Here is a 72,089-nt window from a genome sequence, read left to right as displayed (position 1 = left end):
GGTAGAGGTAGAGCAATAGTTATTGGGGACTCAATAGTGAGGGGCACAGATAGGCGGTTTTGCGGGGGCGACAGAGACTCACGTTTGGTATGTTGCGTCCCAGGTGCAAGGGTACGTGATGTCTCTGATCGTGTTTTCCGGGTTCTTAAGGGGGAGGGGGAGCAGCTCCGGGTCGTGGTCCACATTGGCAACAACGACATAGGTAGGAAGAGGGGTGAGGATGTTAGGCAGGCTTTCAGGGAGCTAGGTTGGAAGCTCAGAGCTAGAATGAACAGAGTTGTTGTCTCTGGTCTATTACCTGTGCCACGTGATAGAGAGTCGAGGAATAGGGAGAGAGAACAGTTAAATGCGTGGCTACAGGGATAGTGCAGGAGGGAGGGATTCCGATTTCTGGACAACTGGGGTTCTTTCTGGGGAAGATGGGACCTCTATAAACAGGATGGTCTCCACCTGAACCTGAGGGGCACCAGCATCCTTGGGGGGAGGTTTGCTAGTGCTCTTTGGGAGGGTTTAAACTAACTCTGCAGGGGCATGGGAACCTGGACTGTAGCTTTAGGGTACAGGACCTTGAGTGTAGGGAGGTTAGGAACAAGGCATCAATCTCGAAGGAGGGTGCTGGTAAACAGGAAGGTGGCTTGAAGTGTGTATACTTCAATGCCAGAAGTATAAGAAATAAGGTAGGTGAACTTACAGTGTGGGTTGGTACCTGGGACTTCGATGTTGTGGCCATTACAGAGACGTGGGTAGAACAGGGACAGGAATGGCTATTGCAGGTTCCAGGGTTTAAATGTTTTAGTAGGGTCAGAGGTGGGGGTAAAAGAGGGGGAGGTGTGGCATTGCTTGTCAAGGATAGTATTACAGCGGTGGAAAGGACGATGGAGGAAGACTTGCCATCTGAGGTCGTTTGGGCTGAGTTTAGAAATAGGAAAGGTGAGGTCATCCTGTTAGGAGTTTTCTACAGGCCTCCTAATAGTCCGAGAGACGTAGAGGAAAGTATTGCAAGGATGATTCAGAAGAGTGAAAGTAATAGGGTGGTTGTTATGGGGGACTTTAACTTCCCAGATATTGACTGGGAAAGCTACAGCTCAAGTTCGTTAGATGGGTCGGTGTTTGTCCAATGTGTGCAGGAGGGTTTCCTGACACAATATGTAGACAGGCAAACAAGAGGTGAGGCCATACTGGATTTGGTTCTAGGTAATGAACCAGGCCAGGTGTTAGACTTGGAGGTAGGTGAGAACTTCGGGGACAGTGACCACAACTCGGTGACTTTCACTCTAGTGATGGAGAGGGATAAGTGTGCACTGCAGGGCAGGAGTTATAGCTGGGGGCAGGGAAATTATGATGCAGTGAGGCATGACTTAGGATGTGTGGATTGGAAAAATCGGCTTCAAGAGAAGGACACAAATGATATGTGGAGCTTGTTAAAGGAGCAGCTATTGGGTGTCCTTGATAAGTATGTACCAGTCAGGCAGGGAGGAAAGGGTCTTGTGAGGGAGCTGTGGTTTAATAAGGAAATGGAATCCCTTGTAAAAGGGAAGAGGGCGGCCTATGTAAAGATGAGGTGTGAAGGTTCAGTTGGGGCGATTGAGAGTTATAAGGTAGCCAGGAAGGATCTGAAGAGAGAGCTAAGAGCAGCGACAAGGGGACATGAAAAGTCCTTGGTTGGTAGGATTAGGGAAAACCCTAAGGCTTTCTATAGGTATGTCAGGAACAAAAGGATGACTAGGGTAGGTATCGGTCCAGTCAAGGATAGTAGTGGGAGGTTGTGATTGGAGGCAGAGGAGATTGGAGAGACACTAAATCAATACTTTTCATCAGTATTCATTCAGGAACAGGACGTTGTTGCTGATGTGAATATTGAGTCACAAGTGATTAGAATGGATGGCTTTGAGATATGTAGGGAAGAGGTCCAGGGAATACTGGAAAGGGTGAAAATAGATAAGTCCCCTGGGCCTGATGGCATTTATCCTACGATCCTCTGGGAAGCTAGGGAGGAGATAGCGGAGCCATTGGCCTTGATTTTTATGTCGTCGTTGTCTACAGGAATAGTGCCAGAGGACTGGAGGATAGCGAATGTGGTCCCCTTGTTCAAGAAGGGGAGTAGGGACAGCCCTAGTAACTATAGGCCAGTGAGTCTCACTTCTGTTGTGGGCAAAGTCTTAGAGAGAATTGTAAGGGATAGGATTTATGAACATCTGGATAGGAATAATGTGATCAAGGATAGTCAGCATGGTTTTGTGAAGGGCAGGTCGTGCCTCACAGACCTTATTGAGTTCTTTGAGAAGGTGACTAAGGAAGTGGATGAGGGTAAAGCAGTAGATGTGGTGTATATGGATTTTAGCAAGGCGTTCAATAAGGTACCCCATGATAGGCTACTGCAAAAATTACAGAGGTATGGCATTGAGGGTGCATTAGAGGTTTGGATTAGGAATTGGCTGGCTGGAAGAAGACAGAGGGTAGTAGTTGATGGTAAAGGTTCATCTTGGAGTGCAGTTACAAGCAGTGTTCCACAAGGATCTGTTTTGGGACCATTGCTGTTTGTCATTTTTATAAATGACCTGGAGGAGGGACTTGAAGGCTGGGTGAGCAAGTTTGCGGATGATACGAAAGTTGGTGGAGTGGTGGACAGCGAAGAAGGATGTGGCAGGTTACAGCGGGATATAGATAAGTTGCAGAGCTGGGCAGAAAGGTGGCAAATGGAGTTCAATGTAGCTAAGTGTGAAGTCATTCACTTTGGTAGGAGTAACAAGAAAATGGATTACTGGGCTAATGGTAGGCTACTTGGTAGTGTGGATGAGCAGAGGGATCTTGGTGTCCATGTACACAGATCTCTGAAAGTTGCCACCTAGGTAAATAGTGCTGTGAAGAAGGCATATGGCGTACTGGGCTTTATTGGTAGAGGAATTGAGTTCCAGAGTCCTGAGGTCATGTTGCAGTTGTATAAGACTCTGGTGCGGTCTTATCTGCAGTATAGTGTACAGTTTTGGTCGCCATACTATAGGAAGGATGTGGAGGCACTGGAACGGGTGCAGAGGAGGTTTACCAGGATGTTGCCTGGCATGGGCGGCACGGTGGCACAGTGGTTAGTACTGCTGCCTCACAGCGCCAGAGACCCGGGTTCAATTCCCGTCTCAGGCGACTGACTGTGTGGAGTTTGCACGTTCTCCCCGTGTCTGCGTGGGTTTCCTCCGGGTGCTCCGGTTTCCTCCCACAGTCCAAAGATGTGCAGGTCAGGTGAATTGACCATCCTAAATTGTCCGTAGTGTAGGTAAGGGGTAGACGTAGGGGTATGGGTGGGTTGCGCTTCGGCAGGGCGGTGTGGACTTGTTGGGCCGAAGGGCCTGTTTCCACACTGTAAGTAATCTAATGGTAGGAAGATTGTATGAGGAGAGGCTGAGGCACTTGGGGCTGTTCTCATTGGAGAAAAGAAGGTTTAGGGGCGATTTGATAGAGGTGTACAAGATGATTAGGGGTTTAGATAGGGTTGACAGTGAGAACCTTTTTCCGTGTATGGAGTCAGCTGTTACTAGGGGACACAGCTTTAAATTAAGGGGAGGTTGGTATAGGACAGATGTTAGGGGTAGATTCTTTACTCAGCGGGTTGTGAGTTCATGGAATGTCCTGCCAGTATCAGTGGTGGACTCTCCCTCTTTATGGTCATTCAAGCGGGCATTGGATAAGCATTTGGAGGTTATTGGGCTAGTGTAGGTTAGGTAGGCTTCAGTCGGCGCAACATCGAGGGCAGACGGGCCTGTACTGCACTGTATTGTTCTATGTTTTATTCTCAGTAATTAATGCAGTATTATTTCCTGATTTTTTTTACATTGCTTAGTGTGGAAACAGGCCCTTTGGCCCAACAAGTCCACACCGACCTGCCGAAGCTCAACCCACCCAGACCCATTCACCCCTTCACCTAACACTACAGGCAATTTAACTTGGCCAATTCACCTAACCTGCACATTTTTGGACTGTGGGAGGAAACCCACACAGACACAGGGAGTATGTGCAAACTCCACACAGAGAGTCGCCTGAGGCAGGAATTGAACCCAGGTCTCTAGCGCTGTGAGGCAGTAGTGCTAACCACTGTGCCACCATGCTGCCCACGTTAGCTAACATTGAAAACATTATGCAATTAATTTGTTTCCTCGAAAATTGTATTTAACACAACATGTTTAAGGGTATATTTACATTAATATTTCAAATTAGAAATTACTGCTATTTGCAGAAATTTGCATAATAAAATCATCTGTTTTCATCTAAACATTTAGGAATTAAGATGAATTAAAAGGAATTAAAATGAAAGGAAGGAAAAGATTCCAAGACACTAAATGTAAAACACAGGATGGGGAGGCTATAATACTCTGCAGAAAATAATTAACTAGCCAACTGATTAAGAACATGAAAATGCATAATTAAATGTTAGATGATTAACTGATAAAATTCAATGCTGAATGCTCTTTACTGTGAATAGCAGAGGATCTGTACCTCAACAGCACTGATGTATTTACTGACTCTGAGTAAATTTAAAATAACTCCACTGGCCAAATTGAATGGGAGCATTGTTAGAGTGATAGAGGTTTATAGCATGGAAACAGACTCCTTGACCCAACTTGCCCATTTCACAATTAAACTGGGCCCATTTGCCTGCATTTAGTCCATATCCCTCCACACCTATCCCAACCATGTACCTGTCCAAATGTTTCTTAAATTATGAAATTGTACTCATCTCCACCTCTACCTCTGGCAGCGCATTCCAGACTCTCATAGGCAATGTCTACCGTACTGCCCTCATCTACTTCCTTGGTCACACCTACAAACTTCAATCAAATTCTTGAGAGACCATCAAAATTGGCCTTGCCTCAATTTAGAACTTTAAATTGTGGACCAAAACTACCTTTTTCCACAGTTATTTTAAACCTAATGAAATTAGGGTCACTGGTCCTAAAGTGCATCTCCACTAACACTTCTGTCACTTGCCCTGCCTTATCTTCCAAGCGGAGGTCAGATTTTGCCCCTTCTCTAGTAGGGCCACCTACATGTTGCATGATAAATTCTTCATGAATACACTTAACATTTTTTTTCTTCACCCAAAACTATAGCAGTCTCTGTCAATGTTAGGAAAGTTAAAATCCTTGACTGTTACAACCCTATTGTTTTTGGAGCTGTGATCTCCTGAGATATTGGGGGGCCTGTGGTACAATGTTGTCAAAATGATCACAATGTTTTGTAGCTGTTGCTGTAGAGTGCAGGAGTTGTAGCTGTTGCTGCAGCTAAAACAGTGTGGGCAGCAAACAAACAATGTCAAATTCAAAGAATAATAACAGAAATATATTTGACTTTGCATAAAGAATGCTGTTATCTACCCATCAGTTGCCAGGATCCTCAATCTCACTCCAAATTTGAGATGGAGTTACTTGTTCAAAAAAATCAAAGCAATTTTGCTCGAGAGTGCATTTTTCATGATATAGCAGAAGTCTACAGTGTATTGACTTATCGTAATGTGTTAATTCTTCTGCTTATATTAAAACAAATATATTTATGAGCTAAATGAAAAATACAATGAAAACTCAATTAGTTGGGATTGATTTTCAAACATTACAGTTCTTACAGTTCAGGGAAAATTGTTTTGAAATGTAAAGGAAGTTCATATCAAAAGGTAAGCAGTTTAAAAAACACCTGAAATCTCTTTAATTTTAATACAGTTTACATACTCGTATTGAAGTTGCACAGTAATATATTCATGAAGAGTCATGCAGAAGATTTCTGAAACAATAATAATCAGTCATAATAGACTTTGAAATAATAGATAAAATTCAATCCAAACATCTAAAAATTTTACATCATAATGAGGAATTAATCCAGAGCAAATCTGCAAAAAGAGAGAATATATCTCTATACACCATGTTATCACCTGTATTTGACTTCTCAACATACCTTTGATCTATTTCCTGCAGTCTCTATGTGTGAACATCACAATCCTTTTGATTGATCATAGAACCAATAGTTTGTATTAACCAATGTAATGATGGCTGGCAACAACTTTTCAGCAACAATAAGTTGATCATTGTGAATGATTATCTTCTATGGTTTTGTTTTAAACCATGTTCAAAGAAATTCATGATCTTTTGTAAAACTTTACCTGAACTCGCATTCAATCCATTGTCTCAAATATACATTCACACTCCACTGCACAGGGGCAATTTGTCTAGTTGTATCTGCCAAAACTCACAGTCTAGATTAGAGTGGTGCTGGAAAGGCACGGCAGGTCAGGCAGCATCCGAGGAGCAGGAAAATCGACGTTTCGGGCAAAAGCCCTTCATCAGGAGTAGCCGGAAACGTCAATTTTCGTGCTCCTCGGATGCTACCTGACCTGCTGTGCTTTTCCAGTACCACTTTAATCTAGACTCTGGTTTACAGTATTAGCAGTCCTTGTTTTACCTACCAAAACTCACAACCTATTGCACCCTGAAGAGCGAGGTAAACAGATACATCAGGACATAATGACCTAGAAGTTTCCCGCCAAATCACGAGTGCCATGTTGACTTGGATTTATACCAGCATTCCTTTATTTTGCTCGTGCCAACATCCTGGAGCTGGGCTGTAGGTGTACCTATATCACATGGACTGCAACAGATGTAGAGGGCAACCTACCACTTCCTTCACAAGACCCATTAGGGATGGGGAACAAATACTAGCCCTGGAAGTGATCCCGATGATTGTACCATCGCTTAGATGCCAGACCAGAAAAGCCATGTACTTTCAGACAGGTAGATGACATCTTGACATGGGACAATTGTATATAAAGATGCTTAGCTTACTTTCAGTAACAGCTGCAGTCATAGACACATTAGATTAGATTACTTACAATGTGGAAACAGGCCCTTCGGCCCAACAAGTCCACACCGCACCCGCCGAAGCGCAACCCACCCATACCCCTACATCTACCCCTTACCTAACACTATGGGCAATTTAGCATAGCCAATTCACCTGACCTGCACATCTTTGGAGTGTGGGAGGAAACCGGAGCACCCGGAGGAAACCCACGCAGACACGGGGAGAACGTGCAAACTCCACACAGAGAGTCGCCTGAGGCGGGAATTGAACCCAGATCTCTGGCGCTGTGAGGCAGCAGTGCTAACCACTGTGCCACATAATTCTGTAACTGCAGTAATTACAGAATTGAGATGATGTATAGCTGAAAATTTATAGCAGATGAAATCATATCAAAACATTTGGCAGTGCTATGTTATGTAGAAACCACATCATTACACGAGTGCATTGGTGCTGAAAAGTGGCAATTGTAAAGACTTTTCCTAACCACTACTAATGCTCTTTGAGAGCGCTAGATTAGTGGTGCTGGAGGACCACAGCAGTTCAGGCAGCATCCAAGTAGCTTCGAAATCGACGTTTCGGGCAAAAGGAAGGGCTTTTGCCCGAAACGTCGATTTCGAAGCTACTTGGATGCTGCCTGAACTGCTGTGCTGTTCCAGCACCACTAATCCAGAATCTGGTTTCCAGCATCTGCAGTCATTGTTTTTACCTCTTTGAGAGCTCTGTCTGTCTTTAATTTCCTCAACCTTATATATGCTTTCTTTTTCTTTTTGATTAAGCTCACAATTTCTCTTGGTACACAAAGATCCTGAATCTTGCCATCCTTATCCTTCATTTTCACAGAAACACATTGACCCTGAACTCTAATCAACTGGCCTTTCAAAGATTCCCACATGACTGATGTGGATTCACCTTCAAACAGCAACTGCCAATCTACACTTCCCAGTTCCTACTAATATTGTTGTAGTTAGCCTTCCTCCAATTCACTACTTTCACCCAAGGACTCCACATAACTGTATCTATAAGTAAGTTGAAACTTACGAAATTATGCTAATTTTTCTCCAAATGCACCATTGATCACTAGCCAGGCTCCTTCCCTATTTGGAGATCTTGTATGACCCCTTTTTTACTGGACTATTCACATATTATTTCAAGAAACTCTCCTGGATTTAATAAATCTATTCCCCCTTCCCCCTCAGTTAAACTCTTGGCACTAAGGGTCAAGTTGGGGAAGTCAAAATCACCCTCCACTACAATCTTATTGTTTTCAATTTTTCATAATCTGTTCTACTATCCCCACACAATACTGTGGGTGCTGCAAATGTGTGCTAAATAGGGAACATTCTGGAGAAACTCTGCAGGACTGACATCATCTGTGATGAGAGAAACAGAGTGAACAGTTCTCCTGAAATGTCATATCACACTTGAAATTTTAACTGTTTCCCTCCATAGATACTGTCAGACATAAGTTTCTTTAACAGATGGCAATTTAGGTAAAATTTATGGTTGGATTTGAGATTATGGAAATGATTTATTTTGAAGGTTTTAAATTCAGAAACCCCAAGTTATGATTACACTGAAGTATCGTTTCAGTGATTGGTTGCATTGGTTGCAAGTGAGCTCAGCGCAGACTCAAGTAAGCCCAGCGTAGACACATGGCACCAGCTTCGGAGAGAGGTGGGGACGAGGTTGGGTCCCTGGCGACTTCTGCACCAACGAGGTGGTCCAACTGCTGATTCACAGCTGCTGCAGCGGGTTCCTCCTGGGTTTCCTTTCATAACCTGGGGTGCAATCTAACCTCTGGTGATTTAACCACATTCAAGGGTGTAAGTCTCTCCAAAGCTTCCTCTTCCATCATGTTATTGTACCTAATACTTCACATTTCTCTTTAGTTGCAATGTCTGCATCATTTCACTTTATGAAGACAGAGGCAATTTATTCATTAAGAATCATGCTCACATCCTCATCATGGATTATCTTGTATTAGACACAAGGTGGATGAGCTTGAGGCTCTTTTGGAAATTGGCAGATACGATATTGTGGGGATAACTGAGACGTGGCTTCATGGGGACAGGGCCTGGGAAATGAATATTCAAGGCTACACGTGCTATCGTAAGGACAGACTGACGGGCAGAGGGGGTGGGGTGGCCTTGTTGGTAAGGGAGGATATTCAGTCCCTTGCGCGGGGGGAACCTAGAGTCAGGGGATGTAGAGTCAGTGTGGATAGAGCTTCGAAACACTAAGGGTAAAAAGACCCTCATGGGAGTCATCTACAGGTCCCCAAACAGTAGTCTGGATGTTGGAGGTAAGTTGAATCAGGAGCTGAAATTGGCTTGTCGCAAAGATGTTACTACAGTTGTTATGGGGGATTTTAACATGCAGGTAGACTGGGAGAATTAGGATGGTATCGGGCCTCAAGAAAGAGACTTTGTGGAGTGCCTCAGAGATGGATTTTTAGAGCAGCTGGTGCTGGAGCCGACCAGGGATAAAGCGATTCTGGATCTGGTATTTTGTAACGAACCAGAATTGGTCAGTGACCTCGAAGTGAAGGAGCCATTGGGAAGTAGTGACCATAATACAATAAGCTTCAATCTGCAATTTGAGAGGGAGTGGGTACAATCTGAAGTGACAATATTTCAGTTGAATAAAGGGAAATATGGAGCTATGAGGGAGCAACTGGCCAAAGTTCAATGGTTCAATACCTTAACAGGGAAGACCGTGGAGGAACAATGGTGGATATTTCTGTATATAATGCAGAAGTTGCAGGATCAGTTCATTCCTAAAAGGAAGAAAGATCCCAGGAGGAGACATGGGCGGCCGTGGCTGATGAGGGAAGTAAAGAAACATATAAGGTTAAAAGAGAAAAAGTATAACTTAGCGAAGATAACTGGGAAAACGGAGGGCTGGGAAGCTTTTAAAGAATAACAGAGGATTAGTAAGAAGGAAATACGCAGAGAAAAAATGAGGTACGAAGGTAAACTGGCCAAGAATATAAAGGAGGATAGTAACAGCTTTTTTAGGTATGTCCAAGGCAAAAAAATGGTTAGGACAAAAATTGGGCCCTTGAAGACAGAAGCAGGGAATGAAGAAATGGCAGAGGAATTAAATGGGTACTTCAGATCTGTGTTCACTGGGGAAGACACAAGCAATCTCCCTGAGGTAACAGTGGCTGAAGGACCTGAACTTAAGGGAATTTCTATTTGCCAGGATTTGGTGTTGGAGAGACTGTTAGGTCTGAAGGTTGATAAGTCTCCGGGACCTGATGGCCTGCATCCCAGGGTACTGAAGGAGGTGGCTCGGGAAATCGTGGATGCGCTGGTGATTATTTTCCAGAGTTCAATAGAATCGGGGTCGGTTCCTGAGGATTGGAGGGCGGCTAATGTTGTGCCACTTTTTAAGAAGGGTGGGCGGGAGAAAGCAGGAAATTATAGACCAGTTAGTCTGACCTCAGTGGTGGGAAAGATGCTGGAGTGTATTATAAAGGATGAAATTACGGCACATCTGGATAATAGTAACAGGATAGGACAGAGTCAGCATGGATTTATGAAGGGGAAATCATGCTTGACTAATCTTCTTGAATTTTTTGAGGATGTAACTCGGAAGATGGACAAGGGAGATCCAGTGGATGTAGTGTACCTGGACTTTCAGAAAGCTTTTGATAAAGTCCCACACAAGAGGTTAGTGAGTAAAATTAGGGCGCACGGGATTGGGGGCAAAGTACTAGATTGGATAGAGAATTGGTTGGCTAATAGGAAACAAAGGGTAGTGATTAACGGCTCCATTTCGGAATGGCAGGCAGTGACCAGTGGGGTACCGCAGGGATCCGTGCTGGGACCGCAGCTTTTTACAATATATGTAAATGATATAGAAGATGGTATCAGCAATAACATTAGCAAATTTGCTGATGACACAAAGCTAGGTGGTAGGGTGAAATGTGATGAGGATGTTAGGAGATTACAGGGTGACCTGGACAAGTTAGGTGAGTGGGCAGATGCATGGCAGATGCAGTTTAATGTGGATAAATGTCTGGTTATCCACTTTGGTGGCAAGAACAGGAAGGCAGATTACTACCTCAATGGTATCAAATTAGGTAAAGGGGCAGTACAGAGAGATCTGAGTGTTCTTGTACACCAGTCAATGAAGGCAAGCATGCAGGTACAGCAGGTCGTGAAGAAGGCTAATAGCATGCTAGCCTTCATAACAAGAGGGATTGAGTATAGAAGCAAAGAGGTGCTTCTGCAGCTGTACAGGGCCCTGGTGAGACCACACCTGGAGTACTGTGTACAGTTCTGGTCTCCAAATTTGAGGAAAGACATTCTGGCTATTGAGGGAGTGCAGCGTAGGTTCACAAGGTCAATTCCTGGAATGGCAGGATTGCCTTACACGGAAAGACTGAAGCGACTGGGCTTGTATACCCTTGAGTTTAGAAGATTGAGAGGGGATCTGATTGAAACGTATAGGATTATGAAAGGACTGGACACTTTGGCAGGAGGGAACATATTTCCGTTGATGGGGGAGTGCCGAACCAGAGGACACAACTTAAAAATACGGGGTAGACCATTTAGGACAGAGATGAGGAGAAACTACTTCACCCAGAGAGTGGTGGCTGTGTGGAATGCTCTGCCCCAGAGGGCAGTGGAGGCCCAGTCTCTGGATTCATTTAAGAAAGAATTGGATAGAGCTCTTAAAGATAGTGGAGTCAAGGGGTATGGAGATAAGGCTGGAACAGGATACTGATTAGGAATGATCAGCCATGATCATATTGAATGGCGGTGCAGGTTCGAAGGGCAGAATGGCCTACTCCTGCATCTATTGTCTATTGTCTATATCTCTGAGATGTCCCCCCTTTTCTTTATTTATCTTCTTGCTCTCAATGTACAATTTTGTGTAAAGACTAGTCACCATCAGATTTGGTGTTTTTTGCTCTTACTTCTTCTATTTTTTTTTCAAACAAAAGTGAAAGATCTGCAACGTTCTCCTTTGGTGACAGAAATGGCATGTCTTCAATGTAATCTGGTTTTCTGCGAAAGAGTCAATTGTATCTCTTAAAACTGATAAAACAAATAATGTCCAAAGCTTTACATGAAGCTCTGTTTAATTAGTTCCCATGATGTTGATTGGTAATGACATACAGGGTATAATTAATCTCTGTCTCAATGCATACAAGTATAGCTAACATCTAGCTTTAATGCTTATTCTGCTTTCTGGTATCCATTAAAATGTATTGGAAAATATTGGGCTACCCATGAATGAGGCAATATAAAATAGCTGAAAGTGGCTGTCAGCTGACTGAAAATGGCTGGGGAAGAATTTTAGCTGAAGCAGCAGCTTCCATAGTCTGATATGTAAAGTTAAATTATAAGCTTGAGTAATTGTAACCTTCATGGAAGGACTATATCAAAGGTAACAAGATTAAGCAAGTACAAAACTCCTCCATACCAGGCTGGTGCAAAGTCCGGTATTTATCATGGGATAGAAGGCAAGGGTTTGAACTCCATCAGTTAAATTGTAACCACATGTCATACGTTAAAAAAATTAAGTATACAGTATGAAGTGATTTAACTGTATTCTTGTGGACATTCTTTTTAAAGCAGATAAAAGAATTCCCCTTCCTGTCAGCAAGGGACGGCAGTATATGTCAGAGCTAAGCCTGGAATGTGGTTGATTAAGATGGATAGGTTCAGGGATAATTAATAAGGAGGTCTGGTAAACCTCATGAGATCATGGGAAGAACGAGCTGTCCATGGACTGACCATGTAATTATATGACTAACCTGATTTGGTGGTGCGTATAATCAATTAATAACATGATTGGCTAAAAGCAAATGTATATAATGTGTATGTTTCCCTTTGTTTGGTTGGGAAGTACTGGACTGTCTAGAGGCTCTGTCCCCAATGGTGTAAAACATTAAACTCTTCATTGCTGGAAGTGGTCCTGGGTGTTTTTTTTTTAGATTAGATTACTTACAGTGTGGAAACAGGCCCTTCGGCCCAACAAGTCCACACCGCCCCGCCGAAGCGCAACCCACCCATACCCCTACATCTACCCCTTACCTAACACTACGGGCAATTTAGCATGGCCAATTCACCTGACCTGCACATCTTTGGACTGTGGGAGGAAACCGGAGCACCCGGAGGAAACCCACGCAGACACGGGGAGAATGTGCAAACTTCACACAGTCATTTGCCTGAGGCGGGATCTGAACCCAGGTCTCTGGTGCTGTGAGGCAGCAGTGCTAACCACTATGCCACCGTGCTGCCAAAGTGTTGTTATGGACCAGATCAAACTCCTCAAAATATATTCAGAAGGATTAGTTAAACCCTAACCTTTTCGCATTTTAAAGGTAAGTGTACCGTGTTGCAGGTCAAATGCAATTTAACTGGTGAAACAACGGTATTTGAAGCAAAATTTTATTAATACACTACTGTTAAAATGCAACAAAAGAATAAAATACTTAGCTTAGCTGTAACTCTATTGAAATGCTTAACAAACTATTTTACACAGTAACTACTATTAATTAACTGTTCTAATATAGTAACATCCCACAAGCACACTCTTGACAAAAGGCAAAATTCAGTAAAATAGATTGACAGGCCATTCTCCAGTCCATGAGGAAAAACATCAACAGAAAACTCTGACAGAGAGAGAGAGTACCAGGGGAGATACATTGCAGCTTCTAAATCCTGCATCAAGACTCCAGCAGCTACTGAAACCATAACTAAAAGTCCTGGTTCTGTGGAAGCTTACTTCATCCATTCAGGCTGGTTCCAGTATTCCTACATTCAAACAAAAACTTCACAAGCTGTTTAACTTATCAACTTTCAACAAATAGTGAGATCCCTCTGACGTAAAACCTCTCTTCAAAAAAAAAGACAGGATAATCTGCACCTCTTAAAGCCATGGCTTCATCACATTGTCAAGTGATTTGTTTAGTCATTCTTTCCAATGGAAGACATTGAAGTTTCAACCACTGATCTGACAAAATGGATACACTCTCCCTGTATTCAGTATGCAATGACTTTCCTTAACATTAACTGTGATATCAGCATACCTGAAATCATCTTATGGATTTACCATGTTAGCCAAGACAATTTCTTTTTGTCCTTGATAGCATCTGTTTCTTTGACATTTGCAAGCTAGAATAGTCAATTTTTAAACTTTACTCAGATTGAAATCTCTGATTGCTGTTTTGGTAAACTACCTGAAAATGGCTATTCTTATGGAAAAGAAAAGATCAGGACAATTTGGATTTATGAAGGGGAAATCATGTTTGAGAAATCTGTTGAAATTCTATGAAGATGTAACTAGTATAGTTAACAAGAGGGAGCCAGTCAATGTGAATGTTTGGACTTTCAGAAAGCATTTAATAAAGTCCTGCATAAGAGATTATTGTGCAAGATTAAAGCGCATGGGATTGGGAGATGGACAGAAAACAGGTTGGCAGAGAGGAAAGAAAGAGGAGGAATTAATGGGTCCTTTTCAAGCTGGCAGGCAGTAACTAGTGGGTGCCACAGGGATCAGTGCTGGGACCCCAGCTATTCACAGTGTATAATAATGATTTGGATGAAGGTACAAAATGTAACACGTCTATGTTTGTAGATGATACAGGTTGGATGGGAGGGTGAACTGTGACAAGGATGCAGAGTTGCTTCAGCATGACCTGGACAGATTGGGTGATTGGCAAATCAATGGCAGATGCACTATAATTTGGATAAATGTGAGAATACTCACCTTGGAAGCAAAAGCAAGAAGCCAGATTATGACCTGAATGGTTGTAAATTAGGAGAGGTGAGTGTGCAGCGTGACCTGGGTGTCCTTGTGCAGCAGTGGCTGAAGGTAAGCATGCAGGTGCAGCAGGTGGTTAAGAAGGTAAATGGTACGTTGGCCTTCATTGTGAGAGATTTCGAGTACAGGACCAGGGATGTGTTGTTGCAGTTATACATGGCTTTGGGAAGGCCACACCTAAAACGTTGTGTGCAGGTTTGGTGTTCTTTTCTGAGGAAGGATGCTCTTGTTCTCGAGAGATTGCAGCAAAGGTTTACCAGGCTGATTCCAGGGATGGTGGGACTGACATATGAGGAGACATTGACTAGGTTATGTTTGTTTTCGCTGGAGTTCAGACATGTGGAATCTCATAGAGACTTGTCAAATTCTAACAGGACTACATGGGGTAATGCAAGACGGATGTTCCCGATGCTGGGTTCATCCAGAAATAGGGGTCACAGTTTGAGGATTCAGGGTGGACCATTTAGGATGGAGATGAAGAGATGTTTCTTCCTCCAAAGAGTGGAGGGCCTGTGGAATTGATTGCCACAGGAAGTAGTTGATGGCAAAATATTGAGTGCATTCAAGAGGCAGCTAGATATTGCACTTGGGGCAAATGGGACCAATGATTATGGAGAAAGCAGGATTAGGCTACTGAGTTGGATGATCAGCCATGATCGTGATGAATAGTGGAGCAGGCTTGAAGGACCGAATGGCTTCCTCTTGCTCCTATCTTCTATGTTTCTATATTTCTAGGCTGCTCAGACATTTAATGTCATCATTACTGATCATCCTCTTCAATATATTTTGTCTGCATCACCCCATACCCCTTGACGTTGTTAGCATTTAGAAATCTACCAAATATGACTTTGATAGTACTTGAATAAACACAATTCTTTGTTGTAGAGAATTACAAAGGCACATGACTCTTTTTGAAATAAAGTCTCTTCTCTTGTTCATAAGTGGCTTCATCCTTATTTTGAAGGCACATGACTCTCTTTGAAATAAAGTCTCTTCTCTTGTTCATAAGTGGCTTCCTCCTTATTTTGAAATTGTGTTCCCTGGATCTGGATTCCTCAAACAAGGGAAACATCTTACTTGCATCTACCCTATCAGTTTTTAGGTTCCAAATAGATCACCTCCCATTCTTCTAAACTGGAGAAAAAACAATCCCAGTTTTTCCAGTGGGACATATTTGCTAACCAGTTGTTGCACTCCCTCAATGACAAAAATATCTGTCCTCAGCTAAGGAAACAAAGACTTGCACACTGTACTCCAGCTTCCAAGATTCTACGTGATTAAAGCAAAACTTTACTATTCCTGAACTCCAAGTCTTCTGGAATGAAGGCTAACATACAATCTACCTCCTATTGGCATGCTGCATCAGCATTTTGCATTCAATGACTTACTGTCAAGACACTCGGGTCACTTTGTTAATCAAATTACATGAAGCATGGCATTCAGTATTGCTGGCTATGCAGGATTAGCACTGAGGTGGAAGTTTACGTAATAACAAACAAGAAGCAATGACCGGGGTGCCACTGTTCCCCCACTGTGCCTGCTGTCTCACTGGCACGCTGACTGACTTCTGATTTAGAAATGGTCTGCATTGCTGTCAATTACAAACACCAGGCAAGTGTTCTGTTCTCTTAGATCAAAAGTCAGTTTGCCTTGCAAAGTTCAGCCTTTGGGGTCTGGCAAATCAAAGCACTTACTGCCACTGGCTTCACTTCCTGTGCTTTTTGACATTTGCCTTTGATTCTGGTAAACATTGCCATCATGAAGCAAGTTCAGCACCACACCCCTGGAATAAACTTTAATTGCACTTACAAACTAATCATATGCAAAGGATGGTAAGGAAAACATATTTTGGAACAAACATACCCTTAGGGTTTAGTTCCATGTGTTCAGATCACTCTGATGTCGCTCCAACAGGAAGTGCTGATCAGCTACTTCTTTGAGTAAACATAGTTGACTGTTTACTCCAAAAAAGCCTCAAAGACAGGAAGATGAAGTTGAGAAAGGTCATTGAACACAGCATACATTGTGTAATGTAATTTTCTTCAACAGCAAACAATACTAGAGGGAGGTCAATGGAATGTACACGCCCTCTTTTTGGATAATAAAGCTCAGTTATTTGAACTGTTACCTTTCATAACTGCAAGGAACTAGAGATGGAGTCATCGATGAAATCCCTCTCCTCATTTCACGATCGGTATTTGAAGTCATTTAAACTCTTTTTAGAACGCTCCACTGAACATCAGTGCATGAAAAAATTCTTTGACAATGATCTACCAGATATCATAAACAGGTAAGGTGTCACGTTCAAACCTGAGGGATTAGAACAGACTATGAACTGGATAGTCTTTTTATTATTCAGTAGGTACTTATCCTTAAATTTATGTTCGTTACTTTGTAATGCTTTTTCTAAATTCACACATCATCTTGCAATAGTTGGTGATATGCTTGTTCAAAATATTAAAATGATGTCTCACAAATTCAGGCATAGAGATTGAAAGTATCAGGACTACTCCCCTTTAATAGAGCAGGCAGTAAGACAGAGAGATTTCTTGCCTAAAGTATATTATCCAGCAAAATTGGAAACTAAAACACTTGGCTGCATGATGCTAAAAGTCAGATTGGTTTGCCTTGAAGCAAGTTGACAAAATCAGGCCTTAGGATTTCCAGTCAGCAGGAGGATGAATAAAAAGAGAAATTTACTGACCTGAATGTGGAACCTGAGGCATTATGAATGAGGGGTGCGAGAAGGAAGGATTTCAATCTTCATTTTAATCATACACTTTCTAGCCACATTCATATTTGGATATTTGCTCACCCATAAGACAAAGGAGCTTATCCATATTTATAGGAGATTGGACAATTTGGCTACTGGCAATTATTTTGTGAATAGAAAATTTGTGAAGCTATAACATAGGAGAAGAAAGGTAATCTACATTCTGTAATAGCCATATTCTGACCTTGACATTGTTTAAAAAAGTTTGTATGGCAAAACCAGGGAACAATAGATCTTTGAGTCTCACTTTGGTTGTGAGTAACTTGCTGGAGTGATTATAAAAGATAGGATTTATGGTCACTTAGAGGCAAAAATTGAGCAGGAATCATCAGCATGGTTTTGTGTGAGGAAAATCATGTCTCACAAACTTGCTTGAATTTTTTTGAGGAAGTAATCAAAAAGATTGATGATGGTACAGTTGTATATTTGGATCTTAGTAAAGCCTTTGACAAGGTTCCGCATGGTAGGCTAATCAGTAATGTTAGGCCACATGGGATTCGGGTGAGCTTGCCAATTGGATACATAATTGACTTAACAGCAGGAGACAGCGAGTAATGATGGAGGCATGTAACCGACTTTGTTCAACAGAGATTGGTTGTGTTCCTCTTTTGTTTGTCATTTATATAAATGGCTTGGATGGGACCATGGAAGGCATGGTTAGGAGGTTTGTGGATGACAACAAAATTGGTGGCATAGTAGATAGTGAAGGTTTTTGTTTAAGATTACAAAGAGATCTTGATCAAATAGGACAATGGGCTCAAAAATGGCAGATTGGAATTTGATCTGGAAAAATGTGAGGTATTGCCTTTTCGTACAAAAAAAAACAAAGGTGGGGCTTATACAATTAATGGTAGGGCCTTGGGTGCTGTTGTAGAACAGAGGGACCGAGGAATGCAAGCACTTAATTCTTTGAAGTTTGCATTACATGTAAACAGGGGTAGTTAAAAAGTAATTTGGAATGCTTACCTTTATTGCTCAGTCCTTTGAGTATAAGAGTTGGGAAGTCATATTGAGGTTGTACAGGATGTTGGTGAGGACTCTTCTGGAATACTGTGTCCAGTGCTGATTGCCCAGTTATAGGAAGGATATTATTAAGCTCGAGAGAGTTCAGAAGAGATTTACCAGGATGTTGTTGAGTATGGAGGTTTTGAGTGATAACGAAAAGCTATAAAGACTAGAACTTCTTTCAATGGAGTGCAGGAGGTAGAGAGATGACCTGATAGAAGTTTATAAAATAATGAGAGGTGTAGATAGAGTTAATGGTAGTTACCTCTTCCCTATGCTGAGGGATTTCAAGACTAGAGGGCAGATTTTTAAGGTAAGAGAAGAGACATTTTAAAAAGTCATAAAATGCAAATTTTCTATGCAGAGGGTGGTTCACGTGTGGAATGTACTTCCCGAGGAAGTGATGGATGGAGGTACAATTACAAAGTTTAAAAGACATTTGGATGGATACATGAATGGGAAAGGTTTAGACAGATATCGACCAGGAGCAGGCAGGTGGGACAAGTTTAGTTTGGGATTAAAGAGTCATAGAGATGTATAGCATGGAAACAGATCCTTCGGTCCAACCCAGCCATGCCGATCAGATATCCCAACCCAATCTAGTCCCACCTGCCAGCACCCGGCCCATATCCCTTCAAACCCTTCCTATTCATATACCCATCCAAATTCCTTCCAAACCCTTCCTATTCATATACCCATCTTAAATGTTACAATTGTACCAGCCTCCACCACATCCTCTGGCAGCTCATTCCATACACGTACCACCCTCTGCATGAAAAAGTTGCCCCTTAGGTGTCTTTTATATCTTTCTCCTCTCACCCTAAACCTATGCCCTCTAGTTCTGGACTCCAAGATCCCAGGGAAAAGACTTTATCTATTTATCCTATCCATGCCCCTCATAATTTTGTAAACCTCTATAAGGTCATCCCTCAGCCTCTAACGATCCAGGGAAAACAGCCCCAGCCTGTTCTGCCTCTCCCTGTAGCTCAAATCCTCCAACCCTGGCAACATCCTTGTAAATCTTTTCTGAACCTTGTCAAGTTTCACAACATCTTTCCAATAGGAAGGAGTCCAGAATTGCACGCAATATTCCAACAGTGACCTAACCAACGTTCTGTACAGCCGCAACATGACCTCCTAACTCCTGTACTCAATACTCTGACCAATAAAGGAAAGCATACCAAACGCCTTCTTCACTATCCCATCTACCTGCGACTCCACCTTCAAAGAGCTTTGAACCTGCACTCCAAGGTCTCTTTGTTCAGCAACACTCACTAGGAGCTTACCATTAAGTGTATAAGTCCAGCTAAGATTTGCTTTCCCAAAATGCCGCACCTCTTTTTTATCTGAATTAAACTCCATCTGCCACTTCTCAGCCCACTGGCCCATCTGGTCAAGATCCTGTTGTAATCTGAGGTAACCCTCTTCGCTGTCCACTATGCCTCCAATTTTGGTGTCATCTGCAAACTTGCTAACTGTACCTCTTATGCTTGTATCCAAATCACTTAAGTAAATGACAAAAAGTAGAGGGCCCAGCACCGATCCTTGTGGCACTCCACTGGTCACAGGCCTCCAGTCTGAAAAACAACCCTCCACCACCATCCTCTGTCTTCTACCTTTGAGCCAGTTGTGTATCCAAATGGCTAGTTCTCCCTGTATTCCATGAGATCTAACCTTGCTAATCAGTCTCCCATGGGGAACCTTGTCGAACGCCTTACTGAAGTCCATATAGATCACATCTACTGCTCTGCCCTCATCAATCTTCTTTGTTACTTCATCAAAAAACTCAATCAAGTTTGTGAGACATGATTTCCCACGCACAAAGCCATGTTGACTATCCCAAATATGTCCTTGCCTTTCCAAATACATGTACATCCTGTCCCTCAGGATTCCCTCCAACAACGTGCCCACCACTGAGGTCAGGCTCACAGGTCTATAGTTCCCTAGCTTGTTTTTACTGCCCTTCTTAAACTTATATTTGGCTTGAACTCATTGGACTAAATGGCATGTTTAGATTTCATACATTGTGGAAACAGGCCCTTCGGCCCAACAAGTCCACACTGACCCTCCGAAGAGCAACCTACCCTATGACTGTACGTGCACAGTGAAACTGCCATTACATTAACTGAACAAACAAAAAGCCCTCAAATTGCATTCAATAACTATGCTTTGTATTAATTTAATAAAGATTGAGTAGAAATCTCTTGCAGTAAATGAATGCTATTTTAATTCATGAATCCGTTTGAAGGGCAGTTCTCACTTCTCCCAACTTCATGTTATATTGGTGCTTCTTGAATCCAGTCATCACAGGAATACAATTAAATCACTTTATGTTATATACTTAAAATTCCATTTTGATACATGACATGTGGCTATATTTAATTAGGGATCTTAATTGATGTAAGTCCAACACTTGCTTTCTATCCCACGATAAATACCAGACTTTGCACCTGCCTAGTATGGAGGCTTGTATCAGCATTTCATAAGGATCTACCTTGTCACACCATCTCTAACAAGTAGCAAATCCTGCATTCAACAGGATTTTATTGCCTGCATTTCACAAGACTCTTTTCATGTTATCTTAGTTTTGTTACTTTGGATGTACTCCATCTATACAGGCTGTTATTACTCTCGCTTATAATTTATTTTTACATATCAGACTATGGAAGTTTCTGCTTCAGCTAAAAATCTTCCCCATACATTCCAACAGCCCTTTTATTCTGCTTCAACCACAAGCAGTCCTAACATTTTTCAAAACATTTCAAGGTGCAGGAGTAAGCTCAGTTGGACCATGAAGCTATGCTTTTCTGGAATGAGACAGAGATTAATTATCTTCTTTCTGTGTGTCATTCCCAATTGAGTTGCACATTGAGGGCAAGAGGATAACCAAAGAAAAGGTAGGGCTGATCACAGATGTACAAGATAATTTAAGATGAGGATATGGATAGGGTTCTTATCGAGTAATTTACCTATGTCTTCACAAAGTGGAAGGTTAATCAAGAAATTATACACCAGGGAGACGAATAGTAGATCTGAACAGGAGAATCCTCACACCTCCACAGATAGTCCCAGATGGGACCCAAACTTTACTCTTCTGGGTTACATAACCACCTCTCTTAAAGGGCAGCACATCCAATTGCATATATAACACCCTTCATCCATTAGTTTAAAACTCCCATGATTAAACATACACCAACTATAACTATTATGCAAGCACTGTAGTTAATACAAATGCATCATCTGTAATATATCCAAAAAAAACATTGAAAAAGAAAACAACCTACCCGAAGTTTCCACTGACATGATCAGTCTCTCAGGGGGATGGCAATTCCTAAAAATTCATCACCTCATCTCAGGAACCTTTTCTAGTGGCATCTATAGGGATTCTTGGAAACTCTGGCTGTTCTGCAGGTACATCCCTCTCTAGTTGGCTGTTGTTGCCCTGTGTTGCTGCTGCTGGGTAAGGCCATTTCGTCTTCCTGTTGGCGGGAATCTTTCCTTCTTGGGTCGAACAGCTGTTTGCAGACTGAGTCCTACATCGACCACTCCCTCATCAGTTGTGCGAGAGCATCGTTCTTCTTGACATTGCCCACAGCCCGAGTCCCTTCGAGACCACTGTCTGCAATGACTCCAGTAGCTCCCTGGTGCATGCTTACTTCTTCAACCATTGGCCCAACAGCCACCTGAGGCCAGCTCTGCAATATTATCTTCCTTCCTGGCATCAACCATGGCCCAAGTCCCCTCTCAAACACTTCCCTCAATGTTACCTCCTTATCCCATTTCCGAATTCCAGGCGGTGTCAGATTCAGATCCCCTCTCATTGCCAGTTTGTATGTTGATTCTTCCTTTGGAACCAGGTAGATAAATGATAAATCTGAACAGGAACACTTTATTTACAGTGCACACATGTCCACAGCCAGTTCTAGACTGGACCCAAGCTCTGCTCCTCCAGGTCACCCGACCAGCACTCTTAAAATGACAGCACATCCAACTATACACAGAACACTTCCCAGTAAGACCATAAGTTTATAGTTCAAGTTGATATTTCATTGACACCTTATAGTAATCTTTTTTGGAGATGTTTTATGAGAATCCACAAGCATGCAAACACTAAAATACATAAATCTGTAATTAATACTGGTCTTTGGAAACTTGTACAAATCTAAAACTTTAACAGATGGATAGTATTTTTACTTCTCACAGTTTTTCTAAAATGTCTCAAATGCTTCCTGCCTCTGCTTCTTCAGCAACTGTGATGTGCATTTCCTACATTCAACAATTCTTTCTAGAGTTGAGTAGGCAAAAATCACAGGTATGTCTGGAACTAAAATTACTCAGTCTCAACACCAAAATTACTCAGTCTTAACACTAGCTTGTAAATTTTGAAGTTCAGCTTTGTGAAGGCCGCAGCACTCTATTTGCTATTAAGTTCTTGTCTCTAAACAGGGCTGAGAGCCTGAAAAATTAATGTGTCTAGTACCCTGTTTCTATTGCAAAGAACCAAAAGTATTTTAAATAAGAAGATCAGAGATTAGAACAATCTCATTGAATCCTTTGGACTTGTGTCACATAACTGTTTTTCCTAATATTTTTCTCTGCTTATTTGCCCGCATGTAATTGTAGCATTTAAGAAAGAGTTATATTGTAAGTTAGTAGAAGTATAAATTGATCATTGATGTTTTATTTGCCTGTCATGGGAACTTATCTATGTGCAACAAATGGTGGTTTCTTTTTATGTATAGAAACCTGGTCAGTTTTTCCTCTTTACCTGAGTTAATCAGACATTAAAATTGGGTAATTTGTTTTTTTTATTTTTTGTGAAGACCCCAAGAATAATTAGGGTTCAATATCAATGTGCTTTCCAAGGGAGTGGTGATAAGAGATTGGGGAATCGTTAAGGATTATTATGTAATATACAAAAAAAATTGGGTATGGAATGATCATGAATTAAAGGGAACACCAGGTTCTTTACTGCAAAAGCAATCACAGGAAGTGTTACAATGTGGAAGGAGGCCATTTGGCCTATTGTATCTGCACTGGCTTTTGAAATAAGTGTCATTGCTTAGTGATGATATCCTGCTTTTGCCCCATACACTTGTACATTATTTCTACCCAAAGAATAATGGCAAAGAAACTCCCAAAGACTTCTGTCAGGAAGCAGCTGTGTCCCACTGGTTGGACCTAAGGATCTGTTTCTGTGCTGTATGATTCTGTGACTCTATGACAGAATAAAAATCAGGTTAATTCCATTGTCATGTAAGTTAGATTTAGAATTTCCTGCAAAAGCTAGCATGGCAGAAATAACTGAGGTTCCAGCACAACGTTTTGGCTTAATGGAACTGGAGGAAGGATCAGGTGCTTTGGAGAGTGAAACATTGAAACCAGTTAGTATTGAGTGGCAATTAAACAATTTGAGCATGAAGAAAAGATGAAAAAGCTGGAGATGGAATAACATTTAAATATTAGAGATTGTGGAATAAATTGTTGGGACATACACAAGGGATTACTATGGAAGCTAAAATATCACAACGTTTGAAAAATAAAATATACATTAATTTTCTTGTCACAATGTCAATTTTACAGTCAACAAATATAAGATTAAACTTACAAATTTAGTGATGCTGCCTGGCAATTAAGTGCAAGTGTGTTAAGTCAGTAAAATTTCAGTTACACCTAAATAAAACAAAAATATAACTTTTCCAAAGGGTTTACTACAATACTAAGAGTGGAAGACTGTTTCATCCATGAAATAATTTCTAATTTATTGCATTATTGAATAACGCAGCATCTCCAAATGCACAGAATTAGTGACAGGAACTTGGCATTTCTATTTTAATTGATGAGCGGTCTCCATTGCAATTAATTTCAGTTGAGTAATGATGAACGCTGACAGTCTGTTACTGTTGCTAAATTCAGACTATTTTCTTGTTCACAATTAGTGGCATTGTTTGCACAATTTGACACTTTTAGCTTTGCAGGTGCATAAATCAACAGCTTATCATTTGAATGTTAAAATTAAGACCTACGTTGGTGTTAGAAATATCATATAAGTTAGTTAATGTATATTCAAAATGAAGATTTTCTTTATTTACAGTATTGGGAAAAGAGGAGTCTCCTGTCTAAATGTGCTGGGGATAGGAAGTGGTTCAGGTAGGCCTTATTCCGTCGCCATTATTCCGTATTCAATTATACATTTACTGTGATATATAAAGAAACAGATCAAGTATTAAATGTTGATAGACTCTCTATATTTTATTCTGTAGGAAGCACAAGAATAATGCACGGGAATCCTTAAAAGGACGAAAGCTCTGATACTCGGCAGTTAATTGCCTGAGTGACATACAATTGCACTGAGGCTCCAGCAAATAGCTGTGGTTATGCTATTACCATTGTCACCATGGAAATCTGCTCAAGATTTCTATTGCATCATATTGTTACAAGGGAATAAGCAAAAAACTTCACATGGAGCAATGGAATATAATGTTACCGGCAAAATCAACAACAGCTTAATTGCAGCTAATTTTGCATTTTGCAATAACTAATAACTACCCTGTTCTTTCCAGTCTGGCAGTTAGACAAACTGTGGTTCTGTCATTTTCACATTCCAATCACTTAATCTGAGCTATCAATATCTTTCTCCCTCAGCACACCAACAGCCCTTCCCAGTGCATTAATGCTGCCCCTTCACACTTCACTTGAGCTCTGGTGAAGTGTCATCTAGACTCAAAATGACAGTTTGCTCTCTCTCTCCCTCTCTCTCTCTCCTTGGGTGCTGCCTGACCCACTGTGATCTCTAGAATTATTGCTTTCAGATTCCAGCATCTGCAGTAATTTGGTCCTAACTAATTTGTTAACCTGTGAATCAACCAATGTCAAAATTTACCCATAGATCTTTATAAACTTCTTAATAAATATTAGATAGAAAAAGCAAATCAAATTTGAATTTGAAGTGGAACTTGCTAAAATTACATGGCAAAAGAAATCTTCTTATGAATTATGGAATCTTCAGTATGAAAGTAGGGCATTGGACCATTGGTTTCACATTGTCCCTCTGAAGACCATCCCACCAGGTCCCACCTCCCACTCTATGCCTGTAACCCTGAATTTCCCATGGCTAATCCACCTATCCTGCACATCTCTGGACACAATGGGCAATTCATCATGGCCAACCCACCTAATCTGTACATCTTTGGTCAGTGGGAGAAAACTACAGCACCCAAAGGAAACCCATGCCAACACAGGGAAAGTGTAAAGCCATAGCATCATCACACCTCTCCCTTAAAAAAATGAATTACCAATGCACAAAAGGTGGTTGCAATTTTAAAAATCTTTAGTCTTATGTTATTAGTACACTGCATTACATATGCATTACGTTGACTCTAAGCCCTTCTGGCATGTATGAGTAAACCTTACCCTTGCAAGTAAATTGTTTAAGGCAATCTGACACTTTTATCTCAGCCAGGTTGTACATTATGTTGCAGCCTTTTAGCTTTCACTGTGATTTCCTTTACCACTTCAACAAAATTCATTCGCTTATCCTGTGAATCCCACATCCGTCTTCCCAGTCTTTTTTCTAAACCACCAATACTGCAACTTCATGTGGCCTATTTTGTTACAGTGAAAACACCTGAGCTTCTATACTTCTCTTTTCCCCTCATGGGTTTCCTTTTTACCCTGTGGGAAACTACCTTCATTAGTTTCAATATGATCTCCTTTTTCCTTACCACCTGAGCATTTCTCTTTTCCACAATTTCCATCCCTCATGGATTGAAATTGATGTCGGAAGCCAAGCTTTGATTTATGAACCAACTCATAATCACCGTCCATTTCAGCTGTTCGTTTTGTGGTTTTAATGCTCCACTTTCCTACATGAGTTCTTCCTCCTTCATGAAGTGAATTTTTGAACCCCTCCAAAATAATTGTTTCTCTAAGACTGTTAAATGAATGACTAATTTTCAATGCCCTTATAATTATAATTACAATTACCAAAATTATTTTGTTTGATCCTTTCAAGCTCCACACAGGTTTGACCAGGGTCCCTCCTCAGATTCCTGAAATGTTGTCTGTAGGCTTCAGGCACTAGCTCGTAAGCACTCTAGATGGCACTTTCCACCTCAATATATTCCCCAGAAATCTCCTCTGATAGTGATTCAAAGACCTCACTAGATCTATCTACTAACTTTGCTTCGATCAACAATATCCACATAGTCACTGGCTATTTAATTTGTTTAGCCACTTGCTCAAATGAAATGAAAAAGGCTTCTACATTTTTCTCGTTGATTTTAGGCAGAGCTTGGGCATACTTAAATGGATCCCCACCAGGCCTTTGACTACGATGGGTTTGCTCGTCATCACTACCCTCATTAAGCCAACCTTCTAACTTCACCTCCTCTCTATGAAGCCTTTGAGTTCAACAATCCTAAACCCAATTTGGAATTAGGGATTTTAATCTGGACAACAGGCATCGTAATTTGTCCTGGACCTCTTAAGATATTTTGGGAAGGTAGCCAAGACCCTGGCCTTTACTTATTTTAAAGGCAAGTGTAAAGCATCTGTTCCAGATAAAATGTGACTAGTTAAATGATGTTAAGCAAAACAAAATTTACTTGAACATTGCTGTTAAAATATAACCAAAGAAAGATGAATTTAGAATAACAACTCTTTTGGAAAATTTAACAGATTAATAGATACAGTAACTATCATTAATTAAATGTTCCTATACAGTAACATCCTTTAAACACATCCCTTGGCAAAAAAAGAAAATTCAAGCACAGATTCTCACATGCAGTTCTCCAATCCAGGAAAAAAGAGATCAAGAGAAATTTCAGAGAGAGTAACAGCTAGGAGACATTCACTGAAGCTTTCAACTGTGTTGAGACCCCAATAGTTTCTGATGCTCCTGAAAACCAAAACCCCAAAGCCCTAATCTATGAAAGCTGTTTATTCTGAAAGCTAATCATTTAGGCTGTTCATAAAAACCCCACCATCTGCAGTCCTCACTTTTCCTGTTCATAAAAACCCTAAGGTCTCCCAAGGAGGTTAGTGAAGTGGTCTTAACTAGCCAGTTCTGTGCCTTTTCCTGAGGAAGAGCTTATGCTTGAAATGTCAACTCTGCTGCTCCTCGGAAGCTGCCTGACCGGCTGTACTTTTCCAGCACCACACTTCTTGACACTGATCTCCAGCATCTGCAGTCCTTTCTCCTAACTCTGCGTCTCTGCCTTACAATCTCGCTTAAGAAAAAAAAGACAAAAATAACCTCTCAGAAGGCAAACCCTTTACAGAAACATACAAATAGAGAAAACAGGAGCAGGTGTCGTCTATTCAACCCATTAATCCAGTTCTGCCATTAGCTGATCATCCAACCCAGTACACTGTTTCCAGCTTTCTCCACATACCTTTTGCAGCCTTGGCTCCTGAGATCTATTCATATCTCCATACCTAGAATTAACCTTCTCTGGAGAGCCTCCAAAGCAAGTATATCTTAGATAAGGGGAACAAAAGTGTTCACAATACTCCAGCTGTTGTCTAACTGGCACCTTTTAAAAACATTAGATTAGATTAGATTACATTACAGTGTGGAAACAGGCCCTTCGGCCCAACAAGTCCACACCAACCTGCCGAAGCTCAACCCACTCATGCCCCTTACCTAACACTATGGGCAATTTAGCATGGCCAATTCACCTGACCTGCACATCTTTGGACTGTGGGAGAAAACCAGAGCACCCGGAGGAAACCCACACAGACACGGGGAGAACATGCAAACTCCACACACTCAGTCGCCTGAGGCGGGAATTGAACCCGGGTCTCTGGCTCTGTGAGGCAGCAGTGCTAACCACTGTGCCACCGTGCCACCCACGCTAGCTACTGTGCCACTGTGCTGCCCATGCCACTGTGCCGCCCACAAATATAAGACCTTGTAGTCTTATATTTAATGCTCTGTGAAATAAAGACCTATGTTTCACTTTCTTCCCTAATACCTGCTGTATTGTATGCCAATTTTCTCTCACATTTGTCCAGATGCCTGATTCTGTGCAGGGGGGTGGTGGTGTCTGAGTTCACAGCCCTTGATGTTTGCCCTCAGATGTTGATGACTGACATCCAAGAAGGAGGTTGTGGGAAGCAAGAGGAGGGCTGCATTGCCAGGAAATGACTGACTTTCACATTGCGATCTGTCACTGTTTAATTTCTATCTGGCAGCTGGAAAATTGGGAACTATATCAAAGTCGGGTGAGATTAGGTAGTAATGAGATATTAAAGCATGTTAATACATGCAAATAGATTTTGCACCACTCACTAGCAAGAACCTTGTTTCATCATTCAATATTTGGTTATAAAATAAGACCTTTTGCTCTTGACATCAACAAGCTCTTCACATTGTATCCCACCGTATTGACCATAACGTTCAGTGCTCAGGGCTATTCCACCCTTGCAATCTGCCTTAGATCATAGATTGTAAGACATAGGAGCAGAAATTAGGACATTCAACCAAACGGGTCTACTTCACCATTCAATCATGGCTGATAAGTTTCTCAGTCAAGATTGTGGTGCTGGAAAAGCACAGCAGGGAAGGCAGTATCTGAGGAGGAGGAGAATCGATGTTTCGGTCATAAGCCCTTCATCAGGAATCATTTCTGATGAAGGGCTTATGCCTGAAACATCAATTCTCCTGCTCCTGGGATGCTGCCTGACCTGCTGTGCTTTTCCAGCACCACACTCTTGAGGCTGATCACCAGTACCTGCAGTCTTCACTTTTTCCTCTCTGATAAGATTCTAAACCCATTCTCCTACTTTCTCACTGTAACCCTTAATCCCCTGGATACTTAAGAACTAATCTATATCAGTATTAAATATACTCAATGACCTGGACTCCACAGTGTTCTGTGGCAATGAATTTCATGTATTCACCATTTTCTGGCTAACAACGTTTCACCTTATCTCCGTTCTAAAACATGTCCCTTTACTCAAAAGCTATTCCCTTGAGTCCTAGTCTCTCCTACCAATATAAACATCTTCCAAACATCCACCCTGTTCAGGCCATTTAGTGTTCTGTATGTTTTAATTGGATCCCCCCTCATCCTCCTAAACTCCATCGAGTATAGACCACAAACGTTCCTCATATGTTAAGCTTTGCATTCCTTAGACTATTCTTGTCAACTTCCTCTGAACATGCTCCAAGGCCAGTGCACCCTTCCTGAGATATGGAGCCCAAAACTGCACATAATACTTCAAATGTGGTCTGACCAGAGCCTTATAGAGCCTCAGAAGTACATCCTTGCTTTTATATTCAAGTCCTCTCAAAACGAATTGCATCGTTACACTTGCCTACCTAGCTACCGACTCAATTGTGAGTTTACCTTGGCAGCATCCTGGACTAGATCTACCACTTCTTTGCCCACTCTCCTAACCTGTCCAAATCCTTCTGCAGCCTCCCCACTTCCTCAATGCTACAGTCTGTCTACTATCTTTGTCTTGTCTGCAAACCTAGCCATAATGCCCTCCTTCATCTATATCGTTAATGTATAAAGTGAAAAGTTGTGGTCCCAATTGGGCTTTGCGGAACACCACTTGTGATACTGAGAAGGATTCTTTTATCCTCCCTTTCTGCTTTCTACCAATCAACCAAGCTTCTATTCATGTTAGTACCTTGCCTGTAACACCATGGGCCTTGTCTTACTCCTGTGTGGCACCTTGTCAAAGATCTTCTTGAAGTCCGGTAGATAAAATCCATTGGCTTTCCTTGGTCTAACCTACTCGTTACTCCGTCAAAGAATTCTAGCAGATTTGTCAAGCATTATCTCCCCTTGATAAAGCCAAGCAGACTTTGCCCTATTTTTCCATACACTTCTAAGTATTCAGAAATCTCATCCTTCACAATGGATTCCAGGATCTTACCCACGACTGAGGTTAGGCTAATAGGTCTGTAATTTTCCATCTTTTGCCTTACTCCCTTTTTAAACAAGGGTGTCGCATTAGCGATTTTCCAGTCCTCTGGGACCCTCCCTGATTCCAGTGATTCCTGAAAGATCACAACTAATGCCTCAACGATTGCTTCAGCTATCTCCTGGTCCAGGTGATTTATCCATCTTCAGGCCATTCAGTTTTTCTAGCACCTTCTCCATGGAACTTCCACCATGAAGTCTGACATGAAGTAATTGTTCAGTTTCTCAGCCATTTCCTTGTTCTCCATTGCTATCTCTCCCGCATCATTTTCCAGAGGCCCAATAGCCACTTCTGCTTCTCTTTTGTCCTTTATATATCTAAAAACTCTTTCAGGTTTCCTTTGTATTAACAATATAATATATTCCTTTATATTTTCCTCATTATATTTAATAAGTGAATTTCTTCACTCAGAGGGTGGTAAATATTTGGAAGAGAAATATTTGGAAGTTTAATCATTGACCATGCTCAAGCCTGAGACAAATAGATTCCTGAAAATTAAAAACTTTGTGGGAAACAATTACAGCGCAGTAAAATCATGTTGAAGTAGAAAATCAGTCATGATCTCACTGAATGGCAGGATGGTCTCAAAGGGCCTCAAATAAAGAGCAAACAGCACAGCAACAGACTCCTCGCCTATCAAAACTGTGCTGACACATGATGCCTTAACAAACGAAAAATCTTTTGCCCCTCTATAGTCAGTATCCCTCTATTGCCTAGGTAGAGATGGCTACAGCAGACACTGGAGATTAGAGTTATGATTAGAGTGGTGCTGGTAAAGCACAACAGGTCAAGCAGCATCTAAGGAGCAGGAAAATCGATGTTTTGGGCAAAAGCACTTCATCAGGAATGGTGATGAAGGGCTTTTGCCTGAAGCATCAATTTTCCTGCTCCTCGGATGCTGCCTGACCTGCTCTGCTTTGCCAGCACCACTCTAATCTCTTCCGTCTATTGTCTGTCTATTCATTTGTCAGCCAAGATGGCTCTTAAAAATAGTATTGTCTCTGCTTCTACAAACTCCTCTGGCAGTGTGTTCCAGGCACTTGGCATTGTCTGTATGTAAATCTTGTCTCTCCTTTAAACGTTATATTAAATCTATGTCACCTAATAATTGACACTATTTACCTGTAAGAAACTCTCCAACTATCCATTCTATCCATGCCTCTCCTAATTTTGTAAATTTCACTCAGGTCACCTGTCAGTCTCTGATATTCAAGCGAGAAAATATCACATTTGACTAATCCCTCCTCATATCTTATATCCTCCAAACCAGGCAATATCTTGGCAAGTATTTTCTGTACCTTCCCCAAAGCCTCCACATCCTTCTGGTAATATGGCAACCAGAACAGCACACAATATTCCAAATGTCGCTTAACTAAAATTCTACAACTTGTCAATCTTTATTCTTGACTAATGAAGGAATGCAAGGTATTTGCCTTCTTGACCACCATATCCATTTGCCTTGCCACTTTCAAAGCTCTGTCCGTCTTCAGATTCCTAATCCATACATATACCTCAGTTTTCATTTTGAGTCTGTATGCTAATGCTTCTCAGTGCTCTGACATTTACTGTATACTTTCCTCCTGCAATAGATCTTCAAAACGCAACTGTCTGGTTAAATTCCATCTGCTATTTCTCCAGCTTATCGAGATCCTACTGTATCGTCTGGCAATCCTCCTCACTAACCACAGCTTCCCACCCCCCACCCCCGCCCCACTGTTTGTGTCAACTGTAAACTTACTAATAAGTCCATCTACATTCTCTTCCAAATCATTTATGTATATTATTATAAATGACAGGAGTCCCAGCACTGATCCAGGCAGAACACCACTGATCACAGATCTCCAATTAGAAAAACACTCCCACAATTACTGTCTGTCTTTTGTGAGCAAGCCAATTCTGTACCCAACTTAACAGCTCACTGTGGATTCCATGTGACTTCTGCATCAGCCTGCCATAAGGGACATTGTTAAAGGCCTTACTAAAGGCCGCGTGGACAACATCTGCAATCCTGCCTCACCAATCATCTTTGCAACTTCGTTTAAAAACTCAATCAAATTTACCTACTCAAAGCCATGGTCTCTGTCTCTAATAATTTTTTATTTTTCCATATGTGAGTAAATGCTTTCACTAAGAATCTTTATCAATAATTTTCCTACCAATGACTTAAGGCTTAAAGGCCTGTAATCTTGCGCATCATCCCTGTTAAACAATGCCACAACATTGGCAATTCACCAGTTCTCTGAGACTTCTCCTGTGACAAATGAGGACATAAAAATTTTGAATAAGACCACAGTAATTAACTCACCTGACTCCCTCAGAATTCTGGGATAGATCCCAACTGGTCCTGGGGATTGACTTACGAAGATGTGGGTGCACTGCACCTTTAAGAAAGTTAAAAGCTGGTAGAGCTACTTGACAGCACCAAGCATTCTTAATAAAGTAACAATGTAACACTTGGTCAAAATCTAAGTTAGCTGGTTGCCTAGAAATGATGAACCAGATTTGAATTACGCCAATCAGTTTAAATTATACTCCAAAAAGTGCCAAACTTCAATCAAGTTTGAATTTAGTATATTGACAATCTTAAAAGCCAATGACACAATCTGATGCTTTGGGGGTATAAGACTGAGGAAAATCGAACAGTTGAGAGGAGACCTGCCAAGCTACCAACATGTAAAAAGGCAGCCTAGAAAAATAGCTCTCTTAGAAATGCCTTTATTGATCAGTAACCTATGAAACAGAGTCCCCAAGGAGAAGAAAAGAAGACTGAAATACAGAAGAGAACCTAAAGCTGCCTGGTTTTGAGATTAGAAGTTTTGTTTTGTAAATCGTAATTGGGAGTTTTATTGGGCAAGTATCATAGAAGGGAAGGTAAAAGATAGGTCAGAGTAAGGAATCATAAAAAGTTGTTAGTTAATTATTCTTTTGTTATACTTTAAGAAATAACGTTGTTAATCCTTACTTTAACTAGTTCTTGGCCAATTGATTTTTCACAGATTACTGCATGGGATAAATCCTTTGTCTATGGCTGGTTTTAAATTAAGCAGGAGAGTTTACTCTGTGTCATAACAACTGGCATATCTTGACGCTTTTGGAATCACCCACCTTTTTAATATCAACATGACTAGAATATCAACATATTGCTCTCTGGACTCACCAACCATCATGTCATTCTCCTTTGTGAATGCAATTACAAAATATTTCATTTCTCCAGCTTCACAAATAAATTCCCTCCTTACCCCCTTGAGTTAACCTACCCTTCACTTAGCTAAACTCTTGTTCCTTGTGTATGTGTAGAATGCATTTTTTTTTCCTTAATCCTGTATGCCAAGGACATCTCATGGTCCATTTTAACCCTCCTAACTCCTTGCTTGAGTTCTTTCCCGCTATTTTATCATCTTTGAAGGTTCTGTCTAGCTTCAGATTTCTGGACTTTACCTATGCCTCCTTTTACTTTTTGACCAAACTCACAATGCTTGTAATCGTCTGACATTCCTGCATCTTGCAATTATTATCCTTCATTTTTGTAGGAACATGTTGATCTTGAACTCTACTCAATTGGCAGTTATGGTATGATATATTTGAAATGAACAAGTGAAATTCTAGCAGTTTTACTGCAGCTTAAATATTTCAATTGGAAGGTTGACTTAATGAACATTTGGAAGTAAATATTAAGCAATTTTCTATTTCTTCATTCAGGTGAAATGGACTTGGCAATTCTTGAGAAAATTCATTCCAAGTATCCAGGTGTTTCAATTCACAATGAAGTGGTGGAACCTAATGCTGGACTCATCTCCAAGTACAAAGGTGACCTTTTAACATTAAATGCTGATATTCAATATGTGCTTTTAGACAAATACAGCAGTTTTACTTGAAGTGTGAACTCATCTTTGATCTGTTTCTGACCATGCCCACGAGTAGAAGAGGCATAACATTTTTTCAATTGATCATGGAAAACGTAGTTACAGTATATAATGCAAAGATGGCTGGTAACCAATTTTGGCAAAGATAAGTTAATCATTCATGAATTCTTATCTTCAATGAACATGCTCATTATAATTCATAAGATATTGTTTTTCAAATTCAATGTTTCAGCCCAATAGCCTGAGATTTTGTATAATCAGTTACAAACAAATGGGGACAGCTCTGAACTATGGTCAGAAGTAAAAAACTGCAGCATCTTCCTGGAAAATGTGCATTGTAAAGTCATTCATGAGCAGTTTTCAACATTTGCTAGGGGACATATGGGCTGATCAAAGGTACTCTCTACATTCCATTTCCTTTTATTATGATCCGGAATTAACCATCTGGAAAGGTTTTTGAAGTGAATTGCATAGAACCTGGACAGAAGAAATCAAAGAGAGATATGGGAACACGGGTTCACATTGCCCATCCACATCATTGTTTGTGGGATCAATACCCAATGGCCAGGACTTCTAGGATGGCAGTGTTTCCCTTTTAACAATTGATCAGTTTAGCCTTCCAAGGGTCACTAATTACATGAATCTGGGGTTTCAGCCCCTCTCTCTAGAAGAAGTCACACCTCAGAGAGTTTCCACTCAGGTTTACCAGCAGCTTTCTAGTCCATTCGGTGAGACTGTAAGAAGTCCCAGTGGTCCAGGTACAGGAATGCGTCAAGCCCTCCGGGTGTGAGGTCTGTTGGGGTGGCAATGTTGTTGGAGAGGAAGTACCTGTTGGACACATGTGATGTTGTGCAGCATTAAATGTTGAAAGGAAGCTTTTGGTGAGGTTGCAAAGTCCATCCTGCCCAAAGCCTGAGCAGAGTCATTCTCAAGGCTTCACCATTCCTGCATGCCTGAAAATACATTCTTTCCTTAGCTTCATGTTATCTGAAGGTGCCTTTGCATTTCTATGTATATGTAAAGAAGTTTTGTGTTAGCACAGATGAAACATAAAGATAAAAATAGAGAATTGACTTAAGTCTGGTATAAGGATGTTTATGTAAATATGATGGAATTAGTCACACAATTTTGACCTCACTTAAAGAAGAGATGCCAGTCTAGAATAAACAAAAGTTCAGTTGCACAGAAAAGGTACTGATGCATTAGAATTGGTTTTAATCAGTTAAAGAACAGCACCACTGAATAATGAATATTTACCAGTACAACACAGCCTCAAGTTCAACAAAATGTCTGAAAACTAACAGAAAGTAAAATAACTCAAGAAAATTCACAAAGTTGTTGAGATGCTATAACTCGAGGGTGGAAACAGTCAATCTTAAAACCAGGACAGGCAGCCTGCTTAAGGGATAGGAAGCCTGAAGCTACTTCATAAGTACAAATTCTTTGGAAAAAAATAGAACAAATATAAAAAGTCCAGTAATGAATTAGAAAAATAGGGAAGTAACAGTTTAGTCCTTCTAACCAAGCCCGGGCTTCACCTCAAGACCAGGAATGCTGGGAGTCATATCCACACTGAGGGCGGGTGAGAACATTGGCAATGACAGTATTGATGTTAATGATTACACAGACTATGTAATTAAGTAAAATCAAACCACTGGAATAATTTAAATCAAGTAGAGAGAAACCTGAGGGAAGATGTAGTACGATAAGATCTATGTAAATTATTGTCATGTAACTGGTCACGTGAGTTTGATATCCACAAGTCTGAGGCTACCAGTGTAAACCTGAATATTGGAGAGAGGAATCTTAGATTCCTCATTGGAGATCTGTACTGGGTAAACTACTGTGTGCAGATATAAGTAAAGGAGCACTCCAGCGGATAGAGTTGAAGAGCCTATCTTTGAGATAAGGAGCAAGTAACCTCAGGGGCAGCCACCCTAATCCAAGATGACCCGGATCACTATCTCAGTGCGCTGTACCACAATTGGCTAGGCACAAGAAAAGTACAAGAAAAGATATTTTGATTAAATGACTCCTTGCTATAGTCATGCTGGAATTATGATGCATCCCATTGAGCTCAAACAGTGAATTATGAACTCAGTGATAAGAATCCAGGAATTATATTGAGTTTTCAATTGTGAATTGACTGAAACACATATTAGCTCATTGAAAACAAAGTGCCAAATGATGATCTTTTGTTCTGACTGATGTCTAGTTCTTTAAGCTTTAAATGAAGAAAACAAATTTGAATGGGCAAATGTCCAACTCAGGAGATAAAACTAATTAATGATGTTTTCAAGAGATCAACATAGGCACACACCAGTGGATGTCTAAAACCACCTTAAACCACCTACACCAGTGCATTGAAAAGTCAAGTGGGCATTTTGTTCACTTGAAGTTACTGCAGACACATGGATTCTGCTGGAAGAGCCAAGAAAGAATCCATAACAGTTTGTGTTCAAATTCTGTGAAGATTAACTCACCCACCGTCTTCTTATTATCTTTAAGGCAAAAAGCAGGAGTGTGATAGAATACTCTGATGAAAGATTCTGACCCAAAACATTGACTCCCTTGCTCCTCTGATGCTGCTTAACCTGCTGTACTTTTTCCAGCTTCACACTTTATCAATTCTAACTTTCCAGCATCTGTAGTCCCCACTGTCGCCAATACACCTGCAATCCCCAATGTCGCCAATACACCTGCAGTCCTCACTGTCACCAATACACCTGCAGTCCTCACTATCTCCAATATACCTGTGGTCCTCACTGTCGCCAATACACCTGTGGTCCTCACTGTCACCAATACATCCGCAGTCCTCACTGTCGCCAATACACCTGCAGTTCTCACTATCTCCAATACACCTGCAGTCCTCACTATCGCCAATACACCTGCAGTCCTCACTGTCACCAATACACCTGCAGTCCTCACTATCTCCAATACACCTGTGGTCCTCACTGTCGCCAATATACCTGCGGTCCTCACTGTCACCAATACACCTGTGGTCCTCACTGTCGCCAATATACCTGCGGTCCTCACTGTCGCCAATACACCTGTGGTCCTCACTGTCGCCAATACACCTGCAGTCCTCACTATCTCCAATACACCTGTGGTCCTCACTGTCGCCAATATACCTGCGGTCCTCACTGTCGCCAATACACCTACAGTCCTCACTGTCGCCAATACACCTGCGGTCCTCACTGTCGCCAATACACCTGCGGTCCTCACTGTCGCCAATATACCTGCAGTCCTCACTGTCACCAATACACCTGCAGTCCTCACTGTCGTCAATACACCTGCAGTCCTCACTATCTCCAATACACCTGCAGTCCTCACTGTCGCCAATATACCTGCAGTCCTCACTATCTCCAATACACCTGCAGTCCTCACTGTCGCCAATACACCTGCGGTCCTCACTGTCACCAATACACCTGTGGTCCTCACTGTCGCCAATACACCTGCGGTCCTCACTGTCGCCAATACACCTGCGGTCCTCACTGCCACCAAAACACCTGCAGTCCTCACTGTCACCAATACACCTGCAGTCCTCACTATCTCCAATACACCTGCAGTCCTCACTGTCGCCAATATACCTGCGGTCCTCACTGTCACCAATACACCTGTGGTCCTCACTGTCGCCAATACACCTGCAGTCCTCACTGTCACCAATACACCTGCAGTCCTCACTGTCGCCAATACACCTGTGGTCCTCACTGTCGCCAATATACCTGCGGTCCTCACTGTCACCAATACACCTGTGGTCCTCACTGTCGCCAATATACCTGCGGTCCTCACTGTCGCCAATACACCTGTGGTCCTCACTGTCGCCAATACACCTGCAGTCCTCACTATCTCCAATACACCTGTGGTCCTCACTGTCGCCAATATACCTGCGGTCCTCACTGTCGCCAATACACCTACAGTCCTCACTGTCGCCAATACACCTGCGGTCCTCACTGTCGCCAATACACCTGCGGTCCTCACTGTCGCCAATATACCTGCAGTCCTCACTGTCACCAATACACCTGCAGTCCTCACTGTCGTCAATACACCTGCAGTCCTCACTATCTCCAATACACCTGCAGTCCTCACTGTCGCCAATATACCTGCAGTCCTCACTATCTCCAATACACCTGCAGTCCTCACTGTCGCCAATACACCTGCGGTCCTCACTGTCACCAATACACCTGTGGTCCTCACTGTCGCCAATACACCTGCGGTCCTCACTGTCGCCAATATACCTGCAGTCCTCACTGTCACCAATACACCTGCAGTCCTCACTGTCACCAATACACCTGCAGTCCTCACTATCTCCAATACACCTGCAGTCCTCACTGTCACCAATACACCTGCAGTCCTCACTGTCGTCAATACACCTGCAGTCCTCACTATCTCCAATACACCTGCAGTCCTCACTGCCACCAAAACACCTGCAGTACTCACTGTCACCAATACACCTGCAGTCCTCACTATCTCCAATACACCTGCAGTCCTCACTGTCGCCAATATACCTGCGGTCCTCACTGTCACCAATACACCTGTGGTCCTCACTGTTGCCAATACACCTGCAGTCCTCACTGTCACCAATACACCTGCAGTCCTCACTGTCGCCAATACACCTGTGGTCCTCACTGTCGCCAATATACCTGCGGTCCTCACTGTCACCAATACACCTGTGGTCCTCACTGTCGCCAATACACCTGCAGTCCTCACTGTCACCAATACACCTGCAGTCCTCACTGTCACCAATACACCTGCAGTCCTCACTGTCGCCAATACACCTGTGGTCCTCACTGTCGCCAATACACCTGCAGTCCTCACTGTCACCAATATACCTGCGGTCCTCACTGTCGCCAATACACCTGCAGTCCTCACTGTCACCAATACACCTGCAGTCCTCACTGTCACCAATACACCTGCAGTCCTCACTGTCGCCAATACACCTGTGGTCCTCACTATCTCCAATACACCTGTGGTCCTCACTGTCTCCAATACACCTGCAGTCCTCACTGTCACCAATACACCTGCAGTGCTCACTGTCACCAATACACCTGCAGTCCTCACTATCTCCAATACACCTGTGGTCCTCACTGTCGCCAATACACCTGTGGTCCTCACTGTCGCCAATATACCTGTGGTCCTCACTGTCGCCAATATACCTGCAGTCCTCACTGTCGCCAATACACCTGCGGTCCTCACTGTCGCCAATATACCTGCGGTCCTCACTGTCGCCAATATACCTGCGATCCTCACTGTCGTCAATACATCTGCAGTCCTCACTATCTCCAATACACCTGCAGTCCTCACTGTCACCAATACACCTGCAGTCCTCACTATCTCCAATTGTCTTCATTTTTCTGGATGAATGCAACCCCACCAACACTCAAGAAGGTTGACACAGTAAAAGACCAAGCTCAGAAGCCCATTGAACACCTGAAACATTCATATCCTTCACCATTGATGAACACCAGCAGCAGCCTGTGTCGTATACAAGATATACTGCAAAAACTCTCAAAGCCTCCTTTGAAAACACATTTCAAATACAGGGCCTCTACTAGTTTTATATGTCCCTTCCTTTTAAGAAAGTTTGCCTTTAAAGACAGTGGCTCAGTGGTTAGCAATGCTGCTTCACAGTGCCAGGGACCTGGTTTCGATCCAAGTCATGGGTGACTGTGTGGTGTTTGCACATTCTCCCCGTGTCTGCATGGGGTTCCTCTGGGTGCTCTGGCTTCCTCCCTCAGTCCAATGTTTGCAGGTTAGGTGAATTGGTCAAGCTAGATTGCCCATAGTGTTCAGGGATGTACAGATTAGGTGAATTACTCAGGGTAAATGTAGGGAATGGGTCTGAGTGGGTGACTCTTTGGAGGGTCAGTGTTGACTTGTTGAGTTGAAGGACCTGTTTCCACACAGTAGGGATTCTATGCCTTCATGTACTGTGTATATACAATATTGTGACTCTGCCTGACTTAATTGCAAACTACACATGTAGAAATCGATTACTTTGCTATAATATCTGCTTCTTAATTTGAAATGTGATTTACTAAATTTTAAAAAAAATCCAGAGGGTTAATTAGATCAAAAATGATTGACTATTATCATTAAAATATCAGCTATAATGTGAAGCACAAGAACAACAGATACATGGGAACTTTCCAACACACACAGCATTCTGAATTGGAATTATATTGCTATTCCCTGACAATCACTGGATCAAGGTTCTGGAACTAATACTTTAACAGCATTTGAGCATATCTACAGAGAGCAAAGACAGTAAAGGTTCAGGAAAATGGCTCTCCATCTCCTCAAGGACAATCATGGCCTTAACAGCGGTGTCCATATCCCAAGAAAGAATTGTTTTTAAAATGTACCACCTCATACTAGATTTGTTGATTGACGGTGTATACATTTTACAAAACAGTTTATGATTTTCAATAATATGTTGAACTGCAAACAAATTAATACAATGCTTAATATGTTATTTCCTTTGACTAAATCTAGCATGCCACTGTTTTCACCTAAAAGCAGACAACCAAGTGCCTACAATTCGGTTTCAGAAACCTGGATATGATGAATAGTTTTTCTGATTACTTTGTTAATAAGAGGAAAGCCCTTCTAATGTTATATTACTTTCAGAGCTCGTAAAAGAGAAGGGTCAAGGACTTAATGCCTCTTTCACTTGGAACCAGATGTATACAACTGACTATGAAAAGCAAAACAAGGAGAGAAAGGAAAGCAAGAAGTTTGATTTCATTCATATGATTCAGGTAACTGCTGTTCAGGTTAACTTAATAGCCAGCAGTCACAGCACATTCAACCTGTCACTCAGGGCTAAGTGTAGAGCAAGTTCACATCCATGCTGCTTAATGTCTAAAATACTAATGGTTCTAAGTACCATGGTCAGCTTAAGAATTCATATTCATTTTGACATTATGTCTTTGTAAGTTTTTCCTTATTTTAATTTGCCTGTCCTTTGGTGCCTCTGGTGCAGATGGTGCAGAAAATATGGACAAGTTAAGCAACTAGGCAAAAATGTAATGGATGGAAGGAAAGGAAAGTTCTGAAGAGTCACTGGATATAAAAAGTTAACTCTGCATTCCCTCCATTGACCTGCTGGAACATTGAACAGTTTTGGGCACATTATCTAAAGAAATAAAAAGCTTACAATAGAGACAGTCCAGAGAAGGTTTATAATCCCAGGTATGGAGGGACTGTATTATGAGGAAGGGTTAAGTTAATTGGGCCTTTACTCATTGGAATTCAGAGGAATGAGAGGTGAAATTTTGGAAACATACAAGATTCTGAGGAGGCGGGTGGAGAGTGTGATGCTAGAAAAGCACAATAGGGCAGGCAGCATTTGAGGAGCAGGAGAATTGATGAAGGACTTTTGCACGAAATGTCCATTCTCCTGCTCCTCAGACAATGCCTGACCTGCTGTGCTTTTCCAGCACCACACTCGACTCTGATCTCCAGCATCTGCAGTCCTCAATTTCTCTAAGACTCTGAGGGGACTTGCAGAGTAGGTGCAGAAAGATTATTTCTCCTTGTGAACAATCTAAGGCCAGAGAAATAAGGGATCACCTTTTAAAAACAAAGAAAAGAAAGAATGGCTTCTCTCTGTGCGTGGGATACAGGCAGATCTGCTTTAATATGTCATTCTGTTAATGCAAATTAGCTGCAACTGTTAATGTGATTGGATGAATAGGAGTGCTTTTTCTAAAACAGGAACTTTTAAAGTGTGTGTTGTCTATAACTTTATTACATTGCCAATGCTTTAAGTGTATTTGCATTGCATGATTTTTATGCAGTGCGGGGTTGCAGAAGAACACAACCACTGCGTAATAGCTGAACTACCTGTACTTGTGAATTCCCTATCACAGATGGCTTGTAGACATTTGGTCATAAGTATATTCACGGCTGAGATAGACAGATTTTTAATCAGTAAGGGAATCAAAGGTTATGTGGAAAAGCCATGAAGATAGAGTTGAGAATTACCAGATCAGCCATGATCCCCTTAAATATTGGAACAGACTCAAATGGCCTACTTCAACTCAACATATTATGTTCTTATAATCTAATGGTTTGTTTTGGTTCAATTTGATTTGCTTTATTATTGTTGCATGTACCTAGGTACAGTGAAAAGTTTTGTTTTGTGTGCATTACAGGCAGATCATACCATACAAAATGCATAAGGGTAATAGAACAAAGCAAACAATAAAATGTTACAGCTGCAGAGAAGGTGCACAGAGAACGAGGTCAACATTAAATTTAAAACTGGAGAGGTCTACTCAGAAGTCTAATGACAGTGGGGAAGAAAACTATTCTTGAATCTACTGGTACATGTGTATAAGCTTTTGTGTCCTCTGCCCAACAGAAGATTTTGGAAGAGATTATAAACAGGGTGGGAGGGATTTTTTATTATGTTGGCTGCTGAAGCAGTGAGGAGTGCAGATGGAGTTAATGGATGGAAGGCTGGCTTGTGTGATGGACAAGGCTGTGTGGTTAGCTAGCTTATATACTTCAGATCATATCTGTGAATATCAGTAAGAATATAGGAACATAGGAGCAAATGTAGCCCATTGAGCCTGTTCCAACGTTCAATAATCTGTGGCTTAATTCCACATATCCATTTTTGGCCTATACCCCATAAAAACATTGCTTAACAAAAACTTATCCATCTAAAATTTAAAATTTACACCTGATCCTGCATCCACTGCTTGTGAAAAAGTGTTCCAAACAGAAGAAGCAATTCCTGACATCTCTCTGAATTGTCTGGTCCTAATTCTAGAGACCATGCCCCAAGTTATAGAATCCCCAACTAGTGGAAATACTTTGTCTACCTTGTCTTTTCCTGTTAATATCTTGAAGACTTTGAGCACCCCTTACATTTCTATATTCTGGAGAAAACAAGCCTAATGTGTATAATCACACCTTATAATTTAACCCCTGAAGTCTAGGTATCATTCCTGTAAACTGATATTGTATTCCCCACAAGGCCAATATATCCTTCCTAAATACGATGCCCAGATCTGTTCACAATACTGCACGTGGGGTCTAACCAGGGGTTTGTATAACTGCAGTGTAACTTCTGCATCATTAACTCCATACCTCTGGATAAAAAGGCCAGCATTCCATTAGCTTTCCTATTTATTTTCTATATTTTCTACACCTCTTAGTGACATTTCAAAGATCGATGCAGCTGCTCCCCAAGTCTATTTGGACATTCAGTGCATTAAAATTCACACATCCCCAAAATAGATAACCACACACTTATTTACACTGAACTCCATCTGCAACCGTTTTGCCCTTTCACTCGGTCTATCAAGTTCTTTTTGTAGTTTTATTCTAACATCCATACTGTCCACATACTGTAATCTTTCTGTTTGTTTGGATCAACCCCAGGCAAATCAAAGATAGTTAATGTATTTACAGACAAATCAAGAATGTGGGAATAATGCTGCCTCAAAAATGGTGAGGAAACTGCATTGTTAGAAACCAGCAGCACTCTATTCAAGCTCCTGAGCTCATCCCTACCCATCTGCTTTTCTTTATTTTTGCTTATTCTTTATCTTTTTTTCTTTTTCCTTTCCTTTTGTTTAAAGTATTTTGTGTCACCGAGGCATTGATGATCGACCTTGCCCATGCATGTTCTGTGATTGAGTGATGGATCCAGCATTCAGAGGCTGTGAGTAGGCCCTGCCCAAGCATGGTGTAAAAGAGGTAAAAACAATGACTGCAGATGCTGGAAAGCAAATACTGGATGAGTGGTGCTGGAAGAGCACAGCAGTTCAGGCAGCATCCAACGAGCAGCGAAATCGACGTTTCGGGCAAAAGCCCTTCATCAGGATATTCCTGATGAAGGGCTTTTGCCCGAAACATCGATTTCGCTGCTCGTTGGATGCTGCCTGAACTGCTGTGCTCTTCCAGCACCACTCATCCAGTACCTGCCCAAGCATGTATAGAACCTGGCAATTGGATGCTGTGAGCTGGCCCTGCCTGAGTAAGTTCTGGCATCTGAGGACGAATCCAGTGATTGGAGGCTACGGGTGGGCCCTGTCCATGCATGTTACAAGACCCAGTGATCAGATGCTGCGAGCTGGCCTTGCCAGAATATATTCTGAGATCTGGTGAGGGTACCGGCAATCAGAGGCTGTGAACGGACCCTGCTCCAGCATATTCCAGGATCTGGCGAGGGATCTGGTAAGCGGAGATTGCAAGCGGACTCTGTCCGAGCATGTTCCAGGACCCAGTTACAGCATAAATTCCCTCCTTTGTTCTTGAGTAGACCTACCCTTTCCCTAGGTACATACTTGCTCCAAGTATACATATAAATTGCTTTGGAATTCTCCTGGTATCCAACATGCCAAGGACATTTCATGGCCTCTTTTGGCCCTACAGATTCCTTTCCTGAGTTTTTTCTGTTTCAATGGCCCTGTTTGAATTCCTTCCATATACTTTTCCTTTTTATCTAAACTCTTGATATCTCATCATCCTGGGTTCCTGTATTTTGCCACCGTTATCTTTCAACATCACCAGAATGTGCTGGTAATGAACTATGATCTACTGATCTTTAAAATATTCCCACATGTCAGATAGATTTACCCTCATACAGTTGCCCCCCCCCCCATCTAATTTCTCCAGTTCCTGCCAAATTCTGTAATAATTAACCTTCTCTAATTTAGTACTTCCACCTGAGGCCGAGAGATTTAAATATCTTAACACTTATGGTCTCAAGATCACTGTTCCTAAAATGCATCCCCATTGAAACTTCAATCATCTGCCCAGGATTATTCCTCAAGACAAGGTCTAGTTCAGTCATTTTTGTAGTTAGTCTACCTACATATTGTTTCAAGAAGCCCTCTACCCCATCTGAGCTCCCAGCACTAAGGGAGTCCCAGTCAATGGGGAAATTAAAGCCACCCCGTACAACAACCCAGTACAACCCTCTTACAGTTTGTCCATGCTATGCCAAACATCTGTTCATCTATCTCCTGTTGGTTGTTTGAAGGCTGATAATATAACCCCATAATTGTGATTGTACCTTTCTTATTCCTGAGTTCTACCCAAAGGGCATTGCTGGATGAGCTTTCTGAAATATCCTCCCTTGCTGCAGTTGTGACATTGTCCGCAGCTAGTAATGCATTCCCCCACCTCTCTATCACATCTAAATTCTGGAACTTTGAGCTGTCAGTCCTACATTCTCTCAATCAAATTTCTGTAATGGCGACATTATCATGGTTCTCTACATTAATCCAGGCTCAAACCTCACCTGCCTTACTTCTTAGGTTAAAACTTCTGATTGCCAGTCCTGCAGTGCTCATTCTGGATTAGTGGTGCTGGAAGAGCACAGCAATTCAGGCAGCATCCAAGTAGCTTCGAAATCGACGTTTCGGGCAAAAGCCCTTCATCAGGAACTGAAGGGCTTTTGCCCGAAATGTCGATTTCGAAGCTACTTGGAAGCTGCCTGAACTGCTGTGCTCTTCCAGCACCACTAATCCAGAATCTGGTTTCCAGCATCTGCAGTCATTGTTTTTACCTGCAGTGTTCATTAGCCTGACTCTGCCTTTCTTCCCATTATTTGACATAACCTCTACCTCTACTCAATAACTCCACATACTGATCTAATACTATGGTTTACATCCTCCTGCCTCATTAGTTGAAACCCTCCTGAGTGGCATGGGCAAGAATTCCTGCAGGATGTTCGTGCGCCTCCAGTTTACATACAACCTGTCCTTCTTGTACATGTCCATCCTGCCCTGAGAGAGATGCAAGTGATCCAGATACCTGAAACCCTCCCTCCTACACCTGTCCTTTAGCCATGCATTGAAATGCACTGTCCTCCTCCTGGCCTCACTAATACGTGGCACAGAGAGTAATTCCGACATTACAACACTAAAGGTTCTGCTTTTCAACTTCCTACCTGATGTTCTAAATTCTCTTTGCAGAATTTAATTTGTCTTCTTCTTTCCATTGTTGTTCATTGTATAGGCCATGACATCAAGCTGCTCAACTTCCCCTTTCAACATCCTGGAGTCTCACTCATGGCCACAGATACACCTGTCTATGGCCCTGATTATTGAGTTTCCTATTAATACTGCTTATCTACACTTTTGACACTTTGTGCTGTACAGCAGAACCAATTGTGATGCCACTGATCTGGCTGCTGCTGTTGCATTGCCTTGAGATATCACACTCCCCAGTAATATCCAAAATAGTATGTCTGTTTGAGAGGGGAATAGCCACAGAGGACTCCTGTACTGCCTGCCTGCCTGCCCCTCCTAGCAGTCACTATTAATCTAGGTGACCACATCCCTGAAACCTTGTCTAGTAAGCTTTCTGCCTCATGTATGCTCCTCAGTGGGTTCAACTGCCACTCCAACTGACCCATACAGTTTAAGAGGAGCTGCAGGTGGACAAACTTCTTAGTTCCTGCAGACATAGCTGTCAGAGATGATTTGACTTCTCCCTGATCTCACATATCTCACAGGAGGAGCATACCACTCCTCCTATGACATATGGGAGATCAGATTTCATAGTCCCTGCAAGGGATACAATAACCTTTGATTCCTTTCCAGAAAAGAGTCTAACTCTGCCTTAAAAGTATTCAACGACTCTACAACAACTACCACTTTGAGAGGGAAAGAATTCCAATGTTGCACAACTTGCTATCAGGAAGATTTGTCCTCCTCTGAATCTGAAAAGGGTGACATCTAACTTTTAAAAAGAGTCACTTGGATCTGGGCTCATCCACAATAGGAAATGACATTTTGACATTGACCTTGATAAGATTGTTCAGTATCTCATAATCTTCAATGAAATCCCCTCACTCTTCATAACTCCAGGAGAAACCAGTCCAGTCTGACCAACCTATCCTCATAAAGAATCACCACTCATTCCAGGTATCAACCTCCTCTGAACTGCCAGCCAAGTATTTACATTCTTACATTTAAACCTTGCTACTTCTGAATGATATTTCACAATATGAAATTGACTTTAGTAAATAAGGTTTTGTGCCGTTGGATCAATGATTCCATGATATGCCCACAAGAATTTCAAAGTTTGTGTTTTTAGGCACTGATAATTGTATCCCAATTAATTTTAATATAAGGATTTATATTCATAACTTATCTGTGTTTCTATTTTTTTTTTGCTGACTAGTTGCTGTACTTTGTGGAAAATGCGCATGATACCATTAAGTATTTTCACAGTATTCTGGAAAGGAATGGCAAACTTCTAATAATACAGACTGCAAGTAAGTTATTGTCCAGTGTTTCTGATAAACTGGTACTGTTATTCTATGCAGCCTTTTACCTGAGCTATCTGAAAGTATACGGAGAAGATAACTAAATTCATACGTATTCTATTGATCAACTTCTTGGCATTCCTGAGAGTTGATTCTCTGAATTGGCCAGATGTCTAGCTTGTAATGCTGGGTGATTTCAACAACACAAGTTCAATTTCCATACCAGCAGAGGTTACCATGAAGGAAACTCTTGTCAGAGGTGTGGTAACCCTCAGGTTAAACCATTTCATGTGAGAGCAGTCCTTTGGGACTACAGCAACTTTCCCTTTACACAAAGTTTGCAACAAACAAGAAGACTGTGAACAAAGTGAAAAATTGTGCAGTAGATAAATAATTGACTAGATGACAGAAAGAAGTGAATAGCTGTCAATGCTGTGCATTGGAAATGACTAATTATAATTAGTAAATCATAAGTTGGCCCTTATAGCTCTACTTACTGATATTTCTGTTTCTAGGTTCTGCTTCTGTCTAAAGGTTCAAAAGGCACTCCATTTGTAGGTGGTGCTGAACTTTAAAATTGCTATCATAATTCAATACAAATGGGCAGTGCGAAGTATTGCATGCAAGGCCATTTCAACTGTTGCTCAACTATTTGCTCCACCCTTTCCCAAATTTGCCACAGTAATCTCTCACACTCTGACTGGAGGATAATGTCCTTTATCGTTACAGAGACATCCACAGCATTAGGAAACACTTGTTTTCACTAACTCATTATTTCCAGCATCAAATATCATTCTGTTCACTTTACACTGCCAAACTAATGATTTAATGTCAAAATTGCTTCACAAAGGTCAAGTGGAACCAGAATATTAACTTAATTTTGTTTTTCTTGGAATATTCTGTACAAATTTGTGTTGATCTAATATTGAATGGCAATAAGTAACAATACAAAAAAGTACAGCATAATTCATTCATGTGGTGATGGTGATGAAGATTTATGGTTGGAAAAATAAAGGTCAGAAGTTTGGCCTTATTTCATTGGAGGAGAGAAAAGTCTACTTGACAGAAGTCTGCAATGGTTTAATGGCTAACTAGTGGGAAATTTGTTCTTTGGTGAGGTGATAACAAACAGCCACCTTTTAAAGAAATTCAGTGATGTGATGTGGACATTGTTGGCTAGGCAGTTTTTATTGCCTGATCTTAGTTGTCCTTCTTGAACTGGTGCAGCCCACCTGCTATGAGTTGACCCACAATGCCCTGGCTGATGGAATTCCAGGATTTTGAGTGAGTGACAGTGAAGGAATGGTGATATATATACAAGTCAGGATGGGGAGTATCATGGAGGAGAACTTGAAGGTGGTGGTGTTCCCATTTATCTTTCCTCTTGGGCTTCTAGTTGGAAGTGGTCATGGGTTTGGAAGGTGCTGAGGCTCCTGGTGATTTTCTGCTCTGCATCTTATAGATAGTGCACCTTCTACTACTGATCATCAGTGGTGGAGGGATGGATGCTTGTGGGTATGGTGCCAGTCAAGTGAGCTATTTTGTTCTGAATGGTGCCAAGCTTCTTGAGTGTTATAGAAACATAGAGTCATATAAAGGTACAGACCCTTCAGTCCAACCCATCCATGCTGAACAGATATTCCAACCCAATCTAGTCCCACCTGCAGTACCTGGCCCATATCCCTCCAAACCCTTCCTATTCATATACCCATCCAGATGCCTTTTAAATGTTGCAATTTACCAGCCTCCACCACTTCCTCTGGCAGCTCACTCCATACACGTACCACCCTCTGCGTCTCTTAGGTCTCTTTTATATCTTTCTCCTCTCACCCTAAACCTATGCCCTCTAGTTCTAGATTCCCCCACCCCAGGAAAAAGACTTTGTCTATTTATCCTATCCATGCCCCTCATGATTTTGTAAACCTCTATAAGGTCACCCCTCAGCCTCCGACCCTCCGGGAAAAACAGCCCCAGCCTGTTCAGCTTCTCCCTATAGCTCAAATCCTCCAACCCTGGCAACATCCTTGTAAATCTTTTCTGAACCCTTTCAAGTTTCACAACACCTTTCCAATAGGAATGAGACCAGAATTGCACGCAATATTCCAACAGTGGCCTCACCATATCTTGTACAGCTGCAACATGACCTCCCAACTCCTGTACTCAATACTCTGACTAATAAAGGAAAGCATACCAAATGCTGCCTTCACTATCCTATCTACCCGTGACTCTACTTTCAAGGAGCTATGAACCTGCACTCCAAGGTCTCTTTGTTCAGCAACACTTCCTAGGACCTTACTATTAAGTGTATAAGTCCTGCTAAGCTTTGCTTTCCCAAAATGCAGCACCTTGCATTTATCTGAATTAAACTCCATCTGCCACTTTCAGCCCATTGGCCCTTCTGATCAAGATCCTATTGTAATCTGAGATAACCTTCTTCACTGTCTACTACACTTTCAATTTTGATGTCATCTGCAAACTTACTAACTATAACTCTTATGCTCACATCCAAATAATTTATATAAATGATTGAAAAGTAGTGGACCTAGCACCAATCTTTGAGGCACTCCACTGGTCACAGGCCTCCAGTCTGAAAAACGACCCTCTACCACCACCCTGTGTCTTCTACCTTTGAGCCAGTTCTGTGTCCAAATGGCTAGTTCTCGTTATATTCCATAAGATCTAACCTTGCTAATCAGTCTCCCATGGGGAACCTTGATGAATGCCTTATTGAAGTGCATATAGATCAGGTCTACTGCTCTGCCCTCATCAATCCTCTTTGTTACTTCATCAAAAAACAATTGCAACATTTAAAAGGCATCTGAATGGGTATATGAGTAGAAACAGTTCAGATGTATATTGGTCATATGCTGGCAAATGGGACTAATTTAATTTTGGATATCTGGTCATCATGGATGAGTTGGACTGAAGGATCTGTTTCTATGCTGTACAGCTCTATGACTCTTTAACTGCAAGCTAGGACTGTTTTCCTTGAAAAGACTAACTTGAAATGAGGTCCAATAAAGATATTCTAAATCATGATGGATCTGGACTGAGTAGATAAGACAAAATATTCTCACGCCCGAAAAGATCATCAATGAATTGGCAAAAGGAACAGAAGTTAAATGAGAAGAGAAGCCTTTTTTGTACAGTGCGTGATTAAGGTCTAGAATGCACTACCTTAGGACATGTGGACACTTATTCAAATAAAGCACATAAAAGGGAATTAAACTATTATTTGAAAATTAACAGTGTTCTGGGTTATGAGGAGAGGGCAGAAGAATTGCAATAAGTGAAGTTGGAGAGCCAGTGCAGACACAAAGGACCAAATAATTTCTTCCGCACTCTATTTCTGTGATATTAAAGAAAATATTACAGAAGTATAAAGGCTAGAAAAATTGTTTCAGGTCTCAAGAAACTGTCACTGAAGTGAAGTCAGCAGATACTTTTTGCAGAGTTAAATGTCTAAAAATGCAGAGAGTATGGAAATATACAGGGAACAATTCAGAATTATATTAAAAACAAAAAGAAATGCGAATGCTGTGAATCAGAAACAAAAGTTGCTGAAAGGCTCAACAAGTCTGACAGCACCTGTGAAGAGAAATCAAAGCTAATGTTTCAGGTCTGCTGACCCTTCCTATGATTATATTAGATGTAGGAGGGAACATTTGATGGACTGAATGGCCTATTTTCAGTGCTACAATTTACTATGATTCTCCAATATTTGGTATTGGTGAAATGACAAAAAAAAACTGTTGCTTTTTAATCCAGCATTTCACACTTAATGATATTCAAACAATACATGATTTTCTGTAATTTCCTCATGCGTTCTTGTCATTCGATGCATATTTGCACTAAATCGCTTTGCTTAATATCCCAAATAAATTTTACAACAGGTTATTTTCTTTCTGAAAATTAATGAATAATTTGTAAGTATCATCAACATTTTTCCCAAAAGAAATCTACATCAGATACATTTCAATTTTGTTTTACATGTCAACATTTACTGCTAACAGATGATAGCGGATGGAGTTCACTTTGGACGAAATTTGGATCTCGTTTTCCTACAAGCATTTCTCTTGATGTGCAAAACGTGCTTGCTGAAATGAAAATGAAGTATCAGATTTATGAGCATTCCTCTGACTTTGACATCACAGAGTGTTTCATTGAAGGAAATGAAAATGGAGACTGTCTGTTGGATTTCCTCACGGATTCAGCAGATTTCAGGAAAACCGCCCCTGAGGATCTCAAATCTGAAGTTCTTCAACACCTACATCAACCTGCATGTTCAAGAGAGGAAAACAAGAAAATTCTGTTTCGCAATAATTTGAAATTCATAGTAATTGACTATTGATCGTATATCTTTCAGCACATCCTTTTCCAGTTAACTTCACTCAGAATTTCTTGAATCTACATTTTCTTGCTGCCGTATTAGTTATGTTAAGTAATTATTCTTGCATTAATGTTTTAAATTCATACAATATGTTTCTTTAAAATTATTGGAACAATATTTCAGCAAATGAGAAACAAAAATTCCTGCATTATTGAAACGAGCTTTTAAAATATTATCTGAACACTGAGTTATTTTGATACATCTTAAAGTTCACGACTGCAATTTCTTCTGGTCTCTATAAATGAATCTCCTGGCAGAAATCTCCTTTTGATAGATGTAAACACTTGTAACAGGGTTGCCTGTTGCACCAGAATAAATTGTGTAGCTTTCATTTAACTTAGAAATCTAGAGATAGAAAATGGAAACAGGAGTAGGCCATTTATCCCCTCACGCTCACTCTATCATGCAACATGATCATGATTGATCCTTCATCTCAATGCCACAATCCTGCTGACTTCCTATACCTGGGGACCCTGCCAACAACTGGATATTTTTCTCTTTCCTTCTTAAACATGTTCAATGACTTGTCCTCCACAGGCTTCTTTGGTAAAAAATTCCACAGATTCACCTCTCAGAGGAAAAATCTTGCCTTACCTCTGCCCAAAATGGCTTCTCTGAAAGTCATGATTGTTTTTCTGTACAGAGCACCTCGACTATTATCAATACCATGCCCGGCGAGAGGCCTTAATATCTTGCATCCAGTCTGTTAAGACCTCTTAGAAATGTATGCGCTTTAGTGAGTCTTCATTGAAATTGAGATTATTTCTGTGGGCTTTCTGCTTGTTACTAAATACATTTAAATTTAAAGGCTTATTTGCTTAATGTTAAAAATCACGCAATACCAGGTTATAGTCCAACAGGTTTAATTGGAAGCACTAGTTTTCAGAGCACTGCTCCTTCACCAAGTTGTTGTAGAGTAAATGATGAAGGAGCGGTGCTCCAAAAGCTAGTGCTTCCAAATAAATCTATTGGACTATAACCGGGTGTTGTGTGATTTTTAACTTTGTCCACCCCAGTCCAACACCGACACCTCCAAATCATATCTGCTCAGTGATATTTCTTTTCATATTTCTTTTGCAAAGACCAAGAACTAAACAATATATCACTATAGATTAGGTTTGCACACTTTTCATTGATTCTTTTCTATCTTTATGTTATTCATTCTTATGACTCTAATGGAAAGAGTGTACTGAAAATCAAGCCTAACTACTCCAGGAGCCATATAAAAAAGTATAAATGCTTATTCAATAATCAAAAATGGTTAATTTGTTTTTCTTTATTATTATAACTAGAACAAAAGTGTATTTCCCCAAGTTTCTCAATAAACTCAAACAAGTGACAGAGTGATTATCAATTTGTTTTATTGGTTCATGGAATGCGAAACATCCATGGCTCAATTGCCATTAAACCACATTTCTGCGTGTCGGGTGTCACTTGTAGGCCAGAAGAGGGAAGATTGGTAAATGTTTCCTCCCTAAATGATATTGATGAATGAGGGTTTTTCTTTTATGAAAATTGACAGTGGCAATATAGTTGATATTAAGAAAGTTTTGTTTTAATCCAGTCTTATGAAATTCAAATTTCATTATCTGTCATGATACAATTTGAACTCATATGTTTCATATATTAACCTATGTTTTTGGAGTACATTGACATTTCCACTACACCACCATCACCACACAAATTATATAATATACCCCTTCTTCCAACCTTTATTCCAAACACATTCATATAAAGGTGGAAAAAATCATATACAACTCTACAGAGCCATTATGGATGAAGAAAAAAAGAGTCACTGTACATAAAGGAGGAAATTCAGACAAAAAAAAATGATTGACTCCTCATAATTCCTCTGACATGAATTTCCATTGATGGGATCCGAATGCTAACAGTTCCACAATAATGGAAAATCTTCAGATTTAGCTGAGTTTGTTATAGGAGTCTGGATATTTGAAATGTTGGAATTTTTATCAAACTACTTCACTCAGAGAGATATACAGTATACTGCTTTCAATCCCAAGTTATTTTCTTTTACCGCCTGGGACAAGGAGACAATCCACACTGCATTCTTACAAACCCAAACCAAAAAAAAACCTCACGCCACTGTAATTGCTCGGCAACAGCAGTATGGCTCCATTAGGATTTTCTGGGTATATTATTTCAATAATTAACACAATAAAACTCTACCCTTAGGTTTCTTTCAAAGATTTGCTGGACTTTACCTTCGAAAGTCAATTTGTTTCCACAACTAACAAGTAGACTGGAGTACACTCCCAATGAGGTAAAAACAATGACTGCAGATGCTGGAAAGCAAATACTGGATTAGTGGTGCTGGAAGAGCACAGCAGTTCAGGCAGCATCCAACGAGCAGCGAAATCGGGTTTCGGGCAAAAGCCCTTCATCAGGAATAAAGGCAGTGAGTCTGAAGCATGGAGTACACTCCCAATGAACTGACACACTTTAAGAAGGGCTCACTGCCATCTGCTGGGTGACAGTTAGGGATGAGTAATAAATGTTGGCCTAACCAATAACACTCACATCCTGTAAAAGAAAATTTACTCTAACTCCAGCTGCTGGAAGCACTACTCGTTGGGCTAGCTTACATCCTCATGGTGAATAGGAAGATTATTTTATTTACCATAATGCTACTGAGGATTTGTTCTGCAGCAAGTGAAGCATGAAACTTGCTCTTGTCACTAACTGTGCAATAATTGGATTAATATCAGAAGCATACATAATGATGCTGAAGATGAAGGAACAATGATTTCAGCACCGGTGGAGTGGGATCCAGAAGACAGCATAAGCTGTGAGAAGTTGGAATGCATCTTTAGCTGTTATTACTACCAGGAATAGGAAGACAAACCAAATCAGCCTTAATATCACTGGATTCACAATGTCATGAAATTAAAATATTCAATGACCCTCAAAACTGCCCGTTTGTTTACAAATAACAGATCTTGGAAAGCAAGTTTATAACAAAAAAAAACAATTTATTCTTAAAACTGTAACTTTTGCAGGATAAAGCTAAATGATAATGTAATCTAATTAATATCTATGATGCAAACCCAATTTTCTTTGATCATATCCACCCACTTACACATAAACAGATAGATGGACAAACTTGAGGGAAAACATAAAAAGAAAAGAATTGTAACATGTCTTTTCAATCAAACTGTTTCAAATGGATGCCAAGCCTTTATGCAGTCCTTGAATACTGAGCTGTTCATTGGCATGTATACTTTCAGAAGTATTTACTTATTGTTTTACAGACTGGGATTCTTTCCACAGACATTCAATAATTCTTTAACTGGATAGAGAGTAAAACAGAACAGCCAATCCGGAAGCTTCTAAACTGACTCTGCACCTGCCAAAACACAATCAGAGTTGTTTATTACTTTATTAACATCAATATCCTCTGTGGTTGGCTGGTTAGCTTCAGTCTTCCCTTGCACCGTCAATTCAGGATCAAATCGGCTTCAGCCTTGAGCAAAGCAATACTTGTTTGACAAAATATCTATGGTGATCCTCAGAGTGGTAATTATCTTCCAAGCCAGTCATCAACAGCAGACTATGGATTCATTTTCTTCTCTTTAAAAGCAAGGAACTCTTCAAAATTCAGTTCCTAGTTCTATCAAAACAAAAATTGAGAAAAGTAAAGGAAAAACAGTGAGGGAGAGTATCTTGTAAAGAAAGATCTTTTGCATGGAAAAGCACAATTTCAATAATTATGCGTTGGAGAATAAAGGGCACTGACAAACCTTATACCACACCCTAACAAGATGGCATTGGAAAAGGGAAAAAGAAGATTCAATTATGGCAAATGAAGAGCCCCATGAGATTAACAGGGGAAAGACAAAATATCTGAAAATCCCACCAAGATGCTGCAAGATCCCAGGTGCAGCAGAAGCAAGTTGGAACACAGAACTGAAGAACAGACGCAAGTGAGCAAGGCTTGAAGCTATGAGCAGTGATGAAGTGACAACAGAGGCAGGAGCACATCCAGGGTTCAGAAGAAACATGGAATCCACACCACCACATCCCATAATCTATCCAGCCATTGAAAGTCTGCAACCTATTGCAGAAATTGGATACTTGGTAGAAAATATTCATGAGGTAGAGAGCTACTTCAGGCATGAATAAGAAAGACCAGGTCAGTACATTATCTTATGTGGAGGTCACAACGATGGTATGATAGAGCATTTGTTATGCTATAGCTTTGAATGAAGAGTTCAAATGAGCATTCAATTCATATTTTAATATTTGGCAAAGTTTAATTATCAGATGGTCAAAGTTCAACAGAATAAAAACAAAACAGCTGAAGGCATGGGTTTGTTTATTGATGATCTCTACAGATTGGGAGAGAATTGAGCTTATAAAAGTTGGAAAGAATAATTGATTTGTGACTGGTTTTATTTCAGAGCTGTATATGAAACATAATTGGACCTCTTACAAGCTGGGGACAGTCCATCATTAACTTCTTCTTTTCCATCAAGGCTGTTGGGGATGGTTTCGTTCATGTGTACTGAAAAACAATCCTGCATTGTCATTATTGTTTGTGATTCATGATAGTTTGAAGTCAACAATTTTCATTTTATCAAAGACACAGTTATTCAATACCTCCTGAGGCTTTATTCCCACTCGAGGGCTCCGGGACATTGTACTGCTAGGCAATATGTCATAATTTGCAAAAGATGAATTTCAAACTTGTGCAAATGACTATGATTTCATTCATATTACCTGTTCACCTTTCTATTCTCAAGTAAATACAGTGGATGATGGAGGGATACCTGGTTATCAGTGCAGTGGTTCATACTGCTGCCTCACAGCACCAGGGACCCAGGTTTGATTCCAGTCTCAGGAAACTGGCTGTGTGAAGTTTGCATTTTCTCTCCATGTCTGCATGGATTTCCTTCAGGTGCTCCAGTTTCTTCATGCAGTCCATACTAAATTACCCATAGTTTCCAGGGATGTGCAAACTAGGTGGGTTAGCCTTAGGAATAGCAGGGTTACAGGTAGGGGAAGTGAGTCTGGGTGGGATGCATGTTGGGGTGATGTCGGGGACTCAACAGGCTGAAAATCCTGCTTCTACACTGTAGGGATTGTGGAAAAAAAATTGAAACTTTGTTGAAGGAAAGATAATTTATTGAGTTAGAATGGGTTACCACCAGCAAAGTTACTAATGGGTGGGAATTTGAGAGCACAAGCTCCATCTCTGTCATACACATTAAAACCTAACATGAATAACTGTGAGAGAGTAAAACAGGGAGAGGAAAAGAAATGTGACAACCATGCTCAAATTCAAAAACAGGTACAGAGCATGAAAGTTACCAAAGTCGAAGCCCAGCAAGAGAGTATGGCTTAGGTACAAATACAGAAGATACAATTTTTGAAAAAGAAAACATCTGAGCTTGCATATGATTGAAACAAATGGTATCATAAAAAGGAAACAGTAATGCTCAATAGCTGTAAACAGAAGGCCAATGGAAGCTTAGATTTACTAAACAGAAGAAATTTCTGCAATAATCTCTATAACCATCAAGGACTAGAACACTTAGGATGTTAAGAGGGTGGCACGGTGGCTCAGTAGTTAGCACTGCTGCCTCACAGCACCAGGGTCCCAGGTTCAATTCTAGCCTCGGGCAACTGTCTGTGTGAGTTTGCACATTCTCCCTGTGTCTGCGTGGGTTTCCTCTGGGTGCTCTGGTTTCCTCCCACAATCACAAAGATGTGCAGGTTAAGTGAATTGGCCATACTAAATTGTGTTAGGTGTAGGGGAATGGGTCTGGGTAGGTTGCTCTCTGGATGGTCAGTGTGGCCTTGTTGGGCCAAAGGGGCTGTTTCCACACTATAGGGAATCTAATCTAATCATAAACCAAGATAGTGATAAAGACTTGAGAGGGCTGGAGAAGGAAGTTGACATAAAAAGCACAAAGGAAGATGATGTAACAATGCTGTCAGAGTCACACAGTAGACAGAGGGAAATGGAATTGAGCAGAAAATTTGCCTTTTCTTCAAAAAAGGAATTCTTGTACAAAAGACCATTGGGCCCAATAGCATATTTTCAGAGAATAAAGATCCAAAATACCTGACTACATTAATATCGATATATATACATATTAGTTAATGATGATCCTATTTGTGCGCACAGAAATGTTTCTTTTTGGAGTAGAGAAGGTGCCAACACGCCCGACAAGGAGAAACCAGGGAAAAGTCACCATCTGTAGATATACAGGCAGATGAATTGATAGCAAATTTCCTTGATAATATATTTTCAACTCCTTCATATTTTAATGTTGAATATGTTTTCTTCTCAGTAATTGATGCAGTATTGTTTTTGAAATACATATCAGCTCCCATTGAAAGCAATATGCAAAGAAATGGTTTCCTTGAAAACTGTGCTTAATGAAATGTGTTTAAGGGTATATCCATGTTAATATTTCAAATTAGAACTTACTAAGTGCATCCTAGAACTATGTGAGAAGCTAGGGAAGTGATTGCTAGGCCGCTTGCTGAGATATTTGTTTCATCAATAGCCAAGGGTGAGGTGCCGGAAAACTGAAGGGTAGCTAAATTTGGTGCCATTATTTAAGATAGTTCATAAAGAAAAGCCAGGGAACTACAGATAGGTGAGCTTGACTTCAGTGATGGGTAATAATTATAGGGGATGCTGAGGGACAGGATTTACAGACTCATGCTAGCTAGTCATGACTTTGTGCATGGGAAGTCATGTCTTACTAACTTTATTACATTTTTTGGAGAAGTGACAATGAAGATTGATTAAGGCAGACATTTGACAAGGTTCCACATGGCAGACTGATTAGCAAGGTTAGATCATATGGAATCCAGGTAGAATTAGCTATTTGGATATAACATTGCTTAAAGGTAGAAGGTAGAGGGTTGTGGTGCAAAGTTTCTTTTTTAGACTGGACGCATGTGAAGAGTTGGATGCCACAAAGATCAGTGCTGTGTTCACTGCTTTTTGTCATTTCTAAAAATTATTTGGATGTGAATGTAGGAGGAATGGCTAGGAAGTTTGCAGATGATAACAAAATTGGTGGTGTAATGGACAGTGAAGAATATATCAGGGTAAAATGAGGATCCCTGTACAATGTACAATGAGGATACAACTGAGTACAATGGGACCTTGATCAGATGGGTCAATGGGTCGAAGAGTGGCAGATGGAGTTTCATTTAGTAAGTGTGAGGTGTTGTATTTCGGTAAGGCAAATCAAGGCAGAAAGTATACAGTCAATGACAGTGCCTTGGGAGTGTTGCCAAGCAAAGAAACCTTGAGTCCAAATTCATAGTTCCTTGAAGGTGGAGTCGCACGTCGACAGGATGGTGAAGAAGTCATTTGGTACACTTGCCTTTATTAGTCAGTGCACTGATTATAGGAGTTGGGATGTCATGTTGTCACTGTACATAATGTTGGTTAAGCCACTTTTTCGATACTGTCTCCCTGCTATGGGAAAGATGAAAGGATGCAGAAAAGATTTACAAGGATGCTTCTGGAGTTGGAGGGTTTGAGCTATAGGGAGAGCTGTATAGGGTGGGTCCATTTTACCGGAGCATCAGAGGCTGAGAGATTACCTCATAGAGATTTATAAAACTGTGAAGGGCATACACTGGGTGAATACCAAAGGTCTTTTCCCCAGGGTAGCGGAAACTAAAACTGGAAGGCATCAGATTATAGTGAAAGGGTAAAGATTTTAAAGGAACCTAAGGGGCACCTTTTTCACACAGAGGATGGTGTTTGTATGGAATGAGCTGCCAGAGGAAGTGGTAGAGGCTGGTACAATAACAACATTTAAAAGGCACCTGGATGGGTACATAAATAGGAAAGGTTTGCAAGAATATGGGTCAAATGCTGGAAAGTGGGACTAGATTAATTTAGGATCTCTGGTCGGCATGGAAGAGTCTGTTTATGTGTTGTACAACTCCATGACTTCATGACTCTACTGCTTTTTTCTGTGTTATACAGATGTTTGCATGCTAAAAGCTTTTCTTTTCTCCTGAACATCTGAAAGGAATTAAAAGTCTCCAAGGCACTGAATGTAAAGTACAGGATGTGGAAACTATAATACTTTATAATTATCTAACCAACTGATTAAGAACATGAAAATTGAGCTGCCAGAGAAAGTGATGAAGACTGGTACAACTACAACATTTAAAAGGCATCTGGATAGGTACATGAATAGGAAGGGTTTAGAGGGTTATGGGCCAAGTGCTGACAAATGGGACTAGATTAATGTAGGATATCTGGCTGGCATGGACGAGTTTGATCGAAGGGTTTGTTTCCATTGCTGTACATTTCTATGACTCTAAAATGCATAAATAAATGTTAGATGATTGAATGATAAAACTTAATGCTGAATGCTCTTTACTGTGAATAGCAGAAAATCTGAATCTCAACAGCACTGACGTGTTCACTGAACCTGCATAAATGTAAAATGGCCAAATTGATTGTGAGCACACTTGTAGCTATTGCTGCAATTGAAAGAGAGTGAGTAGCAGAAGAACAATGTCAAAATCAAACAATAATAATAAAGAATTAAATTTGACTCTAGGTAAAGAATGCTGCTTATCCACCCATCAGTTGCCAGGACCCACAATCTCACCCCAAATTTGAGATGGAATCATCTGTTCAAGCAAGCAAAGGAATTTTGTTCTAGAGTCCATTTTTCACAATATAACAAAAGTCTACAATGTGTTGACTTATTGTAATGTATTCATTGTTCTACTTACATTGAAACAAATACATTTATGAGATAATTGAAAAATACAATGAAAATTCATTTACCTGTTATAGATTTTGCAAGCTTTATAGCTCTTACAGTTCAGTGAAAATTGATTTGAAAGGTAAAGGAAGTTTACATCAAAAGGTAAACAATTTGAAAAAACAACTGAAATCCTTTTAATTTTAATACAGTTTTCATATTCCTATTGAAGATGTACAGTAATGTATTCATGAAAAGAATTATGCAGAACTGTTCTGAAACAAGTATATGTTCAGAACTGTTCAGAACAAAATGGCCATTAAAATATCAGATAAGGTTCAATCCAAACATTAAAACTTTTAAATTATAATGGTGGGTTAACCTTGAGCAAATCTCCAAAACCTGAATTTTTTTAAAAATTGAAAATCTATATGCACCATGTTTTCAGGAGAAAATGACATCTTTATATGAAGTCCCAACATAACTTTGATCTGTTTTTTGCAGACCCCATGTGTGAGGGATCACAATCATTTTGATTGATCATAGAACCAATAGCTTCTACTAACCAATGTCATTATAAGAGGTAACAACCTTTAGTAACTATAAGTTAATCATTGTGAATTAATACCTTCTATGTTTTTGTTGTAAACTTTGTTCAAAAAGTTCATTATTTTTCATAAAACTTTACCTGAACTTACATCCAATCCACTGCCTTAAACATTCATTCTCACTCCACTGCACTGGGGCAATATTTGTGGTTATATCTACCAAACCTCATAATTGATTGCAGCCGAAGAACAAGCTCAATTTATGCATCAGAACATAATCACTTGGAAGTAGAACTCCAAATCATGTGCCACATTATTTGGATTTATAAAACTGTTCCTTCAGTCAACATCTTACTTCAAAGATATATTATGCAATATGTGTCTTTTAAGATCTAATGCAACTGAACATTACAAGAAAGAGATACCCACATAGGATTCCTAAATCTGGAAGAATTTAATCCCAAATTAATTCTGCCAAGTACTTTTACAAGCTTGATTCTAAGATAGAAATTGGTCCTCAGATGGTTCCTCAGATTCACAGGATCTGACAACATTGAGAAAATATTTTGTTAGAGGGTATTTTTTCAGATTACTATTTGGATTATCCAATAGACAGAATATGTTCCAAGGACATATGGATTGTATCACAAAACTCTACCAGGATAACAGTATCACAGATGACATTGCAGTTTTTGGAAGAACTAAATATGAGCATGACACAAACTTTCATCAGAGTGAAAAAGTGTAGTGCTGGAAAAGCACAGCCAGTCAGGCAGTATCTGAGGAGCAGGACAGTTGATATTTTGAGCATAAGCTCTTCATCAGGATGAAGAACTCATGTTCGAAATGTCGACTCTCATGCTCCATGGATGCGTCCTGACCAGCTTTGCTTTTCCAAATTCACACTTTTTCACTCCGATTCCAGCATCTGCAGTCCTCACTTTCTCCAAACTTTCATCAGCCCCACCAGTTTTCTGACAGTCCAGCAAATTATTCCAACATTGAAAGAGAAATTCTTGCTCTAATTTTTGGAATACAATACTTTCACACATTCCCATGCTGCAAACATTTCATTCTTCACACATCTCTTCATGATCTTTATTTCTGATTGTGGACTAAGTACCAAAAGGAATGATGTTAAAGAAAAACTAAAGTTTGTGGAAGGAATTACTGTAATTTTAAAATAAGTTACTGGACTTATTGCGAGTTATGTTGATGCAATTACTTTGTTCAAGCTTTGAGGAATGAGAAAAAAGGAGAAAGTGAGGACTGCAGATGCTGGAGATCAAAGTCAAGAGTGTGCTGGAAAAGAGTCCTGCCCGAAACTCCTACTCCTTGGATGCTACCTGACCTGATATGCTTTCCAGCACCATACTTTCAACTCAAAATGAGAAATAAGCCAAGAAGATCATAAGATAAAGGAGCAAGATTAAGCTATTCTGCTCATTAAGTCAGCTCCAGCCGATCATGATCGATGTGTTTCTCAACCCCTTCCTTTAACCTTTGATCCCTTTACTAATCAAGATCCCATCTGACTTAAATACAAACAATGGCTGGGTCTTCAAAGCCTTTTATAGTAATAAGTTCCATAGATTCACCACCCTCTGTCTGAAGAAATTCTTCATTATCTCAGTTGTAAAGACTTTCACTCAGACTGTACTCTTAGGTGCTAGTCTGTTTTACTTGTAGAAACACCTTCTTAACATTTATTCAATCCAGACCTCTCAGTATTCGGTAAGCCTCAATAAGATCTCCCCCCCCCGTCCTTCAACACCATCGAGTGTAGACCCAGAGTCCTCAAATACCCCTCATATGATTAGATTCCACACAGTGTGGAAACAGGCCATTTGATCCAACACGTCTACACTGACCCTCCAAAGAGTAACCCCCCCGGACTAATTCCCTCTGACTAATGCACCTAACACGATGCACCGTATTCACCTGACCTGCGCATTTGTTTGGACTATGGGAAGAACCTGGAGCATCCAGAGGAAACCCGTGCAGACATGGGGAGAATATGCAAACTCCACACATACAGTCACCCAAGGCTGGAATCAATCCTGGGTTCCTGGCGCTGTGAGGCACCAATGCTAACCACTAAGCCATTGTACCATCCTTCATCTGACAAGCCTCATATGACAAGTCCTGGGATCATTCTTGTAAACCTCCTCTGAGGCCCTTCTAAGGCCAGCATATCCTTCCTTAGATACAGGGCCCAAAACTGCTCACAATATCCAAATGCTTTCTGGTCAGATTCTTATATAATCTCAGCAATAAATCTATTCTCTTGTACATCTGCTCTCTTGAAATGAATGCCAACATTGCATTTGACTTCCTAATTGCTAATTGAATCTGCATGGTAACCTCAGAAGAATCCTGAGCTAGGACTTCAGATTTCTGAAGGCTTTCCCCAATATGTTTTCCTTTAGGAGGACAACAAGCCTTGCCTACATCAAAGGAGTGGAGGTTGACAGGGTGGAGAGCATCAAGTTCCGAGGAGTGATGATAACTGACAACCTGTCCTGGACTTCCCATGCAGATGCGATGGTGAAGATGCACAACAATGCCTCTTCTTGATCAGACGGCTTAGGAAATTTGACATGTCCATTAGGACCTACACCAACCATTACAGATGCACCATTGAAAATATACTGTCTGGGTGCATAACTGCTTGTTTCTGCACTGCACAGAATCAGAAGAACCTGCAGAAGGTTGTGTGCACAGCCCAGACCAACACAGAAGCCAACCTTCCATCCATGGACTCCATCTACACTTCTCATTACCATGGAAAGGCTGGCAACAGCATCAAAGGCCCCTCCCACTCCAGTAATGTTCTCCTCCAAACTCTTCTGTCAGGCGGGAGATACAGAAGCTTGAACACATGGACCAACAGGTTCAAGAACATCTTCTTCCCTACTGTTACTAGACTGATGAATGGACTCTCTAACTTCAAATAATGTTGATCTTGTTAATATTGATTGTGCTTTGCACACCTCCTGTGATGTCTAAGCTGTATGCCTCACTCTGCCTAAGCACCCTGTGATCTGTAAGTCATTACTTACTATAATCTGCCTGTACTGCTCATAAACAAAGCTTTTCAATGTACTTAAACACACATAACTACAATAAATCAAATCAAATATCCATAATTTTTTTTGTTTCTCTGTGAATGTCAGAATGTGTATCTCTGTGCAGGGTTTTCAAAGAGTTAGACTTTCAACTAATCAAGCAATATTTTGATCATCCTTAATATTGTTTACCTTTGGTGAAAACTTATATATTTGCAAAAAAAAAAGTAGCTTTTGTTAAATGCAGAAACCTGGTCAGTCTTTTCTTTTAATCATATTCCTTCGGGCAAGTAAATTGGGGACTTTGTGCACATTGATTTAATTAACTTTTGTGGCAATCCTGGGAGTAGTAAGGTTTGAAAGTCTACATACTTTCCCAATTATGTCATTACATGATATCAGAGATTTGTCCAGGATTATTTTGAAACAGGGCCAACAAGAATTTCGGTATGGTATTAGTAAGTGATAAATTTAAAAAGACCCAGATTCTGTGCTGTCGATTAGAAATAGTATTGGAATTTATCAAGAGCTTCTCGTAAATGGCAGAGTTATTCCTGACAGTTGACTTAGATTTATTTACTCTTGTCATTGCTCCTATGTACAGTGAAAAGTGGATAGTGTCGCCGCATTCCGGTGCCATATTGGATTACAAAATAGATGGCTGAATAAATTGTATAAATGGTAAAATACTGAATAAATTAATATTAAACTGTTATTATTAAAACTGAAATAACTTCAAATGTTCACCTCTCTGTAGAATCCCACAGTGCAGAAGCAGGCCATTCAGGCCATCAAGTCCACAGTGACCATCTAAAGAGCATCCCACCCATACCCACCCTCTACCATAAATCCCGCATTCCCCATGAATGATCCACCTAACCTACTCATGCCTGGATATTAGGACATTACAGGGCAATTTAGCATGGTTCATCTACCTAACTTGTATATTTTTGGACAGTAGGAGGAAACCAGAGCACCCAAAGGAAACCCACACAGACACAGAGATAATGTGTAAACTCTACTTAGACAGTTGCTCAAGGGTAGAATTGAACCCGGGCCCCTGCTGTGAGGCAGCAGTGTGAACACTGAGCCACTTTGCTACCTTAGACTTCACCTTCTCTGCTGTCTCTCCAGTCCTCGCTGTCCGACATCATCCCCAGGGTTCTGGCAATGTGCCCCTTTTCTGCAGTCACTGGCCATCACTTTGACATCTTGAAGGGCTTTTGCCTGAAACATCGATTTCGAAACTATTTGAATGCTGCCTGAACTGCTGTGCTCTTCCAGCACCACTAATCCAGAGTCACTTTGACATCTGCCGCCTCCAAGCCGAATCGACATAAATTAAACTTATGATAACAGGTGAATTATGGCATGATCAAACCTGCATTCCTGCTAACCACTGAAAACCTTTCACCCTTTATTTATCAAAAATCCATCCACCTCTGCTTTAAAAAAGTTCAAGGACTTTGCTTCCCCAGGTTCCACAGAGACTCATGAAATTCTCTGAGAAAAATTAAAGACATTTAATCTTTGTTTTATATGGGTATCCCCTGACTTCTGAATAGTAACCCTAGGTCTAGAACTTCCCATAACAGGAAACATCCTCTCCATACCGATTGTGTCCAGGTTCATCAGGACCTTATGAATTTCATGAAGTCACATCTTATTATTCTAAATTCAAATAGATAGAAGTCCAGTATGTCCAATCTTTCCTCATACAACAAAGTAATCTGTCCATGTATTACTTTGAGAAACACTCTCTGACCTGTTTCCAATGCATTAGCAGTATTGTACACAGTACCCCAGATATGGTCTTACCAGTGCCCTGGGTACCTAAAGCATAACTTTCTTATTTTCCAATTTATGTTGAGATAAAGTTTTGCTTATTACTTGTGTGTGATTCATGCATAAGAGCAGTCGGATCCCTCTGCATCTCAGAACTCTGCACTCACTATTTTGATTTTTTAAAAAATTACTCTTACCAAAATGGACAAATTTACATTATTCCACATTATTCACTGAAAAGCTCCACAGAGGCCATCACTAAGTCACCCTTTATGTACACATGACAGCCCTCGACACTGATTTAGCTCCCTCAGAGCAAGCTGTCAGTGTGAGCAGAGCCTCTGACACTCATCATTAGAACTTATTAAAAGCCTCAATCAGGGAACTCATATTCCATAAGGTCCACCTGGCTGACCACATTACAGTCACTACATTGTCCATTTGCCAGATCTCTGCTTACAAAATTAACATATCTACATCTTTTTCATTTCCTCTATACATTCCCTGTGTCCTCTTCACAACTTACTTTCCTACACATTTTTGTCAACTCTAAATTTCAAACCATGCCTTCCATCTCTTCATCCAAGATATTTACATAAATTGCAAACAATTGAAGTCCAAGTGTGAAGAGTTCTTAGTTAATGGGAAAATAATTAATTAAAATACAATTTGACACTCTTGCTTTAGAAGAATAACATTGCTAAAGTTCAGTGTAATTTAGTAATAGAGAAAAAGTAAAATTTTAATGATAGGTAGACAATTATAGATGGCAATTGAATCCTCGCATGCTGCTAACATATTCCTTTTGAAGCTTTGCTGCAATGGAGAAAAGCATCAGAAGTATCATGTTTATCTATTCAGGTTAAATACATTTTGATTAAATTGCAAAATCCATGGATTGCTGTGGTTCGAGTGGCTCACTAACACATTTTCAAGAGCATTTATGAATGGACATGAATGTCCATTTTGCACAATGAATACAAATAATTCTTGTTTTCTGAGTGTGCAACTTTCTTTGATTTACTAAGATTATTTTGGAATTGACAAAACTAAGACAGCAGTATATTCCCAAAGTCATTAACTCTGCAAATCAAACGAATAATATTTGAACAATGCATTATTTGTCAATAATATTTATATATATTATATAGATAAACCATTAAATATATAGAATTGGAATTGGGTTTATTAGCACATGTACTCAAGATACAAATGAACATGAGTATGATGAAAAGTGTACAATGTTGCCAACATATGGCACCAACTTGGGCACAAAGTACATTGGTAGACATCTTAGGTACACAAAAAAGAGAAAATAAAGAAAAAAGGTTACACTACTTTACAAATATACACAGCATAAGTTAAATTAAGAAATAAAGTTTAAAAGATTGCTATTACAGACTTTTAAGAAGGGCTTTATTGTGGACAGAGAAAATAAAGAAAAAAGGTTACACTACTTTACAAATATACACAGCATAAGTTAAATTAAGAAATAAAGTTTAAAAGATTGCTATTACAGACTTTTAAGAAGGGCTTTATTGTGGACAGCCACCTTCACTTCAGGCTCACCGGCTCTTGTCCCCGCTTTCCTTCGGGCTTGCTGGTCCTTCCTGCTCCGAACCATTGGTGGCCCCTGCTCCAGGCCACATCCATTTTGCTCTGGGTTCTGGCTGCCCCCATCACTCCACTCGGGCCAAGGAAGAAGACAGAACAGAAGGAAAAAAATCACAAAAGAGAAGAAAAAAAAAAGAAAAGGAATGGACAAAGCATATGAGCTCTGGCTGGACCATCTTACTCCAGACAGGAAGGGACACTTATACACTCAGTCTCATTGGATACAAAGGCATAATATATGTTACATATATGTTACAATAAGGTATTTTCTTTTCCGTTGAGCATACACAATTTGTAAATACGATCAAGATATAAATAACTTACAGACATATTCTTTCTCTGTAACCAAATTTGGGGTTATCAGTTTTTGAATCAAATAAATATGCTTTCAATTTTATTATTAATTGCAGTGGACGGCATGCAATTAGGAAAATATTTGGATCACAATTTCCTACCGGTAACATTTCCACTGATTTCTACAAAATGCTTGCTAAAACATGAATGAACCATTTGATCAATGAGCTTCTCACTGACTTTAATGTAACAGTGTGTTTCATTGATAGAAAACAAAATGGGGAACTTCTGTTGGATTTATTCACTGAAATGATATAATTTATATCCATCTGAAGCATGAAGTCCTCCAACACTTGCACCCAGCTCAAGAGAGGCAAATGACAAAATTATTTTCAAGAGTAATTTGCATGTTACTGTGGTTAATAATTGATTTGATTTCTATTAATTAGACTTAATGCAACTAATGGATGTAGGCTTGCTCGCTGAGCTGGAAGGTTCATTTCCAGATGTTTCGTCACCTTACTAAGTAACATCTTCAGTGAGCCTCCGGGTGAAGCACTGCTGATGATTCCTGCTTTCTATTTATATGTTTGGGTTTCTTTAGGTTGGTGATGTCATTTGCTGTGATTATGTCATTTCCTGTGGTGATGCCATTTCCTGTGTTTTTTCTCGGGATGGTAGATAGGGTCTAACTCGATGTGTTTGTTGATAGTGTTCTGATTAGAATGCCATGTTTCCAGGAATCCTTATGCATGTGTCTGTTTGGCTGGTCCTAGAATGGATGTACTGTCCCAGTCGAAGTGGTATCCTTCCTTATCCATATGTAAGGATACTAGTGAGAGAGGGTCGTGTCGTTTTGTGGCTAGTTGACATTCATGTATCCTGGTGGCTAGTTTTCTGCCTGTTTGTCCAATGTAATGTTTGTTACAGTTCTTGCACAGTATTTTGTTCATCCATCCTAGGACAAGCCAAGCAGAGGCATGCACGAGAATTCCTAGAAGCATGGCATTCCAACCTGAACTCTATCAACGAACACATTGAGTTAGACCCCATCTACTACCCCTGAGAAAAAGAACAGGATATGATATCACTGCAGGAAATGACAGCACCACAGGAAGTGACACCACCAACCCAAACATATAAATAGGAAGCAGGAATCATCAGCAGTGCTTCACCCAGAAGCCCACTGAAGATGTTACCGAGTAGGGTGACGAAACTTCTGGAAATGAGCCTTCCAGTTTGGCGAGCATCCAGAACCTCAACCAGAGCTACAAATCTTCTCAAAACCCATTAATGCATCTAATGTCATGCAAAATGTTCTTAATAGCCATATATTTTTCTCAGGATTTTTTGATGTTAAAACTCAAGTGATGATTAGATTGAAGGTACATCAATGTTTCAGTCTATTCCATTAAATTGATTTTGAACTGTACAAAATAACTCTCCATAATTTTATAAGTTTCTAGTTTGCATTCTGAAGGTTTTAAAATATATTATTGTAAGTGAATTGCAATTTTACATGGTTATTCATTTTCCCTTCTCCTGAAAGCTTACTTTGAATTATATAAGAAACTATCATAGGTTCTTTTTGCAGCAGAAGTAATTAATTTTACTTTGTTAACAATGCACCATTTGCGCAGTGTTCCCTTACATATGTTAACCATTAAAAACATATATGGTAGAATAGCCTACGTTGCATATTCATGTTACCACAAGGTATTTTGTTTTTCATAATGCATGCATAAGTTATAAATACTTTCAAGACATAAAGAAATAATTTACAAAGGAATCTGACTTAGCGTAACCAATTTTGGCATATCAGCTTTCTGAACCAAACAAGTATGCTTTCCGAAAAACTAATGTTTGCTTTGGGTAACTTCAAACATATTACAATTTTCATTTGAAGGTATCGGCTGATTTACGCATTGACATCTTTTATGCAGGGAACAAAACTAAAAGTTAAGTTGCAGTTGACTAGTTTTCAGCACATTTGCATAAGGTTTGAAACATAGGCAAACACTATTTTTGTTGGCCAGAAGAATTAATTTATGTCTTTTATCATCAATTCTAACAGATATTTATTGTTTTCTTTTGCATAATCATGTCCAAGTAAGGTATCAGTACATTCAGCACTTCTGTATATCATTTTGAACTAAAATATACATTATTTTAGATTCAGCAGCCAATAGGGAATATTTCAGCTGCAAATTTCTATATCTAAAACCTTATGCTCATAAAGTGTGCAAAGTCAAAATGATAAACATTTCGGAAGTGTTGTAGAAATGCATAACAATGCATTGGTTTTATTATCTCATCATGTCAAGTAGGATACCATGCTTCCAATAGTTTTGAGACAATTTTTTAAAAATTAGACAATAAAAGGACACTTGTTCTTGTGATATGCACAATCTTCCAAATAATTTCATGTTATATGTTTTTGTTAGTTGGTGAATGATTTCTGATGGGAAATGATTTAAAGCAATTTTCTTTGCAGGATACCATGATTATCACAAACAGCCTCAAAATACTTTATTCAAAAGCATTGTTTGTGTGAACTATTTAAAAGCAAAGATTTGGGTTTGGACAATAACAGGTCTGTTATTATTTGAACCAGCTGCACTGCACTCAAACATAAGTTATATCTGCAAGTGAATTTCAATATTAAAGCTGAAATTTCAACCTTGAAGATAATTGCATGGGACAATGTAGTATTTTTGAGTGGAAGGGGGTCACCATGGTTCTTCCTTCATTAACTGGAACTAGAGGCCTATTTTTACAGTTGGTAGAGGATTATAACAAAAGACTCTTGTGTCTTAATGAGATGTAGTTTATTACATACAAAATTAGTAAGACTTAGTGATGAATTTTACTTTATTTGGTTAAGTTCTGGCTGCAGCAAGCTTTTTGGAGGGTGTTTGGCTGTGAGGCTTAAAGAGTTTCTTCAAAGTCCTATCAAACTTTCCCCATGAACTACCTATCCTGTGCCGATGGCATCTCTTTCAACTTGCTTCTAGCTCCATTTTACCACACACCAGTCTCTGTTACCACACACCAGGGTGCTGTTGCTAAGATATCCCAGAATTGACTGGCAACCCTGCTGTGGTAACATCTTTAAAAATTACTCTTTTCATTCACTCATGGGATTTGGACATCTCTGGATGGGCCAGCATTTATTAGCCAGTCCATGTGCTGTAGTAGAACCACAGGATTTTGACCCAGTGCCTGCAAATATATTTTCAAGTCAGGATGGTGAGCAGCTTGGAAAAAAGCTTGCAGGTGGTAGTGTTCTCAGGTATCTGCTGTCATTGTCCTTTGAGATTGAAGTGGTCACGGATTTGGAAGGTGCTGTCTAATGATCACTGTGCAGCCTGACAAGCACTATCAGTCCAGAGGTGCCCTGCATGTTTTCTGACATTTGCACTAAACATGACAAACAAGGGGAATTTGGCACTTTGCTTTGCAGGTAGGGGTCTGAAGGTCCTGCTGGATAGGATGTTGCACAGGCAAGATGTCCTCTGCCCTCAGGACTGGCAGGGTTGACCATGACACCAGCTCACGCCATCCTGGTCTCAGATTGTGCCTGGGTCAATGCAGTGACAGCTATCAAGTTAAATGCACAGCAATCCAAGAAGGTCAATGAAAACAGACCCCATTAGACTAGAACAAGTCAACATAGATGGAGGGCTACAAACATTTAACTCCTCATCCCTTATGTGGGGAGCATTCTGACCACATCAGGCAGCTGACCAAGCCCCAGGACTGGGATCAGAGGCTTCCCATGGCCCACTCTACCAGCAGTCACTGACCAAAGGCTACCTCATACAGTCATACAGATGTAAGAAAAAAATTAGAATGATAAATGCATGCCTTAATGATTGAAACAAAAACAGAAATGGCTGGAGGAACTCAGCAGGTTTAGCTACACCTCTGGAGAAAAAGCAAAGCCAACTTTCTGGTCCTTCAGGTACTTCATCTGATATTCTGATTACAGGGTAGGGGACTGTAGACCACTCCTATTTGTTATATATTTCCTCAAATGTCCCACATTTCCACTCAAAGATATTCTACTTCTCATTACATCTCTGAACCGAGGTAATCTCTAACTGATAGACAAACGTCATACTTGATTCATCTCAAATGTTGATGTGGTATATACAGTTTCTGGTTCTTGGGCTGCTGGTACCGTTGAGGAAGTTAGAAAGTCACAATGGGATCAGTTCCATGTTTTACTTCTCTTTC

General features: G+C 40.4%; 1 protein-coding gene across 1 annotated transcript; it reads left to right on the top strand.

Annotated features, from left to right (window-relative positions):
* The first annotated feature begins 16,742 nt into the window (after positions 1-16,742).
* Positions 16,743-53,163, top strand: LOC140482359 (histamine N-methyltransferase-like). The gene is made up of 6 exons (XM_072579711.1): positions 16,743-16,906; positions 24,489-24,544; positions 34,034-34,141; positions 40,828-40,958; positions 47,350-47,443; positions 51,448-53,163. The coding sequence occupies exons 1-6, from the start codon at positions 16,770-16,772 to the stop codon at positions 51,783-51,785; spliced, it is 864 nt and encodes a 287-aa protein (XP_072435812.1). The 5' UTR covers positions 16,743-16,769; the 3' UTR covers positions 51,786-53,163.
* Positions 53,164-72,089: the final 18,926 nt, after the last annotated feature.

This window comes from Chiloscyllium punctatum, chromosome 10, assembly GCF_047496795.1.
Source record: "Chiloscyllium punctatum isolate Juve2018m chromosome 10, sChiPun1.3, whole genome shotgun sequence".
NCBI classification, from domain to species: Eukaryota; Metazoa; Chordata; class Chondrichthyes; order Orectolobiformes; family Hemiscylliidae; genus Chiloscyllium; species Chiloscyllium punctatum.
Note: the sequence above shows the minus strand (reverse complement) of the source record. Positions and strands in the feature narration are given on the sequence as shown.

Bases quoted from the DNA above. Each gene is read 5' to 3' on its own strand.
- LOC140482359 (XM_072579711.1), top strand. From the start codon at position 16,770: ATGGAGTCATCGATGAAATCCCTCTCCTCATTTCACGATCGGTATTTG. The intron at 40,959-47,349 runs GTAACTGCTGTT...TTTGCTGACTAG, and splicing joins ATTTCATTCATATGATTCAG to TTGCTGTACTTTGTGGAAAA. The intron at 47,444-51,447 runs GTAAGTTATTGT...TACTGCTAACAG, and splicing joins TCTAATAATACAGACTGCAA to ATGATAGCGGATGGAGTTCA.